This window comes from Eutrigla gurnardus, assembly GCF_963514095.1.
Source record: "Eutrigla gurnardus genome assembly, chromosome: 14".
In the NCBI taxonomy this organism is placed as follows: domain Eukaryota; kingdom Metazoa; phylum Chordata; class Actinopteri; order Perciformes; family Triglidae; genus Eutrigla; species Eutrigla gurnardus.
This window is the reverse complement of record NC_139937.1, coordinates 21,367,849-21,439,376: the sequence shown is the minus strand read 5'-3', so window position 1 is coordinate 21,439,376 and position 71,528 is coordinate 21,367,849. Positions and strand designations below refer to the sequence as shown.

Sequence of the window (71,528 nt, the reverse complement as noted above, 5' to 3'; positions counted from 1 at the left end):
GTAGCTGAAAGGTGACAGAAGACAGATGATTGGTTGAAAGATTTGCCTCCATTAAAGCGATGCAACCTCGTTGCTCTGTGGGCGTTTAGAGAGGATCGAACAGGAAGATAGAAAATCACACGTTGCTGCTCTTTCGCTGCGAGGTTTCTGATTGGTCAGATGACGGAGGAGCAGAGAGAGTGAGAAGGTTTTTATTAGCGCTGCGAAGCCGAATCCATCATGGAGACGTAACGTGGCGGTGCTGAAGAGTCTCATCCCCCACGCCGTCTCTCAACAACGACTTACAGAGACGTTCGCTATGAAAAATGATCCGCTGAGCCTCGGCATCGTAATTAATCATCGGCTAACGTTTCCGTGGCGTCCCGAGACGGTTTGAGTCCAGACTGAAGATGCTGAGGTGGAAAATGGGATTTTAAGTTTTTTGCAAGAAAGTCTGTGGACTTTTTTTTATTGTATATTCAGATTTTTATTTTTTTGCCTTCTAAGAGCTACGAGGGACTTAAATAATGAACCGTTTAAACTTTTACTAATAAGAATTTGACTTTATTAGTGCTATCATTCGGCTCATAACTTAAAATGAGCATCTTTTCAATTTAATAATATATGCTTAAAAAAAGGTGTATTTTTACTCAAAATCCAATATTTTTTGGATGCCAACTAATTTCAAGTAATTATACAGTTTAAATCAACGACCTCATCACCAATTATCTGACCACTGATTGGTCACATCAGTGAGCCTGTAGAATCCCATTCACAGTGAAATAACGCTTTAGCATCACAATGATAAAAACACAGACGTGATTGAGTCGAGTAGAATCTTTTCTTCTCAGCTGTTGAACAGTTTTGTGCCTGAAACGGATGTTTTTAATTTAAGAGCGTTTCGTCGAGTTCATGCTAATTTAATCTCACGATGATCATCTGATTGTGATCTCTTGTCTTTCTCTTTGTTTTCCCTTCGACGCTGCCTTTTCATTGCTGGAGTATCATCAACATGTATATATTGCACAGCAAGAGTCATGTTAATCTACAACGGTGTTATCCGCTAACACTGGCTGTTTGCCGTTGCTATGACAACAAGTGAAGCCCAACCGCCCCGATCAATAATCACCCATAAGATGACAATTTGGCCTCATAAATAAAACCAACAATAAGCATCAACATCATCACCCTAAGGACCTTAACGAGGCGTCGTCACACGTTGGGAGGATTCATTAGAAACATAAATGTACATTCAGGGGACGTTAGCTATCTAATAAACTCATGTTTTCTCTGAATATTGCCCCCCCTCCCTCGGATACTGTTTTTTTCCTACAGTGGCCCTGATATGCCGTCGTATTAATATGCACAATGAGCTTGTTTTTATGATGCCTCATGAGTAAATCAGATTACAGGAATGAGTCCGTTCTGCAAAGTGAGCTCACCACGAAGCGTTTCCACACTCGTTAGCCAATATGTGGACTCCACAATACAATAATGAAATGCATTAATACAAGCTCAACCGTCGGACCAGCAGATGGGTTTCCATTCCCCCTCTGCGTCTAATTTACATACCATTTCCAAAGTAATCAAAATATTTAAAATTCTGCATGTTGTTAAATCAGTAACATCCCTTCAATAGTGATGTCATCACGGAGTAATCAATCTATTTCTTGCGCTCAGGATGTTATTATGTGCTTACACGAGGGGGAATCTTATCTGGATGTATTTACTGTCCATCAGCTGTTTATTTTAAGGCTTCATTAGAGTCACGGCTCGGCTCACCCGTCAATCAATAGGCTGCAGTTCTTTGTTTTGAACCTGCAGCTATAAGAAGTGGACCGAGACGCAGAGCAGCAAGCCTGTGTGGTGTTCTAGCACAGATCCAGGGTCTGTTTGTAAAAGAAAACGCTTAATGAGCCGAGGTCATAAAGAGGAAAAAGCAGCTTTTAAGAGGCTTTACTAGATGCAGTCGTGTTTATGTTTTAACATCGTAAACGTGAGTCTGTAATTTGTCGACGAGAGTGAGTCACTCGAGCAGCTACTCCGATCACTTTATTACCCGCTCGGATGCTTTTACACTTCCTGTGTCTCTATTCCATGACTCAGGCTTTTTTTTTTTACAAGCTGCTAATCCAGAGAGGATTTCTTTCACAACGTTTTCTTGAAAATACACTTATCACCTCTCTTTTTAGTCTAATTTCCACCATAGTTGATTTTCCAGAAACCAGGATTTAAGAACATGGACTTTCACTATTTGGTGGAACCAGAGTCTTCTAGAGTCCTGGTCCTCCAAAGCTGGTTTCCACCAAGAAGTCCAGTTCAAGTCGTTACACATTGGATCGGTTATTTTACTTGTGATTTAGTACTTTTATTTGTCAACAATCAAACATTCATGATACTTGCATGTTTTGTTCGGTTAGAAGAAGTTAAAATGTGTTATTATTTAAAAAAAATGCTGAGTCATGTCTCCATGCTGCAGCACTCTAAAGCACAGATATAGAGGTGACACACAGATCTCAAGTGAGACATTGAAGCTCTGGCTGTAATAATCATGGTGGACTTGAGTTTTGGAGTGTTGGTTTCTAAGTCTAACATTTATTGATATCAGAAACAAAGTGAATGCGTAGTTGGACTGCAGGAGAATTGGGACGAGGAGCAAATTGAGCGTGAGAATGAGACGAGACAAAAGTTTAATTAAAAATCGACACCAGGGGAAGGAGCCTCGCTGAAGTGAGATAAAACAAGATATCAACAGAAGGATCTTTTAAAAGAGACAGAACAACAGCAACTAATCTATACGATAAGGGAGAGAGTTAAATTAATTACATTGTCTTTAAAACAAATTAATCACAAAAACAGATAACGACAATGTTTCTTGGTAGTTTAAACGCAACTAAACCCACAATGTGGGTTTTTTTTCCAAATAATAATTAAAAAATAAGAATGATAAGAGATAACAGAATAATATAGATAATTAAATAAAATTCATCATTCTTTTTCTCCCTGATCGGACTGAAGAAAAAGTGCTTGGTTGCTAGGCTACGCTTCTTTGAAGTTGCTAGTGCAGTTTAATTTAAATGAAAACAACAACTTGAGTTGTAACAAATCTCAAGTGCTGCACTAATTAGCTGCCTTGTTTCTGTTCAGATGTCAGTAAAGTCGTATAACTGCGGTTTTCCTGCAAAAGTCACCACAGTGAAAACACAACGCTAACGACTTCCGGAGCTTTTCTCCCTGATATTTCCCCCAACCAGAGACATTCAATGCATCCTGCGAAAAATCAAGCTACATTTAAATGGAGCTACAACAGTAAAATGTTTATACATTGATGCTTCAAAAAGAACTCAATATGTAATATTAAATCACTCAGAGATCGTTTTTCTGCAGAACTAGCTGCATTTTGCTGTTTCTTTAAGTGGTTTCATGCTGCTTGAATCACAGTGATTGACGATTACATTCACCTGTTAATTTGCATTACAATATATAAATATTCTTCACAACAACCAGGTGCCGGCTGAAGCTCTGATGCCAGAGGGGAGAAATATATTTAAAAAGGGGGGTTATTTCTGTTTGGTTTAGACATCAGTCACACCCCATCTGACTCAAGATGAATCAGACCTCCTCCCCTGATACCTGATCCGGATCCCCTCTGAGACATTGAGGCTCCCACGCCGGGTAAAAACAATGTGCACCGGCTTCTTTGTGAGTTTACACTGAAGTCTTAAGTTCTCCACAGGAATGTGGGAGGATGGGCGAGTCAAAAAAAAATCTGCATCACTAGGTTTTACTTTACATTTCCTGTTGTACTTAAAGAGACTGTCCTTCCATTCTCATGATAACGCCGGCTACTCGGCTCTGGAATCTGGGGCACAAAGATTTATGACCGACTAAAACTGGAGCAAAAGTGGGAGACCACTCAAACTTCATACCTTAAAAAAAAAAACTGTACACTTTTCCACAAGTAAAAGTGATTTAAGCTGGTTTACCTTGCACGACATCGACATCCTTGGAGATGTTTTTATTTCAACATACATTTTCGTTGGATGGCTTACGGGAGTCGATGAATCCGAACAGCTGAAAACACACAGCTGTAACATCTGTAAACTCTCCTTTGAACTGTGAAAGCGATCCTCGTCCTGATTCAATCAAACCCAGTTAATTGAATGATGAAACCAGAACAACGGGAAACCCCTCCCTGTCTTGTTACCTAACGTTTCCCGTTTGATGGTTGCAGGCAGACATGTAGGATTTAAAGCAGCTTTAATTGAATGTGTGGTTTAATAGAGCTTATCCACTTCCCGTATAGGAAGGGAAATAAAATAACTTTCTCACTAAAAGAAGGATGGAATCTAAAATCTGACAGGAGTGCCCAGGAATACACAAATTCAGAAATCTCTCATGAAAAATCATCAAAGCTTTTTTTTTTTTTTTATCTTTGGCAGAAAACTTTATATTCAGGCAGCTTGAACGACTGTAATTGAAACTCGTTGTAAAAACGAGCATTAAGAAAAGAGAGATTTCTGTACAGGAATTTAACCCAGGAGACCACAGTTACATTTATAACATAAATGTTGACTTATGTACATTTTTTGTTACTTAAAGTTAAATAAGAAAGTCCAATAAGAGTTGTTGTTGTATGGTAGTTGATTGTTACATTACATCCTTGTTATGTTGTTACATTAAATTGTTATGTTGATAGATAATGTAAAAATGTAATGTAACAATGTTATGTTGTTAGGTCATCGGCTTGTTACATTATGTTGCGTTAAGTTGTTCCGTTACGTTGTTTCATTACGTTGTTCCGTTCCGTTGTTCCGTTACGTTGTTACGTTACATTGTTACGTTACATTGTTCCATTACATTGTTGGATTACATTGCTTTGTTACATTGTTTCCTTACATCGTTAAGTGACATTGGCATTATGTTGTTATATTATGTTACGTTCTAACGTACATTGTACGATTACATTGCATGTTGAAACATTCTATATTTTTACGTTACATAATTACATTATGTTGTTACGTTACATTGCTAAGTTTCGTTGTTATATTATTTTAATGTGAACCCTGACCTTTTTTTCAAATCTTAATTAATGAGTATATATCGCAATATATGTTAACGTTATAACCAGCTCAATGAAAAATGTAAAAAAAACACTCTTAAGATAACATTATATGATAATATTATATTGTGGAGCCTCTGATGATTCCCACGACCTGTTTTTCCGAAATAATTTGTAGCTTAAAGAAAACAATGCCAACATTGTTCAGGTCAGGTACAATGTTGTTTCTAATAGGAAAAAGGTGATTTAACAAATGTGTTTTTGGGGCTTTCAACAAAAGAATTAAGCAAAATCTTCCTTTTAACTGACACTAACATTCAGGTTTACATACCTTGCCAAATCAGGTCATCTTGCTCATGGACTCATGTCTGTTGATCGATACGTGGGGATTTAAACTGCAACCTTTTTGTTCTCTGACTCCGAGAAAAACTCTTGATTTGTTGGATGTCACGTAACACCGGCTGGGAAAACAAACGATGTCCTTCCCCGTTTTAATCAGACTTGGAACGTAGCCGATTCTTCCACCTCATTGCTCTAATGAAAGATGAATTATTGGCGCGGTCACATTAAACACCCTCCGTATCACCTGAGCCTCATGACAAAAAATAAGTAATGTCTTCAGTACCTGGACAGTGATGAATGTGGGTCAGAATAAATAGTTTCAGGCCAGAACAAGTTGTGCATTTGGTTTGAAAAAGTGACGCTTCATCAAAAAAAAAAAAAGATTTCTGGGGAGGAGGGAAAATGTTTAAGGTATCTCAGCAATTTTAACAACCGTTGCCAACAAAGTGATCAAACTACGGCAACTTCTATGATGAAACCTCTTTACTGGTAAGTTTACAATTAATATTGTAAATTAATTTGGCCAAAAATGAAAAGCTTGTCATGAGATTATGACTTAAAGTTATGACACAGGACATTTATAGTTAGTGTTTTTTTTTACCATAAAAAAAAACAATCAAAAATACATATACAATATGCTAATGTACACTGATGTAGTACTTATGGACTAGCAGTACACAAAGTATCTTCACATTGAGCAACTACATCACTTAAGTCATTGATTAGGGATTAAACTGAGTAATAAAGTAGTTTTAACCTTTAAAAGAAACCATTGTGCAAAATTAGTACTTTTACTTTTTACTATTTTTGCTAATAATACTCTTGTCCTTTTACTCAAGTTTCATTTTGATTTCAGTTTTTACTTGTAATGGAGTAATTTGTATTAGATAAAGTGCAGTGACGTCGACCTGAGTAGAGAATGAGCTCCCTCTCCCTCTGTGTGTGTTGTATACCGAGCCTCAGTGTGCTCTGTTTACATAGCCGGGCCGGCCTTTTCATGCATGCTGCTCTGCTCATGCTTCTTCCACCGATGTGATAAAATAGTTGACACTGATTGCTGAGTAACAACAAAAGGAGACAAGAACAATGATTTGCGGGCGAGACTACCTGGAACCGGTCCCTTCGGCCCAGCGGTCTTTTGTGAATCTCCCCACTGTGGCCCGTTGTTAAAGATGCTTCCTAACCGCCTATTGGGGATGTGTGGTTGCCGCACTTATTTATTCTGAGAGGCAATTTAATTTCTCCTAATGCCTTCCCTTCCTGCCACGGGCGAAACATGCAGGGACGTGTGCAGAAGTAAACAAGGACAGCTCAAAGTCTTTGCATGTGTCCCAGTTTTCCGGGCGGATGTTCTGTGAAGGTGAATGTTAGCGGTGCTACGTGTTCGGACTTCAAAGCAAACAGACACTACAAACATAAATTACACTTCACGGGTCACACAAATGTCTCAATCAGTGACAGGCATTATTTAAATTAAGAAAAAAGAGATTCATATTCATACTAAATCCTCATTTTTTATGACCAACCCTTTGTGGTTTGAACAGCCAGAGAAAATGTTTAAATCTCAGCAGCAATTCAGGAGCTGGAGAGAAGAAGAAAAAGGGACTGATATACGGGAATGATTTGGGAACAACAAACACAAAAACAAAGTCTTAGGCTTCAAGGCATCCGAAAAAAGGAGCTGCTGTGAAACAATTATTTTCAATATCGCCTCATCACCTATTATTTCCCCAAATATATCCAAAAGAAAACCAATTGCCCAGGTGTGTGAAACATCTTCTAAAAGAAGTCTTTTTTAACACTTCTGGACTGTGAGACGCATCAACTGTCTGTTCGCTAATCACGTTTAATCTGCCTCACTCTAGTTTTCATATTCCATCTTCATCCTGGCTTGGTGTCCATTAAATGGAGCCTGTTTTTTGTTCTCCTCACAGAGCCAGGCCTTGGCCCACTACAAGGGGACCAAACACGCCAAGAAGCTAAAAGCCCTGGACGCTCCGAAGAGTAAGCTCAAAGGCTCAGTGGTCACCAAGGAAACCGCGAACAAGGAGATCGCCAAGGGCATCAACACCTCGCAGGTGCCCAACGGCACCGACAGGAAAGGTTTGTGTGTGTTTTTTTTTTTAGCTGACGTCCGTCTGTTGAGAATGAATGTTGGACCCAACAAACGCACCTTTTTGGCATTTTAAACATTCGCTGCACATAACATGCAATCAACTTTAGGACTTGGACGGACTCACTGTTGATTATATCAACCCTGTTCTGGCTGCTCCGCCAGCGGCTGGCTACTGACTCATCCAACTAGAAAGCAAGGAATCTGTGTGTGTGTGTGTGTGTGTGTGTGTGTGTGTGTGTATTTTACACATATCCCGAGAGCTGCTCATCACTTTTAGTGGTTGTTTTTTAATAAATGAGCAAACAGCGTTTGGCCAGAGCTTCAGGGATCTGCAGAGTTGAGCTTTACAGGCCGCAGCTCATTCAATGCCGTTAACAGTGCTACCGGATACTGGATATACTGACTGTACAAGCCAAGTCCTCTTCATTTCCCTGAACCGCACCCAGGACACATCCGGGGGTCTTTCAATCGGGCATGCCCCCCCGAGAACGCTGGAAGCAGCGATACTGGGAACCGAGCAAATGGGCCGTTCTGAATGAGTAGGCAAATGGGTGTTGGAATAATATAGTGAATTTGTAGAGGTCGGAAGTATTTGCAGGACCGACAGGAGAGTCAGATACAAAGAAGAACTAGGGATTTTCACGACAGCACTGCATGGAAAAATATGGTCATTTTAATTTCAGACCACGACATCGATGCTGCAGCAAAATGCAGGCTGTTTTTTTAGGCCAATGAAGCGTCTTAAAACTCCTCTCTGACACTCCAGCAACGCTTGTAGTATTGCAGGGATGCACCCATGTGTCTTTTTCAGTCCCGGTGCCGATACTGGGCCTTTACGTGTCGGCCGATACCGACTGCTGATCTGACATGGATGTTTCTAGCTCGCTGTGTGAAGCTGGGTAATTAATATCGGAGCATCTCTAGTACTTTTGTGTGCAACCAGTATAAATATTGCTTGTGACCTTCATTGAAATGCGTGATGATCATGATGAAGGCCACGAGCTGAAACACGTTCTCATTGTCTCACGGTCTCAAACCGTCTTTTTTGTGCGACACCGAGAATGTCTTCAAGGAGTTCGGAGGCCGTGCTACGACACGTTTGTCCAGAAACAGGTTCTTCAAAAAAACAAGTTTGCATTTTCTATCACCGTGTGCTCCAGAACTCCTTTGCCTCCCATATTGGATCTGTACTTTGTACGCTTGCCGATTATCCACATTTATAATTACATAGTTTTGTGCTGACTGTGTGTAACTTAATATTCATCACGTCGCACCCAGCTGGCAGTTTAAAGCCGGTTATCTCAGCCAGGTGCCCAAAAAACACTCCTATCCTCGGTGGAACTCCGGCTTTAACACGTTGGAGAAAGTAAACAAACACAAACTGCAAACAAACGTCCAGCATCTGACGGCAACCAGATGCAGATTATTTTAAATGGTTTAATCTGCCGTGTTTCATATCAGTTCATGGAGTATGACGTCTCTGCTCTCTCTCTCTGTCGCCTGCACCGTATTATTCTTTACGCCTTCTGTTACTCATGAAAATTGGCCCAAATGAAAGTCTTCCCCCCTTTTTGCTGCAACAATAGAGTTTTTTTTTTTAATAGGGGATTGGAAACACATTGAGCCGTCGTGCCCTGGGACCTCCATGTTTCTTCCAATGTTCCACATGTTTAAATTAGGAGCACATTTCCTGGAGCTCATCATGTGACCTATTTGTCAAGTCCGACCTGTTCATGCGTGAAGCGTTAAGGTTGCTTTGGGTAAAAACTGAACCGTTAAAACATTTAAGATGCCCAACAAGGTATTAATATCACTTCATGTTCAGGAGATTTTGACTCATAAGTTCTCCAGATATTACAGCTTTTTCCTTTTTATATACTGGTCAAACTCTGATCGGAACCAGGCAGAAACCTCCAGTTGTGAAAAAGGCTGAAGTGCCTTATAACTGTCATTCTCCCTGCTGGCCAACAGGGGGCGACTTCTCTCTGGTTGTGTAGAAGTCTATGAGAAAATGGTCCTACTTCTCTCTTGATGTATTATCTCAGTAAACATTGTAAACATGAGTTTATGGTCTCAATCTCTAGTTTCAAGTCTTCTTCAATCCAGCATGATGTTCATTTAGTACATTATGGTCCATTTAGAGTCCAACAGACCAGAAAGCAGGGGATGCTTTAGGGGGCGGGGCTTACCTGCTGACTGACAGGTCTCTACCACGCTACCAATGCTAGTTAGCTACTAAGATGACGTTAACACTTAACTGGAAAGTTGACCTTGAATTATAGAAGCTAACTTTATTCACAGCTTTCACACCAGAATCCACATGGATCCAGATCAACCCATTGCTCCTCCACAGTCCAAATATGGTCACTTCCTACACTAATCGCACAAAAATCCAAGATGCTGAACTCAAGCTTTTCAAAACCATGGTCCACAAACCAACGGTTGGAGTCACCATGACGACATCCACTTCATGTCTATGAAGTGAACTCATTATCGAATGTGTTTTCACACGAGGCAATGTGGAAAGATAATTGACGGAATAGTGTCGCCATGGTTACGTTTTTGCCAGAAGTGTGTCATAGAATTTCAAAGTGAGTAAAACAGGGAAGGTGCAGTCAGTGTGGCTCCAGGTGTTAACGGTGTCAGATAAAGTGTTTATGCATTCAGAGAAAAAAACGTATTACTGGTGTTGAGTTGGAAGGTAGAAGACGTTGTCACCCAGAACTTAATTCCTCATATTTAACCTCCCGTGTGGTTCCATGCGATGTTATTTTAAGAGCCTTGGACTTGGCAGCGTTCTGCCTTGCAACCCACAGAGTCACTAAGCTGCTGCATAAAACGGCAAACCGTTAAGTGGAGCAATTTGTGCTTGAACCCTTGAGCTGATCCATGCCACGGTCTGACCGTAAACAAGCTCTCAGGTGACGTGATGCCCCCCTCCCCCCCGGGCTGCCATCTTGGAGGTCTCCAGCAACGGCGGGTTATGAAGCCTTCGGTACGTTTCTAAAGGTATAACTCCACTAAATCTACTTTCAAGAGGATCCCAGTCTTTTTTTCTCTTCTTCACTCGGCTTTCTAGAAGCAACATTGAGGACGTGAACTGTGGGGGCGTTCAGGTGCCGTGGGAACCTTGAGCATTCGAGGCTTATAGTTGAAGATTCTCAATGAAAGAAGCATAGAAAAGAAATATATTGAAGATTTTTTTTCTTTACATTAGTGCAAAGAAGAAAAATGATGGAAATATCTGCAAGACATTTAGATAGAACTATTTTTGCTTTCCTTGAATAAAATGTCACCTCAATATTATCTCTTCGTATTTTTAATTCAAAATTCTGAAAATTGTTTCTACCTGGAAAACAAAATATGACGCATGCTGACATCACCTAGTAACCCACCAATTTCAACCAATAGTATCATGACAACCATCCATCAACCAATCAGAGCCAGAGAAGACCATGAGCTCATCTTCCTGTCCGTCTGTCTGGAAATGCTCGACTTTAACTTCTCCAAGGATTTTGGTAAAATGTGCTTTTGAGTGGATTCAATATAATTAAAACATCATGTGGCTTTGATGGAAGAAGCCGATAGAGAACAACATGTGTGATACTTCAAGTTAAAATGTTGTTTTACTTTGGAAATGTGTGGGTTCTTACATCCAGATTGGGTGTAGATTAACATCCGTTGCCTTCCGAATATAAAGTCCCTCTGTAAGTGCTGACTGTCAGGCCAGGGTCCAGACCTAGACCTCGTCCCAGTGTACCTGCACTGAGACGCCCATCAGTAAATGGACTCCAAAACGTTAAACTTTCCAAATCATCGGTGATACGTTACACACCGGCAGGAAACTCAGAAACCTTTTAAAAGCAACACGCCTTCGCAACCAGACAGACAAACGGCTATAAATCATCTCGCCCTCGCATCCACAGGGGCGGCCGTTTGTCGCGGCGCCGGTTAATGAATATTAATGTGCTCGGGTGTCAGAAGAATTAATTGTTGAGGTGGATAAACGCTGCGTTATCTGTAAAAAAGGCTTGAATTATTTGAGTGTATATCAGCAGCAACCGAAACTGGCTGTAATGAAAAGCAGAGCTCGGGGAAGAATAATGGACGAGGTGGTTGCGTCTGCTTGCAGAGTGCAGCTTTCAATGGGTTTGTTTTCCGGCAAAATTACCAGAAAAAAAACAACATATCTGGTCTGTATTAAGTTTATTCCAAAGCTGCAAATCCAAGCCAGGAACGATGTCAGGTTTGCTTATTTTTATGTGAGTGTGTCATTGAAGAGCTTTTCTTTAACAAGAAGTCTAATTATGTCTTTAATAGTGAGTTGTTTGTGTGTGTGTGTGTGTGTGTGTGTGTGTGTGTGTGTGTGTGTGTGTGTGTGTGTGTGTTATTTTGAAGGAATACATTTATTTATTTTGCCTAAAAATGTGAGTCATCTGAACCGTTTGATTCAAAGTCGTGTCACTGGCTTTGAAAATGTTACTCACATCTTCTCGACTGCAGATCGTCTGTTTTGTATTTTAGTTTCAGACTCGCCTTTTTCACCTGACACCGACTCAAGTGATGTCACGTGAGGCAACAGAGGGCTGACGGGACGACGTAGTTTTGTAGTTAGCGTCGCACTAGTTCCCTTGACTGAAAGCAGAGCTAATATAGTATATCTCAAAGTACTATAACATCATGGTATATTATGTCAAAGTCAGTCATAGTAAAGTTAATTATGTCAAAGTAAATATTAGAAATTCTAAGTATAGTATATTGAAAAAAGTCTTGGTATAGTATAGTATGTAATAAACAATTCATAGTATAATATGTTTAAATATAGTACATCAATTAAGTCATTAAAAAACAGTATATTGTCAAAAAGTCATATTATGGCATGTCAAAGAAATATTTAGTCGTTTGTTGAAAAAATGAAAGAAGATTTATAGTATAGTACGTCAAAAGTCAAATATAGTATATTGATAAAAGTTATAATATAGTATATTGATACATCATAATGTAGTATATTGATAAGTCAGAGTACGTGACGAGTTCTTGTTCTGATTGACAGACAGTTGGACACAGTAAGATATTAAAGATTAGTCGTGTGACTCAGCGGCCGCCTGTCAAGTGTGTGTGTGTGTGTGTGTGTGTGTGTGTGTTAGTGTGTGTGTGTGTCCTTGTGCCACCTCCAGAGATAGAGACAGAGAGAGAGAGAGGAATGCCCACAGCACAGGCCGCCATCTCTCAGTTCCAGTCCAGTGCCCGAGGAAATGTACCCTGATATTAGCTATTAAAGAGCAGATTGTCAGGGGAGCCTCGCCAGCACTGACAGCAGCTGTACAGGGAGCCGGCTGCAGGGAGGGAGGAGGGGGGGGCGGCTCCTCACGTCCCCGTCGGCGCCCTCCCCCACCCTCACACATCCTCCCCCACCCAGGATATAAAAATCAACGCCTTTGTGTCGAAGCGTCTGATACTCGCTGTGTTGGAAAAGAAGCTCTTAGCGACGGACAGCAGCGAACCTGATGAGTGTGTGATTAGATCGGCTCCCTACCTGCGTCCTGCTCTCATTTGTATTATTATTTTTTGGGACGGCGATGTCTAACAGCAACCAAAAAAACAACTTCCTAACAGAAATTAGCTGTGGATCATTTGCTCTCGGGTGAAATTGGAAGGAGATGAATCAATGTGAATTCAATTCGGCGACTCCCCGCCGCCGTTAAATATCTCAGATAATGTCGCTCGACACAAAAAAAAGAAGAAGAAAAAAAAAGAAAGATGATTGCAAGCGTCGATGCACACTTCTTTGTGAATGCAATTTTTTGTTCACCTTATCAATCTTTTATTCCAGGAATATTCAAGCGTGACTCTTTCTTCTCATTTACTCACTTTGAATACTGACGAGAGGAAGGGGGGGGGGGGCATACACGTAGAATGAAATTTGACAGAACTCAAGAGCCATGAGGGATTTCTGTCCTTTAAGTTGTGACAGCGTATAATAAGGCCCAATCATTTTAATTAAAGAGTTTAATCCAGCTTCATCGAGGAAGGTAATCAGATCCCTGGGGAGCCCCGTGATTGGCTGGAAGCCTGAGTGGAGCCGACGGCTTCTTACGGTGCCGTTTGCACGTCCATCGCCAAAAAGGTAAATCCTGGGGGGGGGGGAGAGGGGGGGAAGGAAAGGAGGCCTAGTCTGGTCTGGACCAGGTCTCGGCACCTGTTCTGGCCTCGATTCTCTCTCCATCTTTGTTGCCTTGGACCAGGGACATCACTAGGATTTAAAAACTACAATCTTTTTAGTACTGTATTAGAACGACACAACAACCAGTGAAGAAGTCCAGCTAGTAACAAGTCTCTCATGTTGAACAAGAGTTACTGTAATGTTAACTTTTAGACTCATTAAAGCTGCATGCTTAGATTGATTATGCTTACTGATAATGTAAATGTGTCTTAAAGTGATACCGTATCTAATTCCTCTCTCCATTAGATAAGCTGCAGGTCTAAAGAATGATTGGTCGACGCTGATTGGTTCAATCAATGTGATTCTGCTCAGTAATGTTTCTGTCATAAAGTAAACCAAGACTGGTTTTAAAGATCATAAGAACATGAATATGAACTTTACCCAAATAACTGCATTTTGTATGTATTTATTCTGTAATTATTCCAGCAAAGTGAAACAAAAAAAACTAAAGGACAAATAGGTTTTAGAGAAAATTTTTCAAAAGTATATTCTTTCCATAGACTATGATGCTATGATCCTAAAGCTATATGTATACCATTTCATCAGTATGATATTATTCTGAAGATAATATCATTTGGGGAGGGGGGCTTGGGAACAATTTAGGGTAGCTCCAGCCCCCCTAAAATAGGCCTAACAACTAACGTCGCTCCGACCCTCTCGATTTCTCCCCCATTGTGCCCCATTGGCCCTCCTGCCCTCCCTTGTTTCTCCTTATTTCACACGCTGTTGTTTTCTCAAAAGTTTGCCAATTTTCCCCCCAATTTTCACTTTCATTTAACTTTCCTGCTCCATCTGTCTTCCAGATCTATCCCCCTTTTGTTTCCTGTTCCTCATCTTCTTTCTTTCTACCTGGCTCTCTCTCTCTCTCTCCTCCCACTTTGCTATCCACTCACTCGCCCATACCAGCGTTAGATTGATCACAGTCATTACCTCCATTAATGAGAGGGGATTGTGTTCTTAACTGGGCCTCGGCGAGCCGGTCGGGTCACACCGACTGGGGGGGGATATATGGATTACCGGAGGCTTCCGAGAGTGCACGGCGTCCTCGGCCGGCCAAAGTACACTTTAATCACCTGCCCTTCCAGCAGGTAATGGCTCTTTAATGACAGCCCCCCCCCCCCCCCCCCAAACACAAGGGCAAGGACATGCTTGTCTAAACATGGGACGGCCTCATCTACACCTCAGCGATATAAGGAGAGCACTTCTTGTTCTTTAATATTAATTTTCTTCACTCTATCATACAGAGATTAATTATCAGCTCTGGCTTACATGACAGTCGGTAGAAATAAACGTCACGTTAACGGAAGGTGAGAGAGATGACGTTCGATATCTTCGTTACCATATGATGTCGGAACACGAATAATCTTTATTTTTATAGAATACCGTCGTTGACGACGTCCTTTCAACAAAACCTTTATGGTTGCGGCCTGCCTGGACAAAAATCATCCTAAACTCTCGTCTCTACATCAGTTTATAACAAACAATGACAAAAATAATGATGTTGTTAATTACTATACAATTTGTAACAGCAGCAACCACAATGCTGGCCTCCTCTGTAGGCTGTTTAATGGTAAAACATCACTGAGCAACGTTAGCGTGTAAGCAGAAGTAGCATGTAGACAGTTTAGCTAGCTAACATTATAACACCACTGAGCAACCTTAGCAACATTAGCGTGTTAGCGGAAATAGCATGTAGACAGTTTAGCTAGATAATGTTATCACACCACTGAGCAACCTTAGCAACGTTAGCGTGTTAGCAGAAGTAGCATGTGTAATGGGAATTTTGGATGTTTGTACTTTATAATCAGAATATTTGTCAGGCCAGACGTCGATCCGCATCTCCTCATCTGACTGTTATGCTATGACGAAAATGAATGCCTGTTTGTAGATGATATGAACATGAGTGCCACATTGACATAAGATAATTTCAGGACTATGACGCCTGTGTTCTGTAAATCTTGACCTTGCCTGTACATCTTGTCTTTGTAAGATAGGACATGATCCGTCCTTTGGTTCCTCCTCCTTAAAAGGGAGACTGTTGTTGGACTCAGGGTCGTTCCTGCTGATTCTGAACCTTTGTATCAGAAGGCAAGGGGTGAACCTCCTCTGCAGATCGAGAATACTTAGTGGAATAAACCTCGGAGAAAGAGCTGATCCTGGTTGTTGATCTTTATTGGGCAGATTCATTTTTCCACAACACATGTAAACAGCTTAGCTAGCTAACATTACAACACCACTGAGCTAGAGCTAGGTGATGATTAGCCTAGCTTAGTATAATGACTGGACACATTGGGAAACAGCTAGCAGTGCTCTAGTGCCCTTTAGGGTCTAAAGGTTAAAAAACACCAGCATCTTGTTTGTTTGATCTGTTTCAACAAACATAAATATAAAAATGACACGTTAATAGCTGGTTCCCACTTTTTTAAGTCTTGATGCTAACGTCAGCTAATCTTCTGGCTCCAGAAGTACACTCACAGGCAGGAGATCTCATCAAGCCTCCAACAACAAAGTGAAGTATTGTCACTCCCAAAATGCCAAACTTTTCCTTTGAATAATGCATAAAACAAACCTTTGGCAAAGACGTCCGTTCTCTTGTGACAACGTCCTGGCCTCATTGCTGCCGACTCATCACGCTCTCGACCAACACCTTATTTGATGTAACGCTGACTGTTGCTTGGCAACAACAAACTGAGCCGAGTCTATCCCACGATCAACACTGTGAGATACAGTTAAAAAGCCAGTTGGAGATGAAGATAAGATGTCAAACTACAGTTCCCAGGGTGAAGAATGGAACTTCCTTTGGAGAATCCTCCCCTCCTTCTTACAGCATTTGTGCTAATAGGCTAAACAAATCATGGAGCCATCACTTTGTTGAATTCCTAAAAAATGAAAATGATATTGATTTTTCAATTTGATTTGTCAGGTATCAGAGAAAAACAAGCAACGTGCCAAAAATGTTGGAGTATACCTTTAATAATAAAGCACCCTAAACAATTTACCCTCGAAACACAGAGTCAATCATCGGCGGAGGAACATTCGCTTTGTGAGGAAAACGATGCAGATTGTTACAGAAAGAAACAACATGAATCTCTAATTCTTTTAAAGATCATTCTGAAGGTGCAGATAGTTTAGCTTGCTAGAAGGTGACATCATCTGCATAAAGCAGCTCAATAAAACTCACAAACAAAAACCCGCTTGGTGACCACGGTGTTGAAAAGCTGCCCAGGGAAGCAGGTGTGATGGCAGCCGCTCGCTCGCCGGTGAGATTGACCGAGTTAATCGCTGTGATTTCAGGTTGTTTTGATGCCTGGCACACCGGGGGGGGGTTCGCTAATTACAAGAGGGGGGGGTAGGGGGGGGGGGGGTGCTAGAGGTCGCCGGTGTAAACATTATTCATCAGGAGTGACAAGGTCAGCCACATCATAAATAGTTCACAGATTAATTATTGTTGTCATGGTGATGGTCTGGACGTGATGGGACATCGTGGTCACCAACATGAAACCTGAAACGGTTCAATCAAAGAATCGTTTTTATCTCGTTCAGAAGAATGAGGGTTGATTTTCTGTCTCTGGTCAGATCACGCAGTCGGTCTCTCTGCTGGAATGAAACATACACAATATAAATTACATAAATTACACACTCCCCTTTCTCAGTGTCCAGAGGTGTTAAATGAATGTTCCAGTCGTGTTAATGAGTGCGTCGGCTTGGAATAATGGCCTTTTCATGCCAGATGTTCCAAAGACAGCATCTACTGAAAACACACACACATATAGAGGTCAAAGAGTCGCAGCTGCATCCGGACAGGAATCTATAGACGTCCTGAAGGTTGTGTGATGAACAGATCGCATCAGTGTGAATAAGATAAAAGAACTGCTGCTGTAGCGACGCTGATGGAGAGAGAAGTGACGCAGCTGAATGTAGTGACATTGACCTCAACGCATAGAATTCGCAATATGAATCACTTTCTGAAAAGAAATCAGCCTTGAATTTCTACACGGCTTTCTTCGTGGCCTTTAGCAAAATCTCAACTCAGGAAGCAGTGATCCGATGTTTTTTAATTCCTGATAGCGATAACGATTCCTGGGGTTTAGGTATCAGTCGATATCAGGTAGCGAATAAATTGTACAGCAAATTGAAAAAGTTTTAGAAACGAACGAGAAAAAGTAAACCCTTTGAATGCATCAAATTGGTCAATCATACACAATAATTAAAATTCCAGTGAAGGAAGTGACCATATTTGGACTGTGCAGGAGCAACGGGTGGATCTAGACAAAGTTAGCTTCTATAATTCAAGGTCAACTTTTCAGCTAATTGTTAAAGTCATCTTAGTAGATAACTAGCATTAGTAGCATGGTAACGACCTGTCAATCAGCAGGTAAACCCCGCCCCCTAAAGTATCCCCTGCTTTCTGGTCTGGTGGACTCTAAATGGACCATAATGTACTAAATGAACATCATGCTGGATTGAAGACGACTTGAAACTAGAGATTGAGACCATAAACTCATGTTTACAATGTTTACTGAGATAATACATCAAGAGAGAAGTAGGACCATTTTCTCATAGACTTCTATACAACCAGAGAGGAGTCGCCCCCTGGTGGTCAGCAGAGAATGACAGTTTAAGGCACTTTACTTTCGGCTTCACTTCTCAGAACCTGAGGTTGCCTTCACACCAAACGTAATACATAAATAGTTTGCATGACATAGCGGGCAGACTTAAAAGCAGCCGTGTATCACGCTGCCTATTATTTTATTTGCTGAAGTCCCAGCAGGATCGGAAAGTAACACAACCGTGGATTCACTTTTCCACCGTTTCTCTCTGCAGTAGAATTGTCTCTGTCATAGCAATGTTCAAATCCCACCGGACCCGTTCTGTGGAGTAGTTTAGTTGACTTTTGGCTGCACGACCTGCTGGAAAATCACTGCAGTACAACGCCGCAGCTGCTGCACAGCGAGCCCGGAGGAAACAACGGCCTCACTCCGGAGGAACGGCCTCGCTCCGGCACTTTCTGTTGTGATAGAAATAGGACGAGGAGCTCGGAGGAGAAACGCCGGTCAGTTGAGACGGTTCAGGTGTCTGATAAGGAGTCCTTCCTGGATGGCTGCTGCCTGTGGAGGTGTGGAGGTTCTCCAGACATGAGCAAATGGAAGGAGGCCCGGGAGGGGGGGGGGGGATTAAACATCCCATCTGGCCTGGGAAAGAGGGGCTCAGGATCTCCCAGGAGATGATGGAGGATGTAGCTATCAGGAAAGACAGATTTGTTATCTGCCTCTGAGGCTGGACCGAGCATCTTAAAAAAAAAGATTAAAAAAAAAGTTTGGCCTGATGGAGTCGTGAGAAGCAGTTGCTTGAAAAGGTTTGTACAATGTACAATCATTCCTGCACTGTTTGTCATAGTTAATGAAAGATGATCGATAGTTTATGATTTTAGGGTCAAACATTAGCAGAAGAATTAAATGTAGAGAGGAAGGTTGTGTGTCAATAATACTAATAATTATACAATAATAGTACGTTTTGCATTACAGCTGTCTGGGTGATATCTACAATAATAGCTAATAATGGTCCAAATGATGTAAAATTGCATCATTTTTTTATGCCAGAAACATTCACATTTCCTCTAATACTGCCTAATATTTATAGAACAGAATGAGGTAATAATTGCTGATACCAGCCGTCTGGTTACAGGGTGGGCTCAGTTTTGGCAAATTAAATCCACATCTTTTAGGATTTCATCACATATTGCTCTTCTAACTTACCCTTCATTCCAATGCAGATGTCCCATTATTTATTTCTTTTTTTATATGTACATTTGTTTACCACCTGCTCCCGTTGGGTGCTTTAAAGATTTTCATGAAAGCAGCTGATTTTTTTCCCAGTTGGAGACAAATGTGCTTCAAACCCATTCTGAAGGTTAATGGACTAAATACATACAGCATTCTTATATGAAGCACGTCAGAAACACAGAAACAGAGCTGCTGCTCCAAACCTCTTGTGTGTTTTTTAACCTTCACCAGACGTGAACCCGTCGACGATCCAACACACAGCAGAGTTTTTTTTCCTCCGCCGGGATAAATGAGGGCTGTATACGATGGCCCAACAAAAATAGCGTGACATAATTCACTATTGATCTGCTCTCCTGGCTGGCTGATCTTCATTCCCGTGCCGACGGAGTGCAAAGAAGTTGGAGGCGTCGGCATCGATCAGGCGGCGCTCCCCGAAGGCAGAATTACATTTTCGTTTAGCCGAAACGTAGCCACCGAGTCCTCCGTGTTCCACGCCGCCGACGTGTGATGTTGTTCTATAAGTTAAACATATTGATCCGCTGCTGCCTCAAAATATCAGACGTTTCTTTCACATCACAGCAGCTATTTGTGTAAAGTATTAATGTTTCACTGACGGAGGATTAAAGCTCGTATTACTGAGACAGACAGGCTCTGCAAAATAATTACATTGCTTTTGTTTGACGTACAAACCGTGACATAAAGTCGATTTTCTCCTGATTAACGCGTCACTCATCACATGCTTCACCATCATAAATATAAAGTCGTGGTTACGTGTTCAGATACCCACCGGCTAACTAAACGTTGTTTCCCCGACACGCTGTGTCAAACTGACAGCTCTGTCAGCACTGTTGTGAAGCACGGTTAGCTGCTAGCCGCCGGCTCAATCATCTCTGTGTACGAGGCATCCCGGACGTATTGGTTGTAAAAAGTATTTTCTTCTCTAGATCAAGTGAAACGGAAACAAACACGAGGAAAACAAAGAAACACTGTGACATGAACACCGTTGTCCTGGATGAAAGTCCTGTGTTTGTTATTACTTTAGTTTTCATTTTGCGTAGATTTTAATGCGTTTTGGTTTTATGGCTGGATGATACAGTAAAAACAATCATTATACTTTTTCCTTCTCAATATATATGACAGTTTAAGGTGAGCATCAATACTCTTTTAAGCTCAAAAATGTCCAAGTGGGACATTCAGAATCTGGTAAATGACGGGTAATTATTGTGTGAGCTGCAAAGAGAAAATCTATTCAGATGATGAATAGATCTTACATTGTGAAATATTTACAGTCAAAGACGTTTTAGTCAGTTAAGACTCCACATTTCAACACCGCACATCGTATCCTTGTGTTTAAGCATGAAAAATACATCAGCCTGTATTTATTTTATGTGTGTATTAGCGCTGGAACCGCAGTTACATGTTGTTGTGGAGACTTTTCTCTTTTTGATTGTCAGTGTTTCCACATTTCCATCCAGCTTTTCTAGATTTGCTCATATTTCCTTGAATGCAAGCCAGACCTCGTCAAATTGGTGGAGATGTTTTCTTCATTTGATTAATTTTATTTTTTCCTGTTGCATCGCCGAGCTCTGTGTTCTGGTCTTTGAATATGGCTTTTGGCTTCAACACTCAGATGAGCATGAGGATCAACAGAATATCTTCGAACCAAAACATCTGGTTACTACGACGGCGTATCAGGGCCACTGTAGGAAAAAGTAGGAAAAAACAAGCCGAGAGAGCGGGGCAATGTTCCAGGGGGGAAAAGTGGCAAATTTGCGAGTTTATTATGATGCTAACAACCGGCATGTATGCTAGCTAACGTCCCATGAATGTACATTTATGTTTCTAATGAATCATCACAACGTGTGACAACGCCTCGTTAAGGTCCTTAGGATGATGATGTTGATGCTTATTGTTGGTTTTATTTATATGAGGCCAAATTGTCATCTTATGGGTGTTTATTGATCGGGCGGTTGGCAAATTGTCATCTTATGGGTGTTTATTGATCGGGCGGTTGGGCTAAGATGCTAGCTGTAGCTTTCACTTCTTGTCATAGAAACGGCAAACATCCGGTGTTAGTGGAACTAAGCAACTATACTTTATACTTTATATCGGGTATGTTTATCAATTTGGGGCTTTTTTTCTCTGAATGTTGCCCCCTTGTCTCGGCTCCGTTTTTTTTTTTTTTTTTTCCTACAGTGGTCCTGATATGTCGTCGTAGGTTGCTGCACTCACATTCAGCTATTTTTGTTTTAAAGTCTTAAAGTTGGTTGAATACGACATGACAACAATTTAATGGAGCCGTATAATTCTAACCCAATGATCCACTTCCTCTGTGCAGATGGGGTTCTTGGACCAGGGCCCCTACCGCTGTCCCCCGTGCTCAGACCGGCGCTACCCTTGGCACTCATGACGACCCTAACGCCGCCAACGCCGCCACCTGTGGCCTCGCCGATGGTCCAGTGCACCACGGTGGCCCCTGAGACCCCCTCAGCTGCTGTGGGGGACTCGGCCCTCGACTCGCCCTCGGAGCCAGACCCGGAGGCCGAAGCCGAACCCGAAGCGGAGACGGATGCGGAGACGGAGGAGGAGAAAGCTCGCCGTCTTCTGTACTGCTCGCTGTGCAAAGTGGCGGTGAACTCGGCGTCGCAGCTGGAGGCTCACAACAGCGGTGAGCCGTGTGATGAAAAAATCCCTTCAGCAGTCGTAATTATGAGCTGTTTATGTACGGAAGACAAAAGAGGTTTTCTCTTCAAACACCAGGATTTTTAACAGGATTTCCATTTGGAATGGCGTCTGCAGATTTAATGGACTTTATGGGCGTCGAGCGTTGACGGGCGTCGATGCATCAGAGTGCATGTCGACATGAGACACAACATAAAACTGAGTTTGAACATGAAAGCCATTAAAAAGTCACTTAAAAGCTTAAACGCTGTCGGCGCCCTGCGGGGACGTCCAAGAACACGACATCTGTGAGAGCCGTGACATTTTATACGACCGAATTCTCGGCTCTGATCTGGAATATTTTAGTGTAATTTACAAGTCGACCCTTTCACACCGGCCCTCGTATATCCCAGATCACAGAACCTTGGATCGCCTTTTCCTCCAGGCGGCATCTGTTGGTTTCAAAGTTAATGACTTCCTGTCTGAACCTGCAGGTACGAAGCACAAGACGATGCTGGAGGCCCGGACCGGCGGTGGCTCCATCAAGTCTTTTCCTCGACCGGGAGTCAAGAGCAAGCTGACCACAACGGTCAAATCCACGACGGGTCTGCAGAACAAAACGTTTTACTGTGAGACGTGTGACGTTCACGTCAACTCGGAGACTCAGCTGAAACAGGTGAGGACGGCGTGAAAACCCTGAAACACTCAAACTGGGATGAACTTTGACTTTTTAACCAAGGTTTTTAAAAATTGATTTAAGCAGAGAATATAATCCAACAATAGTTACAAGGTCATGGCTTTCTACTGGATCTTACTGAGTCACGGAGACACAAAAGTGAAATGTAACTACATTTAATCTTTATTCGATATAACAGATTTTATTTTAACACATTTACATGTTTTATTTGTTGATATGGTCAATTTTTCTAAGTGACATTCTAATGCCAAATTTGAAAATCTAAGCTCTAAATTATCTGTCCGAACTGGTTTACTGGGATTCTGCCTGTGGCCTCACCGTTAGTTAAATGTAGAAAGTAGAAAATGATTGAGTGTTAAAATAATTTATAATTTCTGTCTTGCCTGATACCCTCAAACCATGAATGAGTAAACTGTCTGGGAGATGATTTGGCTTTGCAGTGATTTTGTTATATAGTTACTTCTAATTCAAGTTTCCAGAATCTCTGTAATCTTTGTGAACAAGTAAGATTCTGATTTTGCTGTTCAGATTAGCGTTACTATTTTTCAAAACAACTAAGGAGATACTTTTAGCTGGGATCAGAACTGTCCAACATGTTATTGTAATGAGATCCTGGTAAATCTTTCAGGAAGAGATGTGGCCGAAAGAAAATCTCAAATGATCATTATCATAAAATAAAATCCTAGAAAGAAAACAGTAGAACTCCCAGCTGTGTTTAATAGTGAAAGTAAGAGCATTGAGAACAATGCCAAGAGAACTCAAGGGTTTGGGACTAAACTGCTGTGTAGCCTGAAGAAAACCACTTATGGGTGAGTTAAAACAAGTAAAAAAGGCTTACATTTGCTGGGGAGCATGAAGACTGGACTCTGTAGCAATGTGGTCTGATGAGGCCAGACTGACCCTGATCCAGGAGTGATGGGGGCAACAGGGTAAGAAGGGATCTGTATGAAGTGACCATACAAGCAAGGGGGGAGTGTTCTGATCTGGGGTTCGCAGGTCCAGGTCACCAGGTCTGCTGAAGACCTGAAGGACCAGGTTTTTCTTCCCTGAAGACTCGTACATATCCCAAGATTAATCGGGATCACATAGTGAGAGATGTTCCCACGTGGATCGGCCCTCACAGAGTTCAGACCAACGTTTTGCGTCATTGGCAAAACAGTTGTGGCACTCTGTGACATCGGATCAGCTGATCGAAAATAATGTCGTAATCGAAGCTAAAGGCGGTCCGATGAATTATCAGAGCGTGTGACTCGTTTTCTGGCCTGCAGAGTTTCTCTTCTGTCTCATTTAGTTCAGTGTCAGATTTGACTGTTTTAGGGATTTGAGAAGAAATATTTTGGATACAAAGATGATCCACTAATGACCTGTCCGTCCCTCCTGCTGGTCTGCTGTCACAGTAAAGCTTCCTTGCTCCCAAGTTTGTTGCAAAATAACTTGCAAGTAATCTGGAAAAGCATAAACACAAGTCTCTGGAATTAAATCCTAATCCCTCTCCTCAAATCATGGGTTTGTAGTTCGCATGGTGTTCAGGAAATCAGGTTAGAAAGCCAGCGATGATCTCTGGGATGTTTCCTTTAGCAGATCTTTTTCATTGCTTCTCTTGTAGCCGATGGCTGTTTGTCGGAGCTAACCTAAACAGAGACTTTGTATGCGTGTTTCATGCAGCGGAGCTTTTAGTGAGTAAGTTGCTCTAAAAACAGCAGTGATTCACTGAGAAAAGAATCCAGTTACAGTCTGAAACCTGGAGGGAAAGTGTGATCATTAACTCCTCGGCTAAACCTGCATTTTTGTTGTCGACATGAACCAACGATGAATTATTTATCGGCTTAAGATGACAGAGGATTACTAAACATGGGGGCAGAGTCATTTGGCAAATAACTGTAGTCGTTTTCACCGTGGGGGTTTCTCCGCTCGCAGTGAAGCTGTAATATTTTCCACCTTAAGAAAGTAGCTGTACGTTTAGTTCTTTTCCACCTTAAGACAGGAGATGTACTTTTAGTCCTTTTCCGCCTTAAGAAAGTAGCTGTACTTTTAGTCCTTTTCCGCCTTAAGAAAGTAGCTGAACTTTTAGTCCTTTTCCTCCTTAAGAAAGTAGCTGTACATTTAGTTCTTTTCCACCTTAAGACAGGAGATGTACTTTTAGTCCTTTTCCGCCTTAAGAAAGTAGCTATACTTTTAGTCCTTTTCCGCCTTAAGAAAGTAGCTGAACTTTTAGTCCTTTTCCTCCTTAAGAAAGTAGCTGTACGTTTAGTTCTTTTCCACCTTAAGACAGGAGCTGTAATTTTAGTCCTTTTTTGCCTTAAGAAAATAGCTGAACTTTAAGTCCTTTTCCGCCTTAAGAAAATGGCTGAACTTCTAGTCCTTTTCCGCCTTAAGAAAGGAGCTGTACTGTTAGACCTGCCTCCTCCTCCTCTGCTGGTCAGGTTCCTATCGCAGCACACGATAAGCTATCTACCCTGAAATGACATTCGGCCCGAGGCCGAGGAACCAGGCAACGCTGCCATAAAAAGATAATGACACTTTTTACTATCAACTATACAGAGAAAGTTGCAGTAAAAAAGGGGCATTTCAGCAGATCGCCATAAAACTTGTCAAACCTTCCTGTTGACCAGATAATTCAGCTGACGAGCTGTGTTTGCTGTGGATATTCATGGTACCCAGAGGATGCACCCTTTGGTGACTGGTGACAACCCTTTGATGTTTCACGTCACGATTGTCAATAAAGGCTTCCCAGAGGATGAAACCCAAGGCCTTTCTCTTCATCTCGATATTCAACTTGCTTCTTTTCAAATTAAATTAATTTACTCATTCCAGTAACTTGGATTGAAATTAATTTCTAGGATGTGAGGCAATTCAGGGATTGATTCTATTCCCTTGTTTTGCACTTTTAGTCGACATCATGAAACCTGATGTATATTCTATGTTGGTTAAAACACTGGACTGTAAGAGAATGCAGCTTTAAGGCGCTTCAGCGTTGGCTTCACTTTTCATACCAGGAGGTGCCTGATTGTGACTCATGACCTGTCTGCCTTATCTTAAACGTATTTTCTTGTCTGGTTTTCAGCACATCAGCAGCCGGCGTCATAAAGACCGGGCGGCAGGCAAACCAGCCAAACCTAAATACAGCCCCTACAGCAAACCGCTGAAAGGCGGGAGCAAGCAGCCGGTGAGTCGCCAACCAACACCTCCGTCACCTCAACGGCAACTTAAGTGCTTGTGTCGGCACAACAACCACAGTGACTGTAGTCCTGATAGACGTATCAACCTATTAGAGACTCTTATTGTTTGTTACAGTCGCTTCCTGTTTCTACAGTTTCCAATCTGCAGCCCAATCTACCATTCTGTCTTGCTGTCTTGCAGAAGTTTGGGCCATTTATAGTTCTTTTTTAGCAGTAAAAAAGAACTTCTTGATAAGGAACATTCCATCCCCTGATTCAATAAAATGTCAACTCTCATCAGCGGATCACCTGCTGCCTGACTTTTATTAAACATAACTGGCAGCGGACGGCCGGGGCTTTTTAATGTGATGTTTTATTGGCAGAAATGTTATGTATGGAGGCTCCAGGGCGCCGCCGTGCAGACTTGGCATCCGTTTTTTTTTTACGAGTAAAACGTCGGTTTTAACTTAACGTGAGCGGCTCAGTGAGCGTTCCTCCTGCATCAACGCACAATTAGCGTAATGCAAGTTAACAAAACCGCAGAACACGAGACGTGAACTGAAATACTTTCCTCTGGAGTTCATTGTTTAACTTTGTGGTTCTCGCCGTCCCATGTGGCGAACCCCCCCAGCCGTCCCGCACGCCAGGCGGGTGTTGAAAGTCCTTTTTGAGGCAGCACGGCGAGGATGCAGGAGACGTGTGGATTCAACGTGGGGAAGATGAAGGAGGGAGGCTGCCTCTCCGTCGTATACGGAAAGCTCTCGGCATTAATCACACCCACTGTTTGGCGAGACAAAGCGCGGGGGCTACCAGTGTGGGGGAAATGACTTTTTGTGAAACCCATCATTGACTGAGTTAACGGAGAGGAGCTTCTTTGATGAGCAGAGAGTAAAGAACGCCTCCCGTCGGGGCAGCGGCGCCCGAGCCGGTGATTGATAACCCGTGACAGCGGCTGGCGTCCCGGTTGCTGCGAGAGCGCCAGATTTTCCATTACTGATACGGAAGATTAAGCCGGATAACTTCGGTGACCTTTTAACCTGATTAGCTTGTTTGCTGGAGGTTCTTCCGTCTGTCAATCCGTCTTTCATTACTTCTTTCTCGTCAATTATAAAGGAAGGAATCTCTGCAGTCTGTGTGTTTCTCCCCGTGTATATATATATATATATTCTATATATATAATCCTCACATCTACTTCACACTCGCTGGGTGTTTTGTGCTATTTGCAGTAGGGGGCGGAGCTTCAGGGCTCTGCAGACTTGAGCTCAGCTCATTGGCTACAGTGCACTTTTGCTGCTGAATGCTACAGATACCAACGTTAAGGGCAAAATCATAAGCAATTTTACAACAGCTTATCAGAGCCACTGTGGGAGGAAAAAAACTGAAAAAAAATGTGTTTATTACGATGCTAACAACCAGCATCTATGCTAGCTAGCTAATGTCAGATTTGCAATTTCATTTCTGCATTTTTTGATGAAACAGTTCCTGATGTGGTTTTGATTGGAGGTAAAGTTCCTTCGTAACAGCTTGTGTTTATAATATGTCCTAAATCTTTTATGTTAAAGGTATAAAAACCTGATTTTGCTTTGCATCAGGACTAGTTTGACCTTATTGACTGATGGTGTTTTGTGTCTCCCTCCCCCAGGTAAAGTTGCCGCTGGGTAAGGAGCGCCTGTGTCCACCTCTCACCACGCCGCTCATCCCCGCCCACCTGGCGGCGGTGGCGGCCGCCCTCAGCAACGCATTCACGCACCGCTCCAACCACACCGCCAACCACCACGGCCCGACGCCCGCCCTCTTCCAGACTCAGACCCTCCCCGCCACGATGCTCCGCCCGGCCCCTGGGCCAATCAGGACCTCCCACCCACAAGTCCTATTTGTCCCTTATTGACCTCTTTGACCCCGGGGGACGTCAAAGACCAAAACAATATGCTTCACCCGGACTCAGACCCAGATCTGGACCGAGGAGTCGTGTCGGCAAATGGATTATTTAAATCATCGGAGCGTCGGGAGCTTCTTCATGATGGATTTATTTCATACTACAGCCCACGGCCCCTAGCCACACCCCACAGACCTGGACCTGGACTGTCCCCCCAGACCTGGACCTACACTGTCCCCCTAGACCTGGACCTACACTGTCCCCCTAGACCTGGACCTTCAATGTCCCCTCAGACCTGGACCTACACTGTCCCCGCAATAATGTCCCAGACTACCCCTCCGTGAACTATGCAGTGTCATAACTTTGGTTTGAGTGGTAGCGACGTGCTTTTTTTGTAAAGATTCAGCGCTGCATTACTGTCGCTCATAATTTAAAAAGTCGTTACTGATGGTGAGAGCGAGCGAGGCCCTGCCCCCCCGTTCCCGTATGCACTTTAAGCCCCTCCTCCTCCGCCGACGTCCACCTTAAACGGCTAGACTGTGGTAGATAGTTCGTGTCGTGACGTGTTTTTTTTGGATCTTGTCCTCGTGTATCCCTACGTGCGTGTGCAAGTGTGTGCTTCTGCATGTGTGTCCATGTGTGTGTGTGTGTGTGTGAGAGAGAGAGAGAGAGCGAGAGCTTCCCATCCACCATAAGCCGTCCTCGTTGATATCCAGCGCACACTAGCCATGTCCCAGTTCAGCGTCCTCACCCTTCAGAGGCCGACGAGGTCGCCCCCTATATATCCCAGGATACATTGCACGCCGGTGACGATTGGATTTTTAATCAACGTGGATCAGAATATCACAAAGCATCTCCTCCATCAGAATATAAAAACAAAATAAATTAGAATATGATCTCCGTTTTAATCAGATAACCTCGTCTCACTCGTCAACCGCAGCTGGTTGCTAGGCGACGGGAGCAGCAAATAAAACAGGAAGTCCTCTGTAGACGAGGGCGTCCCGGTTCTCGGACTGATCTGGGACACGGCTTCTGTACCGGACCAGATCTCGGACTCAGAGGGACCACCAAGGCTAACGTGTATATTAACTGTGTTAAAAGTGTGTAAAAGGTGAACAATTTCAAATAAAGAGTCCTAATTTGTTTGTGCTGGTGACGTGGAAATTTAATACATGAGTGAGACTGTGAGCCGTGTTCAAATGTGTGTTTACTTAATTCAAACTGAAGGGTTGTTTGTTATCAGGACAAAATACAGAAGCTAATCTGTGATCCCGAGGTAAAGATTCCTGCTGGATTCTATTCAATTATTTACGGCGTCGTGTTGACCAGAGAGCAAAGCAAGACTCGCTGAGTAACCGAGCAACAGACGACCTAGGAATATAAATAATGAAACATCTGTACCACGTTGCTTCACTTCAGGTGGAAGGAGAATCATACTTTAACAAACCTCGTCTAATTTGATTATTTAGGATAAACCCCCTTGAGATTTCCCAACATAAAACACAATCACTACATCATAACTAAATAATAATAATAATAATAATAATAATAATACATTTGAAAAAGAAAAGAAGAGAGAGAAAAATAATGAATACAACAACGTACATACAAAGGCAAATACAACAAGTCAAGCCATAAACGTTAGAAATGAACATTAAACATATTTATGTTTTATACATGTTTTATAAAAGATAAATGCTTTGAGTACTTTCCTAAAACAGCTGGGCGCTGTATGTTTTTAATCAAACAGGTGTAAATTGTGCTTTTTTTGTGGATTAATACACATCTGGTGCTTCGTGGAGGAGTATTTGAGCTTCAGGACAAAATAAATTCAAAGTATGTGTTGTGGTGATGAAGGAACATTTTGTTTTTAAAAGCCGACAGAAAACAGATAAAAGTCTTTGTTGGTTTCCGACCTTCACCCTTCAATTCTGCGATGAACGTTTCGTCTCTTTGTCTGTTTGTCTTCTCTACAATAAGTGGAACAAAAGTGAGTTCTTCTCTCAGACATTCGGCGGCTCATCTGCAGTGATGGATGCGTTCGTCTGCAGCCGTTAAACCGCCTCCTTCCTTCAAAACACACGGCTTTTAATACAAGACATGTGGCAGACCAACGTCAGCTCATACGTTACAAAAATATAGATAAAACTGCGACGCACACACGCCATAAATACATGTCTGACATGTTAAAGCCCTCATGGCGTCCTTCCATCCAGGAAATGACATCACTGACGAGTGGAGAGACCCCCGTTTTCACTACAACACCTTCACTCATGTATTAATCTCAGTTGTTCAGCTTGTGAACTTTTCCATGAACCCTGAAGCTCATCCATCCATGACACACACACACCGAATCTCTGGCCAACCATCTCGCTCCCACATTCAATCTCAGCAGAGCAGCGACGGTGAACTTATCCGTGGGATGCGGAGCGTCTCGAGCTATCAGCAGGAAAACTGCCGGGAACAGCTGGACGTTCAACCAAGCGAGCGGAGGAATGTAGACGCAGAACATCTTTGTTCTGGACAAAACTGAAGCCGCAATTAGGCCAGGAATGAAGGGAAAGACTGCCAGCAAGTGTTCATATTCCTGCTTATCAGGTTATATTTTTGGCCCAGAAATGTCAACGTCATCTTTTCTGGCGATGGGGTTGCATTAAAAACAAAGAATAATAACAATAACTCAAGCATAATATCAGGTTTGTTATCTTGATTCCCTAAAATTAATGTCTAAAAAAGCTGGAAGAGGAATGCAGAATGATTCATTCAAGTTGTCAAATTTAGGATCCAAAAACAACAAAAAAACATACATTATATGTCTTTTTGTGCTCGTTGTTTGCTAATTTTGCATTTATTTATTTTCTATTGATTGACAAGCAGTGTAGCAATAATGCCACAACACTGAAACAGGATCAAATTATAATAACAAAAGGAAAATCTTCATATTGGTCCAATTAACACGCGTGTTAATTTAGAGCTGAAACGACTCTGAAATCACTAAATCTAAAAACATGAATTACAGAAGCAGCAAAATGTCTGAAGTCCTTTTTAATCAGCCCAAAGGAGCAGATAAAAGAACCTCAAGCATTCAGGACTAAACAGGTACAGGAAGACCGGAGACCACATGAGGCCGAGAAAGAAAGAGGGTCTGATGAGGATAACGAGGACCAGGTGGAGACGCTCAGGTGAGAGGCATGAAGCTCCTGATTGCAGCCGGAGGAATTAAAGATTCACACATGAAAGAAAGCTTAGAAAGATTTTAGACAACTTTATTTTTATTTGTAGCACCTTTCACACAGCGAGTGTTCAAAGAGCTCCACAGAACAATAAAATAACTTTAATATACGGAAAAATATTCATCATATTCCTGCTTATTTTTTACCCTTAAAGGAGTCATCACCTGGTTTTATACGTATCCAGCCCCCCTTGGATCGCTTTGGATCAATTCGTAAAACTTATTAGAAAAAAAAAAAAAAAATTTAATCAAACATTGAGCTTGTTCTGACCCTTTTTCGTACCGCGATTTTATCACGCGAGATTACGCGCGAGGTTTTGACTGGTCCGGATGTGCATTGTATAATATGTAATGAGGCGCGCGTTGATTCGCCGCAGGAAGGACAGAGCCGGGGGGGCTTGCCTGCATGCAGACTCCAAAACATAATGGCGGCGCTTCGGCGATTTCAGGTAGCGGACGGGGCGGGGTTGGGTGGTGAAAGAGGGGTGGGCTTATGCAAGTAGCCGCCACGGTGACGTCACCGAAGGCGCAGAATCAAAATCTCGTGCTTTAGGAATGCACACCCTTGTGTGCTATTCCTGTTCGGAAAAAGAGCAGAAGCGAAAAAACGGCGCCACTTTCAAACTCCAGCCTTTCAGGCAAGTTTCAACTGAGGTCAAACACAGATATGCATGTTTTAACAAGAGAAATTGCGATTTCCAGGTGATGACTCCTTTAAATGTTGAAACTTCATCTTTTCTGGCAACCGGGTTCCATTAAAAACAAAAGGTATGAATAGTAACAATAAACCGAGCATATAATCATAATTCTGTTATCATTAATCCCTAAAATTAAGGTCTAAATACAATGCCAGGAATAAAAAGCTGGAGTCATTTATTCGGCCAAAAAGTAATCAAATAAAAACACACAGGCTCCGGAAAAATAAATACTGTGAATATTAAAAAATCAGTTCATACAATAAGCAAAAATAATGATGTAAACTCCGCTTCTGTTGCTAAAAACCCCAAAGTTATAGGTTTGTTGTTGTTGGCTGTTCTCCCACTTGTTAAAAACAACGGAGCCTTTTGTTTTGGCGGGATTAAGAGCGACGACTTCCTGTCATACTGCGCCAAAACCAGAAACATGGCGTCGAAAGACAATCGCCTCCGAAAGTCCAGCGAGCGCCGACGAGGTGGAAACAGCTGAGAAAATAAACACTTTTAATTTGTCATATTTCGTCAATCAGCTCCTTGCAGCTGCTGCAGAATTAAACCTGAACATCTGATTATGAAGATAAAACATGAAGTCAGTCTGAATGATGACAGGAAATTAAACGGCCGTGCGGTTTGATCATCAGGCCAAAATTACAGTTTTAAAAAGCGTGACTGGCAGAACGACGAGATAAACATAATTTATACGAGCTGGTAAGAAAACAGACAAAACCCTCTTTATTATTACATCTTGTTTAATTGGCTGGGAAATGTTATGATTATAAAATATTAAAAAAATATTCTTTTACAGGAATCTCTCATCGCAGAGTCGTAATTATGTGACATTTATGTATTAAACATACGATGGTGTATCGGCCAGGAAAAAAAAAAAAGAAAACGAGCTGAGAAAGGTGGCAATATTCAGAGAGAAAAGGTGTCACAAATTTGCGAGTTTATTACGATGCTAAAAACCGGCATTAATGCTAGCTAACTTAGCTACCGCTAGCATCTTAGCCCGATCAATAAAATTTGCTACATTATAAACTTGCAAATCTGTGAAAATCTTTTCTTTCTCCCTCGGCGAAAAAAGACAAAAGCCTCTTTATTATTGTAACATATTTAATAAGCTGGGAAAACTTCGTTATGATCCAAAAATAAAAAAATATATATAACTTTTCAGCGAATCTGTCATCACAGAGTCGAAATTATGTGACATCGTAAACACGATGATGTACAAAGACAACAACAATGCTTGGAATTACAACAAACAATAATTATTAAGAGAATAATAACAACACAGAGTATTATTGGGGTCATATTGAACCTCATAATGAACATTAAAGGTCTTAAAACATCCTTTTTAGGTTTTACCCTCTGAGTGAGTTTCGGCACTAAAAACTCAAATGTTATTGGAATAATTCAGGGAAAATTTTTGCCTCCATGTGCTCCTCGTTTCTGGACCCTCGCTGCTTTCTCCGTTACAGCGAGCTGATTTATGAAGCTCTCTGCTTTCTTTGGCTCTACTTCCTGTCAGATTCATCATCGCTGTAACAAGAAAGACATTTTTCTTGTTGCAGATAATCAAGAAGAAAATAAAAATCTCCCCGAAGGCCTCGAAACGCTCGGTGGGACGTCGTAACAGATCCTCGGCTGACAGGCGCCCGGGGGGGACTCGAGGCCGTTGCAGGTCCAGGCAGAACCCGGTTTCCAGGTCTCTGATCAGAGTCCCGATGAAAGCCTCAATCAGCATTCCGCTCCATTAAAGGCTTCCACACTTTTACTTTACCCGGACGTTTTTTTACAAAAAAGCCTCTGTGGCCAATGATCTCTTCTCTGAAACATGGTCCCACTTGTGAGTTTGACAGAACACCTGCATTAAAGGCGGCCCGGTTTTAGTGTCCTGTGTGTTTGTACCGAGTTCTTCTGGGCTCCAGTAACAAAAAGATAAAGATTTAATGAGGAGGGAGGCTGAAAGGTTCGCTCTCTGAACACGGCTGGCAAGTCTTTCAAGTGACTCACTGAAGCTCAAAATAGGTTGAGAGCAGAGAAAAGGGGGGAAAGACTCACTTAAAGGACACACACACACACACACACACACACACATGAATAATACATACACGTACACTCACAAATCTACTATTACACACACACACACACACACACACTGGAACCATGTAAGAAACACTCAAACAGATTTGTTCTTAAAGTTGAGCTGAAATGAAAAAAAGCTTTTATTTTTCAACCCTTTTCAATCACATCCCTACGAGGGCGTATTAGGGGACATCAGGGGGCATCAGGGGGCGCTGTAGGGGGGGAAAAACGAGAGAGGGGGGCAGTTTTTAGAGAAAAAATATCTTTATAAATTAGCAAATTTGCTAGTTTTGAAAGTTGCAGATTTGCTACTTTATCATAGAGGTTATAGAGGAAGTAAACCACGTTGCTTCGGCGGATGTTTGCCGTTGCTATGACAACAAGTGAAAGCTACCGCTAGCATCTTAGCCCAACCGCCCCGATCAACACCCATACGATGACAATTTGTCCTTATGTGAATAAATAAGCACAATAAGCATCAACATCATCACCCTAAGGACCTTAACGAGGCGTTGTCACACGTTGGGATGAATCATTACAAACATAAATGTACATTCATGGGACGTTGGCTAGCATAGATGGTAATAAAGTCTTTTTTACTCTGAATTTTGCCCACCTCTCTCGGCTCTGTTTTTTCCCCCTCTCATATTGTGCACTTATTTCACAATACATGGACCCCAAAAATAACACAAAAAACTTTTCTCCATGCAAAACAAAATCATGAGGTGTTCTTATATCAGCCGATATATAAAGTAGAAGTGTTTGTGGTGAAGGTGCATGGATCCATTTTTAATTTGAAAAAAAAGTCTTCATGTTGAACAAGTCAGATTATTATTATAAGGACAACACTGAAAATGTTTCTTCTCTTCGTTAACCTTTTAAAACACAACTCAACACTGAAACACGCCGGCTTCACACATCCTAAAAATGCGTCTGAACTCAAATCAACATTAAAGCCCCAAAGTCACAATTGCAAAACTGTTAAACATTTTAGGATCTGAGAAGAAGAGAAACATGTAAATATGCAGTAAACAAGATATGAGCCAGCTGGAGAGTTGAACTAAGGGTGTGTTGAACATGTTTACAAGAAAAGTCCATTTGAATGAGAGAATTAACTCAATTTAACTTAATTATAGTTAAGTAGTTCTGCAAAATCTTCTCACAACTTCAGTGAAACAAACACTAAACTCACTGATTCAACTTCCCACGTCAGAAACAACAACAACAACGAAATACTGCATATCTTGTACGAAATGTTATTCCTCAATTATTTTAAAAATAAAACATCTTCACAGGAAACAACTTGGTTAGCAATGAAACTACTTGTTTAGGTTTCAGAAAAGATCGTGTACGTGACTTCTGGTTTCACGTGTCCTGGGTGAAAGTCACATTTACATGGATTACATACAAATTTATTTATGTACGAATTACAGTGCATTCATTCAAGTCATCAAAGTCAATCAAAAGTCAGCCCCAACGTGGGACTTTAACCTGGCTAATATCCGATTGTCCCATAATCTTAATCACTGGATTATTTCTGTAACCGTGACGACAAACTTCCCCTCACCTCAACGAAGAATTATATTTAAATTAAACCGTAACTACGCATTGAAACCCAAGTGCTGCTTTTTCCTTAAACGAGTTCTGTTTGTGTTTAAATCTCAACAAACCTTCACCGTTGTCGGGTCACAAAACTGATTTATTGTTTTCTGACAGCGAATCAGAAAACATTCCCGTTGCTCTGAAGGGCAGTTACCAAAAAAAATCAAAATAACAAATACATATTCTGATGTTTGATTTGGAGAAGCCTGTTCTTGTTCAGGGCACATAATAAAATACATATCGTCCGTAATAGAGCTGGAGATAGTCTGGTTTGTGATCCCTGGGCTGGGTCGGGGATTCATGCCATGTTGATGAAATATAGAACAAAAACACTACTGCTGAATATTGATTAAAATAAATATTATTATTGTACATGAGGTTTGTACATGTGTTGGGTGATCATTTCAGTGTTTGGTTGTGTTTGAAATTACTCACTCATTCACTTTTCTCACCATCCATGTAGTTCTATATAGAGGTCTATGAAGGACTAGATAATTATAAAGAACTATTATTATATTATAGAGGACTAAAGGACTATAAGACTATATAGAAGACTATATAGAGGACTATATAGAGGACTGTATAGAGGACTAAAGAGCACTAACGGACTCCTCTGGTAATCAGTGATACTGCCTATATGTCTTGAGCTTTTATTGTGAAAGGTAAGAATGAAAGGAGCGGTACACACTGTTGTTGTCAACGTGGAGGCAATAAACATATTTTCCCAAATTAATAAATAAAGGCAAATTGTTTTATGTCTTTACGTCTTTGTTGTGTTGCTCTGCTCACATTAAATATGTCATTTTGGATTGAAGAAGACTTGAAACTAGAGATTGAGACCATAAACTCATGGTTACAATGTTTACTGAGATAATACATCAAGAGAGAAGTATTCTATACAATCAGAGAGGAGTCGCCCCCTGATGGCCAGCAGGGAGGATGCAGGTTTAAGGCACTTCAGGGTTGGCTTCACTTCTCAGAAGCAGAGGTTGCCTTCTAGTTGTACTCTACTTTTCAAGATGAATTGTGGGATACTTGAAGTCCAACATATAAATTATAATAATTCTCACTATACATTCAGGCACAAAGTCAGGAAAATGGAATTAAACTTGACTTGATACTTCATGTCTCCAAACTTTCCTTTTGTTTCCTGTAATTGGACGAGGAGAAACACATGACGTCTGCCTCGCTGTGATGGAGTTTAATGACAGACAGCTCGCGAAGTGTCTCGCCGCCAGACGCCGGCTCGGCACCGGCTCTTGAAGACCGCGGGACTCGAAACGGTGTATATATGTGAACAGTACGGGTGCAATCCGAAACATTTCAAGGACTCGGCTGACAGCTGTTTCATCACGGCGCTCATGAATATAGACAGCGTTGCCTTTTCTCCTGTTATTGTGACTCACAGCGAGCAGCCGACACAGAAAATCACTCTCGCTACTTAACCGCTCGTCTTCTCGTGTTGTTTGTCGTCCGCTAATGAAGACACCAAAGTTGCTTTTAGCTTTTTTTTGCAAGTAATCATTCGAGTCAAGTCCCAAAATGAGACAGCTAAAAGGGGATCAAATCTGGCATTAAGATGAGAAGACCGACGTCTATCCTTTAAATGTGAGCCGTTAGCTTAGCTTAGCACAAAGACTGTAAGCGGAGGGAAACAGCTAGCCTGACTCTACCCAAGCTCATTCATTCTCTCGCTCTCTGAAATGCTCTGTTTGAACTCCTGACCCTCCCTCCCCAAAAAAACCCAGTCTGCTCTGATTGGTCAGCTGGCCAACTCCGCTATGATTGGTCAAACGCTCAGCTCCACTCTAGCTTTGTTTGAGGGCGGGACTAACTAGGGAGTTATGCTAATCAGGTACATGGTGACATCACTACTTTATGGAAGAAGTTTATGTTGGAAGTGGACTTTAGACTTTGACACTCTGGAGACGTTTTAATTGACCAACAAACTATAAAAACACTAAAGTAAAGAAGAAGAGAGCATAATAGTTTCTCTTTAAATATGCAAATTATGCATTATGCTTCTATAACAGAGATCTGAACGTTGGGTAAATCCGGGGTCACAATTAATGGTTCATTTTGTTGACGTATTAGAATCAAACGTTTTGGCAGAGAACATTTTGTAAAATCTGTTTTTATCACCTCATAAATCATAAAATACTGTCAAAACTGCAATGGAGAGTCTGGTGGATTTAAGTGTTATGGAAGTGGAGATTTCTGGCTCAGAGTCTGAGAAAAGGACTTTAAAGGTCTAAATTAACATTAGATGAAAAGGATAAAAAATAGCTCATAGCCTGAAACTTACTATGACAATTATTAAGTTATTTAAGTTTTCTGAAATGGTATATTTTGATATGCAAATGAGGCATTATGTGATGTCACTTGGTGAATTTAGGAGATGCAGAGAGACGAAATGTCTTAAAATAAACACCTAAATGTGTATTTTGGATGTTTTCTTTCCACTAATCTAATCTGATCTTCGCTGTTATGAATGTATTATGATATCTGTATTAAATGTCATCGCGGCCCATCCGATTGTTGTTGAGATGTTGTAGTCTGGACCAAATGTGATGCACCGAATCTTTTAACGGAGGAAATAATTGTCAGATTAATTGTTAAATAACCGTTAGTCGCAGCCTTTAATACTAAACCACAGTTTCAACTCAATGCTTTGTTAAGATGTTACTGTGAGGATTTGAATTAATTACTTTTAAAAACATAACACTATTTCAATCCAAAATCAAATTAAAGCTATTAAATCCAAGTGGTTTGAAGTGAGATTGAGGAGGCTTAAATAAATAAATACATAAATAAATGGAATGAATATTTGACTCAATTCAAGTGCACAAACAAAATGAGCAATGAAAACACAAATAATTTGTCATGTTGTTCTCCGATTATTCATTTGAGAAAACTCTTGTTATTTTAAATGTTCTTCCCAGACACCAAACAAACAGCTGTTTCCAGCGTGAAGACGAATGAATAGAAATTAATTAATTTCTCAGGTTTTAGTCCCTGACAGCCGAAAACATCGGCCTCGACTGAAGGTAACGGAAACTCAAAACGTGCGTCGCTTCACAGACGCCCGATCCGGCGGCGGCGGTTCGGTGACCTCTCATTAGCATTCGTCACACGCTGACCTGACCTCTCTTCGCCTCGCACGACGGCACCATCAATTATTGAGCCATTAATTATCGGCCCGAGCAGATGTCAGTCAAGCGAGACGGACACTTTGACCCCCGATGAATAACGCACACGGCGAGCAGGCGAGCGTCCGGCCGTGAGCCCTCGTGCGTGAACGCATCTGAGAGGTGTGATAAATTTCAAGGACGGCCAGGCGGTAAAAAAGGAGACAAAGACTCGGCTCATATTTCAGCTGATGGTGTAAATACTCGACGCTGCTCCGCTTCACTTCAAAGAGCCGACTATATAAAGACGTTAACGGTTTTAATTTGTACAAAGTATCCGTGTGAGAGTCGGAAGTGGATCGGTGCCATGCAAGGTGGATTCTGGGAGATCACAATCTCTTAATATAACCTTCCTGCAGCCCTTCAGAGCCAACGCTCAGCTTAGAGAGAGATTTTTATCTTCTGCTCCGGCTTATTGAGCTTATTTCACTCGGCTCAGTTCGAAGCTCTCAGAGTTCACGCCTCTTATTCCCTCGGGGGTCACTGCGGCCGTGTAAGACGCTCATCACACCCGGACAAGTGAGTCCTGAATGAATGGTCGTTACATTTACTGTCATCAAATTATTTCTGATGGATTTTCTTCTTCTCTGCTTTAGAACTTTTAAAAACTGGAGATCAAATCTCACATAAACCATCCACATGTGTATCAATCTAAAACGTCCCAAACAAACATCTGGAAAAACATGTTGTTTAAATCAAAGAGCAGATTCAGATCTTTGGAAAATAAACATTTTTCATTCTATTTGTTTAAAAACAAAAAGCAGGAACCGTTCAGTAGACACAGTTCAGGCATAAATATGATAGTTTAACATAAATTCGTCAATCTGCGTCTGCAATTTTCTTTCCTTTTACTTTGTTCATCCGTTGATTTATTGCCAAGTAGGTTCTCTTTTTCTTTCTTTTCTTCAACCTTTATTTGAAAGGATGCAAGCAACAGTAGCAACGCTATGGTAGCGACCAGTCAATCAGCAGGTAAGCCCCGCCCCCTAAAGCATTCCCTGCTCTCTGGTCTGGTGGACTCTAAATGGACCATAATGTACTAAATGAACATCATGCTGGATTGAAGAAGACTTGAAACTAGAGATTGAGACCATAAACTCATGTTTACAATGTTTACTGAGATAATACATCAAGAGAGAAGTAGGACCATTTTCTCATAGACTTCTATACAACCAGAGAGGAATCGCCCCCTGGTGGCGAGAATGACAGTTTAAGGCACTTCAGTGTTGGCTTCACTTTTCAGAACTGCAGGTTTCTGCCTGGTTAGATGTGTATGTGTGTGCGGGGGTAGTTTTCATATATATATATATATATATATATATATATATATATATGTATATATCAAAGTCGTCTTTTAAAATGTTATTTATATACCCACTCACACAACATCTTGACCTGTTTGCTATCAAGGTGTGAGCCACACTGTGAGAGCTGTGGGTGGATCAGCATCAGCATCCGCATAGCGATAAAGCACATGAAGCTTATGAGCTGGTTCTGCTGTGGAGTGTCGCCGTGGTAACCGCTCCCTCTGCCCCCCCCCCCCCCCCCCCCCCCCCACCCCATCTTCAGCCGGCAGCTTGGACGTGCATGAAATACATCTCACAGCCTGAAGCTCGTGGGAGTTTTAAGTTAGCAGAAGTGTGTCCCCCCCCCCCCCCCCCCCCCAGGTCATCACTGGAACACTGCACATCATAACATCATGAGGACAAAACATTACGGAAATGTTTTCAGCCGGGCAAGTTATCACTGTAATGAGGCTGTCAGCGGATGCCACATCCCAGGGTTACCGCTGACAGCCGGGAGACAGGTGACGCACGCCGCCGGCTACAGAGATCACAGCGGGCGTCGGTGGGCCGTGACTTTCAGGAGGGTTAACCTCCAAATATAACAAACACCTGTCTGTTAAATGTGAAAGCTTGAAACTTCATTTTTTATTTAGTAACATTTTCACTTTTTCCTCTATAATCATTTGCAAAAATCCTGCAATGAAAAATATAATGTCTCAGGCTTGGCAGTTGACAAAAGAGCTTTTTATGTTTCCAAACACAATGAAAAGGTCCTCTGCTGTGCAGGAAGTCGTGAATTTGAGATTTTCTGGCAACAGCAGAGGCGGGGTTGTGTTTGGAGCGTGTGATAAATGCAAAAAAACCCAACAAAAAACTGCTGCAAAACTAGATGAAAACACATTATTGTTGACGTAAACTTGGTCAAAGACTCGTTCAATAACTGACTTCCACATGTTATTTCCTGCGTCTCTTATCTCCATGCAAACATGACACCAACATAAGCAGAGTTTGTTTTCATTTTGGAAGAACACCATGAAGGAATAACTAACACTCTGCAGTTCACTCAACTGGACATTTGACATTTGATTTTACGGTGCTGTAAAAAAGAGGATATCAACCCAGCAGGTCAACAGTTTTAAGTGTGAATGTATCAGTTTTTTTCATGACGGATCGTAACATCTGGGCTACGCTTTGGTTTTTGGTTCTCCCAGAGACGGTTTGGACTGATGAGGATGTTGTGGGAGGTACAGTGCTCTGCTGCCCCCACATGGCGACCAGGGGGAAGTGCAGTTGTGAAGTATTGGACCCCTTTTTTAGTTCTATGACGCCAGATATGAGGAGTAAAGCAATTGTAACATGTAACATGATGAGATACTTTATCTCGAAGGAACAGGTGCTTCTGATAATGTTCACGAGGGCTCTAATTAAAAAAGTCACAAAACCAGGACCCTCAGGTGGCCCCAAACTACTCTCCCAACAACCCTAACAACTCTCAGGTGACCCCAACGACTCCCAGGTGACCCCAACGACTCTCAGCTGACCCCAACGACTCCCAGGGGACCCCAACGACTCCCAGGTGACCCCAACGACTCCCAGCTGACCCCAACGACTCCCAGGTGACCCCGACGACTCCCAGGTGACCCCAACGACTCTCAGGTGACCCCAACGACTCCCAGGGGACCCCAACGACTCCCAGGTGACCCCTACGACTCTCAGCTGACCCCAACGACTCTCAGCTGACCCCAACGACTCCCAGGTGACCCCGACGACTCCCAGGTGACCCCAACGACTCTCAGGTGACCCCAACGACTCCCAGGGGACCCCAACGACTCCCAGGTGACCCCTACGACTCTCAGCTGACCCCAACGACTCTCAGCTGACCCCAACGACTCCCAGCTGACCCCAACGATTCCCAGGTGACCCCAACGACTCTCAGGTGACCCCAACGACTCAACTCGACGACTCTTGGCAAAACGGCTGAAGTCATTTTGAAAACACTTTGGCATCTTCAACCCAACAGAACCGGGCGTCCCCGGTGTTGCCCGAGTGGATCCTTCCACCCAAAAACAACTTCTTTCTTATAGTTTCACTTTTGATGAAGATGATGATGAAGATTTCTGCTCCGATGGTCCAGCAAATTTGGATTATGCAACTTAGTCTACATGATGATTTATTGAGGCACATTTTTGCATTATTATTATTATTATTATTATTATTATTAATAGGCTGTTGTGTAGCCCAAGATAGCCTTTATGTCATGATTTATTGGGAGAAACCAAGCAAATCTAACCATGTCTTCGTCTTCTTCTTCTCCTTCTTCCTCCGTGACGCTTTGTCTCGTGTGGGTTTTTCAGTCTTTATATTACATCATTACTCTCTAAGAGCTTGAAGGTCATCCTAGAGGTCACTTCTTCACATTGTATTTCCACAGGGACATTGGTTCTAGATCCCCCCACCATCATCCCACCATGTGGATGGAGATCTATTTTTCTTTGTCAGTTTGCGGATGTTAAATTGTGTGCTTATGTTGGTGCATGTGTTAAATTTGCAGTGAAAATCATTAGCGTTATGTGTAAAATAATAGGCTATATTTAATATGTAGTGATATAAAACACAATTATCATACTCCATAATAGATATAACACATTTAGAGTTACAGAATCATACTGTAAAGCTGTTTAACATCATTACAGTTAAAGGTGTAAACGAGAATAAAGTGTCTCAACAGTGATGGAGAAGCCTTTGCTGCTGTCTCCACATTCCATCTCAATTCAATAAGCTTTATTGGCACCAATATAACAAGTCGCCGGGCCGAGATGACATTTCCAGGATCAGTTTGAGTGGTTGCACAGAGAACCATCAGCGGTTTAGAATCTCTGGAAAGGTTGGAATTGAAAACTCTGCTCGGTGTTCATCTTCTGTTCTGGTCGACGGGTCGATGAAGCAGACGAGCGGCTCCGTCATGTGACGCGGTGACTCATCGGTCCGCGTTTGTTTTCTCTGCCAACACAAAGAAACTCCACTCCGTTCATCTCTGAGGTTTCTCTGTGAAATAGTCTACTGAAGAAATGGTTTCTGTTTGTAGAAAGAGATGCATGTTGTTTGTTTGCACTGTTTTATTGTAGTTTTCACTTCTCTCACACGTTGCTTTGTTACCCTTTGAATGTTGGATCTCCTGCCGTGGGTCGGCACCTAAAGCCTCATCTCATTCTCCAGCACACGGACCAGATATCAGGGGAGCCATGACAGAAAGTGTGCTGTAGATTTGATGGACTGACCCTTTAATAAACAGTCTGTTCATGGGGGACGTCATCAAGACCACATCAAGGAGAACCCGTTATTGATCACCGTGCAGCCTCAGGACTCTCTCCATCGACTGACTTTCCTTCCACTGGCGTGTGTGTGTGTGTCTGTATGTGTGTGTGTGTGTGTGTCTGTATGTGTGTGTGTGTGGGCAGCACCGGGTGAAAAGCTAATGAGGTTGTCAGGGTGATATCTGACAGGAGGAACAGGGGGGGGGGGGGGGGCATGTCTGCACAGAGATTTGAGTCTTGGCCAAACATGTGATCAGCCTGGTTCAGGGTTCAGAGGACTAGTGAGGGTCTTCACACGGGGGATGTGGAGTGTGTGAAGAGTCAGAGGGGAAGACGGCCGAGAGCTCAGACACGAGGCGAGAGTCCTAAAGAGGTCCGTGTTTCCCAGTCCTAAAGAGGTCCGTGTTTCCCGGGCAAGAAGGGTTCTCAGGAATATCATCAAGTTGCATTATGGGAATTGTAGGATTCAGAACTGACCCGTTCCAGGGACTAAAAATTGGGATTATCTCGGCCTCTGTTGCATCGCCACTCGAACACACTTCTGTACAGACATGAAAATACTAGTCAGAGTGTTCTTTGTATCATTTCATCATTTCATTATTAAACAAAAATTATATTGCTTTTAAAAATCTGGAATCTGGAGCCACGAGGTCGACGTTTGTGGTTTTGAGTGACATGTCTGTGCAACGTGGAATGAAACTTGATTTGTAACTGCTCATATAGCGCCATCCTCAGGTCAAAATATGTCATTTGTTTACGGGAAGAAATTGGACCTAAAGACAGACATGGCTGTAGACTCTTTGATGAATCATCGCAGCTCTGGTTAGAAATCCTCCGCATCCTCTCCAGGACTACAAGAACCAGGAAGCTCAAATCTGCAGAGACGGGTGTTTCGTAACCAAAATTAAAAGCATAATCTTGTATAATATTTCACAGCTTTTCCTTTTGTGACGTCTTCAGAATAACGAGCATACGAGAGACCTCTTTATTGAATTTATTTAGTCGTATTCAGACACTCAGAACTGATCAGCCCATCACTAGTAATGCTGTTTTACATCATTAAAATTCATTAAGCTGTGAGAAGAGACCACCAGTAAGGTTAATTATGCCACCTGCTTACAGCCGAAGGTTAGCAAATCCAATACAGTCCGTCATATAAAATCGAAGGGCGGTCGTTAATTAAAACATGATCAACACTGTGCAATGCAATAAAAGTTCCTTTCAAACATGACCATGGACCATTTCTGAGAATAAAAGTAACAAGACACCAGAGAGGGAGTTTGTTAATAACACTACATATACCAAAAAAAAAGAAAAAAAAAAGAAGACCACCACTGCTTAACATGTGACCACTTTGGTCGAGGATGAAAAACAAAAACCCCAAAACTGAATAAACTGTACAATTGTTCAGAATCTCTAGATAAATGTCCCTGCGAGCCTCGGAGCTCTGCAGGCCGTGTGCTAAAAAGGAGGAAGAGGACAACGGTGCACCCTAGAAGAACGTTGGAGTTTTCCCTCACAGACTTGTAACAACGGGTGGCAGTCCGACTTCCTGTTTGTGTGCCGTCTGAACTGCTTTCTAAAAACTTTTGATTGACAGATGTGGAGGTGGACTACTGGCCGGGACCGGACCGGAGCCGAGTGGAGAAAAGAGGAACGCCGGACTTTTAAAAGTCTCTGCAGCTCATGAAGCCGGATGTTTAAACAGTCTTTTCTTTTTTTAATCCGCGTGACGCCGTATCAGTGTCGGAGCTTAACCTCCGTCTTGACCTTGAAGCCGCTGCAGCATGAAAGCGTTTTGATAAATAGCAACGCCGGAATTAAAAACCTGAAGGTGTTGGGTTCGCCTGATGTTTCCTCGCAACCAGCCGAGACTTTTATTGTTCAATATGATGTACGGCGATGTGACAAGCTCATATTGCTCTACAGATGGTTGTGCATAATAGGAAGCCAGATGTGTTATCAAGATGCTTTTTTTCTTTTTCAATACTCTCAAAGACTTTTTTTTCATGTATTTTCCAACTTCTTAAAAAAAAAAAGGACAGTACCAAATTCATTTTCCGCACTTTCCGTTCGGAGATCTTGGATGAAGACGTCTTCTCGTGTAACAGATGTCAGGATTCTTGGTTCGCACATCGGTCCTTTTCCTGGCGCCGTCTCACGTCAGAGTGATCTGGTTTTTCTTCCGACTGTGAACTTAAGTTTTTACAGGCAACGCCGCTCGCATCCAGTCGATGCCGTGGAGACAAAATGAGGCTACGCTCTGGGGGAAAGAACTCACACGTTTGTGTGATTCTCGCTCGTCTTTCTTAACGTGGGGCTCGTCTTCCAACTGAATAAGAGATACAAATGTGTTTGTAGGCGTTGTAGTGATACATGCATCCATTATACTGATATACACTTCATAAAAAAAGTTTAAAAAAAAAGAGAAAAGAACATCAACAAAAAACAAACAAAAAGGTATTAGAAATGCAGCTATACAGAGTCTTTTAGCTATTCCGGGGGAGGGTGACGGTCAGCTCTGACGTCAGGAAGCCGAGGAGCCCGATGTCCAGATGTTCAGATGGGAGGGGGGGGGAGGGGAGGCAGAGTGTGAGTGTGAGTGAGTGTGTGTGAGGAAGATGAGCAGGAAGAGTTAGTTACTGCAGCAGGAGCGGCTGGTGGGCTGAGCCGTCTCCGTCAGGTCCACGCCCCGGTTCCGCCCGCTGCTGGCTCCGGCCGACTGAGTCTCGTTCTTCGGCAGCTTCTTTGCTGCAACGACACGGCAACAAGTTCACCATGACGACACCAAAAAGTCAATCTTAAATAACTGTTTAACCCTTTTAGGTCACATCCCCACGTCTTATTATGCACCTACCCAACAATAGAATAGAAAGGAATGAACAAATAATAAAAACTAATAAAACAAATCAACAACAAATGAATAAATGTTAGGAGTAGGAAGAAGCTATGTGGTATATATGTACATGTATGTATGTATAAAGAAAGCTATGTTTTTCTGCTCCTACCCCTATTCCATACTAATAAGAAATCTTCAATACATTATTTACATAAACCAACACCCTTACAATAAAACACGATATTTCTCCTTTACATGATTGCATGTAAATAGAAGAATAACAATGATTACCCCATCAGACTGCTTTACATCACCGTTCCTCCTTTCTATACCTCATGAAAATGATTGTTTTATACATCTTTTTAAACTGATATTTTTAATTTGTTTGATTTCAATAAATGCCGACAAAAACTTCTTTGTATTTTAATATCAATATCCAGTGTTTTTAAACACAATATGCTTCCATCAGCTGGTATCGGCCCATTTCAACCAATAAGATCATGACAGCCATCCATCAATCAGAGGTGGAGAACGTGGTGAGCTTTTCAAATTCTTCCCAAAGTTATGTCCCGCCTCCTGTTTCACTCAGACATACGCCACCAAAGAGAAGGTAGAGACTCAAATACAACGTCTCACTTTTAGCTCTTGTCTGAACTACAGGTGTGAAAAGCAACCCGACAGCAGCACAGGTGGCAAATAGTTCTCCTTAAGATATATGTTGAGTGATAAAAAAAAAGGAGATAAATCTTCACATAAATAAGTATATAAAAGATGGAGAGAGACACTCACCGATGGCCATGAATATCTCGTTCACGTTCATAGACGTCTTGGCTGACGTCTCCATAAAGAGCAAGCTGTTATCGTCTGCGTACGACTGTGCATCCTACGGAAGGAAATCATTCATTAGAAGGACTTCTGCGGGGTCAACGGCACGTAGACAGAGATCGTGATAGCACGTCAACATTAGTTCACAAATAACAATCAGCCTGTGAATGTTTAATGTCGGCCTTCTCCGGTTCTGTTTACACAACTAATGATTGAGGACGTGAAGAACACAAACCTGGAAGTCCAGCGCTCTCTTGTTTGCCAGATCCGCCTTGTTTCCAGCCAGAGCTATTACGATGTTTGGACTGGCTTGTCTCTGAAGCTCTTTAACCCAGTTCTTCGCCCGTACAAATGACTCCTGGCAAGCAGAACAGGGTGGAGGGTGACTCAGTGAAAATAACAATAAGATCCCATGTGATGGAATGATGAGATCAGGAGGCTTCCCATGATGGCTGGCCAACTCTTTTGCTAATATTTTGATCAAGTGAAATCTGAAACAATCAGTAGAGTAAGAGCAGAACGGGGGGCTGGGTGATGCCATGCGGAAGTAAAATAAAATAAAGAACCTAATGTACTGCTTCCTAAAATCAAGAACAATTAACAAATGGAATAGAAGGACATTTTGTCGTTTTCACATGTAGTTAACATTTACATCTAAGATACACTCGCAGCTCTGGCTGTGTCCAAATGCAGCGGCCGCATCCTCCAGAGGACCGAGGCGGCTCCTGAAATGTGTCCGGAGAGCGTTTCCTGTTTGGGTCACCTTTGCCGCTCCCGTCGCCTAGCAACTAGTTAGTCAATGCCAAATATGCATATAAAGAGTTTAGGTATATTCATGGGCAAAATAAAAATGTGGGCGGGACATCTTTTATTTATTTTCTAAAGTTTTAAAAGTGAAGGTTGGGGGAATTAATTAATTTTGTTTGCTTGCTTTTGTTCATTTTATTGTTTAGATGAAACAAAAATTACAATTTGAATAGTTAAAAATAGGCCTACATTTGATTTTAAGGTGGTTAAAAATAAATTTGAAATAGAAATCGGGTGCTGTGTGAAAGCCGGCCCTAACGAGAGCAGCAGACCAAACACGTGACAGAGAAGAGCCGGCACCTGACTCACCTCATTTGTGATGTCGTAGACCACGATGGCTGCCTGGGCCCCTCTGTAGTACATGGGAGCCAGACTGTGGTAGCGCTCCTGACCGGCCGTGTCCCAGATTTCAAACTTGACCGTTGTGTCGTCCAAACATACCGTCTGAGTCAGGAAGGCGGCTGCAGGTCGACAAGGCAGAGGAAGTGATGAAAAATAAGCATGTAGCGGTTCGTACTGCAACTGCATAAAGAATGTTAATCATCTGTACGATATGGAGTGAGCAGCGTGTAATGGGCCATGACTGCTTTGATCTCACGTAAGCTGCTGGATAAACCAGAAAGTTTGTAGATACCGAGAGATTCACCTAATTATTCCTAAACTCCTCTTCATTTCCTCTATTTCTCAACTGAATCCTGTCTTTGTTTTTTGTGGCGTTAAAGAACTTTTCTTCCTCTTCTCTTAGTTATATTTCCTTTACTCCAACAACACAAACACTGATTTTATTGTCACACTTTTTAATCTATTTACTGACTGGAACTGCGACTCTTGTGACAGCGATCTGTTCATACCCATCCCTTATGAATACTATCTTGATATTTGATGCTCAGCGAAGGGGGCACAACGAAGATACATACCTCCGATCGTGCTCTCTTGGAATTCGTGAAACTGTCCCTTGACGAAACGAAGTACGAGACTCGACTTCCCCACAGCCGACTCTCCTAAAAGCACAAGTTTGAACTGGCAGATCTTGTTGCCTGCGTTTGGCCCATTGGGTCGTGTAGCTCCGCCTCTACTTGCCATGTCACACTGCCCGGTCTCTTCCTCTGGGCGCTGATGTGCTGCGAAAGCTGTAGAAACTTTGTGATCAGAAGAGAGAAAAGAAAACAAAGTGTCAGTGCCGTATTAAGAACATCTCAATGACTCAAGATTGTTTGTCAGGAGATAAATATATCTTTGTGATTATAAGAAAATGAACATTGTATCGCAACTATGAGTCATGATCACCACCAGGAGAGAATTAAGCATGAGTTTCTTTAAATTATTTTGATAAGATAAATATTTTCTCTGTTGGTGACTGAGACTAAAGCAGTGACACAAAACACAGGCAACATAAAGACTGGATGAGAAAACTATTTTAATAACTAGGTTTTATGTTGAGGAGAGAAGTTGAATCAGTATTTCTACTTCTACCAGAGTCTTTTTGAACACAAGTATTTGAACTTCTACTTTTACCAGAGCAGAAGTATCTGTACTTCTACTCGAGTAAAGAATGTCTTTACTTTTTGACACCTCTGGATTTTTATTAATCGTCAACTAAAAAGTCGTAGAAGAAACTAAAATGTTTACGCACTTTGTCTGTAGAAGGAAGATAATATACAGGAAATTCAATGATGTTTACACTGTCGTTCTAATAATACAAGCAGACCTAACGCAGAGGCCAACAATGAAACAGATGATCATCGACCGTGGAGGGGGATTTTACTGTACTTCGCTCCACAAGAGTCAACAAGAGTTTCACATTACCGGTCAAACAATAGTTGGTAGCTTGCCACAACAAGCTGAGCAGATAAGTGTAACAGGTAGGGCAAAAAAACAAAAAAAACATACTGTAGTGGCCATTTGTTCGTCACATAAATCATAATCAAAGGGCCATTGATGCACCATGTGAAGGTGGAAGTTCATTGGCGTTTTTTGATGGTTTATTTTCCAACAAGCAAGCATACAAAATAACAAAGGATGGCTCCTGCTGCCCAGGTGCATTCTGGTCCCTATACAGTGCCTACCTACCTCTACAATATCAGGTGCCCCAGAGTTAATACTTATAATGCACCACATTATCTGGAACAAGCTTCCAGAAAGCTGCAGGTCTGCTGCAAATCTCAGCTCTTTACATCAAGACTTCTGTTTGCCGCTGCCTTTCAGTAAAACACTACAATTGATGAACTTCTTATTCTGCACTGTAATGTCTATTCCCTTGATATTCTTGATTTTATTTATTTTTTATTTTTTATTTTATTGTCTTGTTTTAATGTTTTCTTTTCTCCAATGTGTTTAATGTTGTATGTAAAGCTCTTTGAATAGCCCTGTTGTTGGAAGGTGCTATACAAATACAATTGCCTTGCCTTCATTATGCAAAGTTTCAATATGCTTAACAAGAAAACCTACTTGACTAAACAAATAACTAGCAAAGAAAACACATTCAACGTTCTAATCTGAATAAACAAACTTCTAGAATAGACCACCAAAACAATCATAACAATAATCACAGACTAAATACTAATGACAAATACATCCTCCTACACATGCTGTAGCTATCCTGAAAGTAACCCTGCTGCCAAAAGAGTTGCCACGGTTTCTTGCCTGCAGCAATTCAACATCTCGAAATGTGGAGCAACTGGTGCAACTGTGACAACACACAACCTGCTTCTATAAATTATGCGATATAGTCCATTATATTATTATGAGTTATAAGTTATGAGAGGCAGACTTAAATCATAAAGGAGGGATTTGCATCTGAGCCCATATCTGGGGAAATGTTTCAAGGCGATCAAGTAGATTTAAGGTGGATAAAAAACAACAACACATCAGCCACATAAACCAGCTAATAAACAACCTCATCTGTGTGGACACACAAGCGCGTCAGCTTCGTCGAAATCGCGTTACGAAACACAGCTAACCACAAATAAACCTGTCATGTTGTTGTTGTTGACTGCCTCGAATTAGCAGACTGCTAGCGTTAGCAACAAAGCTAACTTAGTAAGTTCATAATCTATAGTCTCGGTTAGCACAAAACCTGAAAGAAAACATGAATTCCTCCCGTGAAGCTTTTAGTTTTCCCAGCTAGCTGAGTGTCGTAAACACCAAGCTCTCACACACAGTCACACACACACATACACACACTACATCTTGTTTTGGTGAATGCCAAAAACACAGATGATGCAGTTTTGGGTGTGTACAGCTAGTGACAGCTAGCTAAGGGTTAGCCAGCCGTTAGCTGCGTGACGCCAATTTACATCAATCCGTTGACTACATTAAATTGCAGTTGTTCTCTTTTTTATATATATATAAATTAAACGTAAGTCAACAGCAGGCAATCTAATCTAAACATGGCGATTCACCAGCCAGCCGTACAAACGTTACGTTATAATGCGAACTGTCGGCTAGCTAACGTTAGCATCGGGAGGAGCCCTCTCCTCGTAGCCCTTTTAGCCAGTTAGCCAGCTAACATTAGCCGCTAACCTAACATTAGCTACTCACCTTCCAGAGAACAGGGGGACGCTAGTGATCGTGAATGGTGTCTTCGGGAGAGGGGGAGGGGGGGGCAATAATCTTTTGTGGCACTTCAGTGTCTGTTCGGTGTGTCGACTGCCTCCGGCCAGCTGCGGTAACGTCGGCTCTCATAAGGCTCCGCGATGTCCCTCTCCCACTTCTTTCAACTTCCCTTTTCGCATTGTACGGAGGATGATGACAGATCGTATGACTGGTTTTGACAATCCCCTACGTAGCAGTGCAACGGACCAATCACATGCTCGGATTCATTCCCAATATACTGGTATGTGTCTTCCCCCCCAAAATAAAAAATACATAGGAAATAACACTATTAAAACTTTCAGCGAGATTCCAGGACAATAAATAAATAAATTATCCAGAGTTAACCCCCCAAGTACTGTCCGGTAATAAATAAATAAATAATAACCAAAACGACTTTTCGTATATTTGTTTTTTTAAATAACCTTTTTAATTGAGCGGTCTGATATGGAGGCACATTTCAGCCACTGTCAGAAATAAATCAATAAATAGAAAATAACACTATTAACACTTACAGCGATATTTTAACTCCAAAAAATAAAAACCCAGGACTAAAAATACAACAACCCCCCACATAGTACTAAACAGAAAATAACACAAGGTTTCTCATCATTCTGAGATACTAGGTTATTGGTTTTGATAAAGTTTCTGTTTTTTTTTCTTCTGACGGTGACGGAAATGGGCTTCCATAGGCTGACGCTGTTGCTAGGCAACGAGAAACTCCAAACAGGTGCCCTCCTGCTCTAACTACTGCGGTGTTGTTAGAAAAGTAGTTTAAAAACTTTTCCCGGGCTTAACAACAAGGCGAACGTAAAAAGGTTAAAGGTACTAATATAAAGACCGACGTCAACTCGGTTTCCTCCGTCGCTGTTACGTTTGAATTGAAGTTGAGTATGGCCGACGGAAACGCCTCCCAGCGGCTGAGATATGACGTTACAGGCCGACGTCCGGACGTTCCCACGGTAAGCTGCTAACTTAACTGACGTCGCATTAGCTAACTTAAATTAGCATAAATTAACCGTTGATTTACGGAATACGGTATTTGTCTTTTAAACAACAGGCCGGGAAACGTATACCCGTAGGAGACCGGACCGAATCCTGCTTACAAGAAGCGGCACGGGTAACGTACTTTTTAACGTGTTTTTATTTGAGCGTTTTAACAGTTAGCTTAGTTTGTGACGCTAGCTGTAACTCCTTTAGCCAGGGAGTGTCGCTATGGAAGTGCAGATAGCTGCAGGTTTACTGTCCTATCCAGTCAAAAGTATTTTCTATACTCAAGTAGTAGAAGTACAGATACTTTTGTTCAAAAAGACTCAGGTAAAAGTACAAGTGCTGATTCAACTTTTATTCTCAGGTAAAAGTGGGAAAAGTACACGCTCTGGAATGTACTCAAATAATTAAGTATCACTTTGCAGGACTAAAATCTACTCTTTGAAGGACAAAAATGTACTCAAGGTAAAACAGTATCACTTTGAAGGACATTTCTACTGGCTGTTTTTTTTTCTTAAGGAGATCCCCTTCATATTAATAATAATAAAATTAATTAATTATTCCCCTTACCCCCTCAAATGCAGTAAAACTAAAGTAACAAGCCTGTTTTGAAGATTTGAAGAGTATAGATGTTGTTTGAAAATGTAGGGAGGAAAAGTTAAAAAGTACAGATTCCTGAAAATTCTACTTAAGTAACAGAGTATTTGTACTTTGTTACTCCCCCTCGACTTTCCAGACCCCGACCCCACCGGTGATCAGGAAGTACAGCAACAATTTCCAGCCAGAACCAGGAGCTATCAGAGTGCACCATGGGAAGGCAAATGATCCAGATGTTGCCAGTCATCTTGTTCACGGCATCAGCACCAAACCTTCCCTCACTGTGAGTACCACACACACACACACACACACACACACACACACACACACACACACACACACACCTCCCTGTGGGTTAACGTTAAAGATGTAAACATTAGGGTTTGCACTACCTCACATTTGGAATATGGATCTAACTTATTAATTTGACGTGATTCCAACAGAGCAGAAGCTTGCTAAATCCTCCCCAGAAGACCTTGTTCCAGCAGAAGTTACAGGATCTCAGTGAAGCGGCGGTGAGGAGGTCACATAACCGTATTCATGCTGGACTTCCCTCCTGGCATAACGCAAAAACTACGTATGGTGTGAAGACAGTTAAAGGTATGAGTATCACCAAATAAGGTTATGTGTGGAGTTTGCATGTTCTCCCCGTGTAAGCGTGGGTTCTCTCCGGGTTCTCCGGCTTCCTCCCACAGTCCAAAGACATGCAGGATGGGGATAGGTTCATTGATTACTCTAAATTGCCCGTAGGTGTGAGTGTGAATGGTTGTCTGTCTCTACATGTCGGCCGTGCGATAGACTGGTTACAGGTGAACCCTGCCTTCGCCCAATGACAGCTGGGATCGGCTCCAGCCCCCCTGCGACCCTGATTACAGGTTAAGCGGTAGATGATGGAAGTTTTTAACCTTTTTGTGCAGGGTTGGATGTGCGTGAGATTCTAAACCCTCAGAAAACAGCAGAGGAGCTGGAGACGGAAGTTCAGATGGGACACGAGGCTAACATCCGTAACGCCCATTATGTTGGTAAGAAAAACATTCAATGTTTAGTTATCTAGTTGTTGAATTTTATTGATCATTTTTTAAAATATGATATATGGCTTTCATCACAATGAAATAACCGTGCTCTGCTCCAGGGGAGAGGATTGATAGGAAGTACGACTGGAGTCGCCACGGTAACACCAGCCGGTTTGGGACGCCTCATTTCAACGACGGCCGTGATCTCGCCAAATGTCTCCACTGGCTGGGGGAGACGCAGAAGTAAGAACTGAAATGAGTGGGCACAAGTGTTCCTGTTGTTACTTTCCATTACACCATGTATTCATTCAGTGTTCACATAACTGAAAGGATAATAAATCATACCTGACCTTGCGCTCGAATAAATCGCATAAATACGGGTGCTGGAAATCCTTGAAAACACTTGTATTTTAGTGTGGTCTTTTCAAGGTTTGAAAAGTGCTTTGATTTAGAATTAAGTGCTTGAAAGTGCTTGAAATGTATGTTCTATGTGATGACATATATGATATAACAGAGAAAAGAAGATCTCCATATTTGAGGGACTGAAAACAGCATTTTCTGACATTTCTTTATGAAAAATGACTTTTGATGATGAACAGATGATGAAAATAGTTGGTGATTATATTTCTGTGGATCTGTTAGTGGAATTAGTTTTCCTTTCATTTGTGGTCCTTCTGTAAAAAGCTGTCTCCAAACATCATGTTGGTTGTTTAGAGGACAATAACATCTCATTTAATGTGATGAACAAGTGACATAATAAGTAGACTGAATACTGAGGATTGTATTGGATACAAATATGTAGTTTACCACAGCTGGAAGGTGCTGGAAAAGTATGGAAATGCACCTTGAAATGCTTGAAAGTGCTTGAATTTGACTTTGGAAAAGGTGTAGGAACCCTGATTAATGTGCCACAGGTTTTATAATCCAACGCCTGTTTGGAAGAGAATCGGGGACAAGGAGAAGATGGCGTCCCTCCTGGGCAAAGTGAACAAAGTGTACGTTTCCATCGCACTTCTTCTGATCCATTCTGTGACCTCTGACTGTACTTTAATAACAAATATTAATCTTCCTTCTCTCTTTAAATATATCTTTTCAGGAGAGGAAATACCTTGAATCTTCCAACAGATCACACCTTTGGAAAACTCCTGCCGTTGGATGAATTTGGTAGGTTTATTTATTTATATATATTAAAAAAGCATTTCAGCAGATGTTGTGTGTCCTGAAAAAAATGCTTTTTGTTTTCACGTCATCAAACATTTCCAACAACACAGGTGTTGGAGCGCTTATCCACTCCACGGCGCCAGGCCAACACGTGCGAGGCGGAGACCGACACCGCGGCCTGGTCAACGCTGTGCAACACCGTCTGAAGAAGGTCAATTTCCAAAACTTCCCCTCCCTGCTGCAGGCGTTCAAACATTATGACCGGGTATGTTAAAGTAACAGTACTACTAAAAGTCTCCTGTCTCCGTCTCACACACCTGAGAAGGCTCACCAACCACAACACGTTAGTACGAGTGTGTGTTTTATTACCTCACTAGGGAGGCAAGGGGCTGATTGACCGAGAGGACCTGCAGGCCGTGTGCCGTCAGTTCCAGCTGGACGTGAGCCGGCCGGTCCTGGACGACCTGGTGGACTGCTGCGACACGGACAAGGACGGACTGATCGACTTCCTGGACTTTGCAAACTTCCTCAACTGGAAGGACAAGATGCCCCTCAACAGCCGAGAGCAACGCATTTTGACGATTGATCATCGTAATATATCAGTTTATTTATCACAATGATGACTATGATAACCGTAAAGTGGACACATTTCTATGCAGACTATAACAACTCTCACTTCAGAATTTTGCAGTAAAAGACTTGGAAGTTTTCAAATCATCACAGTTTAAAGGACTCGGTTAAGATTTTATCATTCGGATGATGCAGAGTTTTCTATTCTTTGTCTCCTGCAGAGCATCAGACCGGCACGCCTCCAGCCGACGTGGAGAGGAAGCCTCCATCAGAATCGGCCTCTCTGCCCTTAATCGAGCCTCAGGACCTGGAGCCCATTGAGCCAGGCAGCTTACTGAAGACCCTCAGGACCGTGAGGCGACCCAAGGCATCCCCAGACCACTTCAGGACCTCCTCCACCGTCATCGGGTCTGTCCGTGATCCGGCCACATCAAGTAAGGCAGAAATTACAACAAAAAAAATAGTCAGACACAAGCTTCATATATTAGTATCACATTGTGAAATACATGACATATTATAAGTGAATGTTTTACATTCTTGTAGATAAGTCTCACCTCCTCATACTGGAAAAAGAATCAGAATCGACCACTTGAACTCGTTTAAATCCAGCAGCTCATGCTTTTTATTTGTAGTTTTTATAATAGTTTTATAAGTGCTAATTCAACATTTATTTTTCATTCACTCTCCTAAAAGTCATCATTATCTTTCTTTATGTCTCGCATGCCTGCCTGCTGCCTTTTAAAATACTTTGTTTTTGTACTATTTTATCTATTTTTATCCTTAGATGTTGCATTGTTGGCATTCTGTGGACAGCAGACACAGAATTTCATTGTACGGGGGAACATGTTTCTATACTGTGCTTATGACCACAAACCCTTTGAATCTTGAATTTGAATCTTTAACGTAGACGGCCGCACCTTTGGGATCCCGTCCGTGCGCTTCGACCTTCCAGCTCCACGCCTAAAGAGAGTCAGTGACACTATCAACTATGGCGATACGTCCACGGCCGCAAGTCTCCTCAGTCCGCCAGCTCACGCTCTGCAGGGTGTTCACGAGGAACACTTCTTCTGTCCTCGCACCAAGAAGGAGGTACGTACGAGATCAACGCTGCCTCAACGACGGAATAAGATCCCACAGGAGAGGCCACCGTGGCAACTGCTATCAAACAGTCATGAAAAATGTCACGGAATAATCATGGAAGATGGTGTTTATACATATTCTAATGTGGTCCAATGAATAGCAGTGTTAAACAGAGATCACTGTAAGTCTCCCGTTGCTGCAGTGCAGTTAGATAAAAGATGAATACATAAATCTGTCAGGTGTACGTTCACCATGTTTTAGTGGATGATATATCGCTCCTCATGCTCCTCTTCACAGATCGCATACATCTTCAGGAACGTGGGCGTTGATGTTTCCGCGGAGACGTTCGAGGAGGCCTGGAAGCTGGCGACCCTGAAGCATCCGGCCGGGGAGGTTTGTGTTGAGGCTTTCCGTGACGTGCTCAAGGAAATAAAAGCTATGTGATACTCGATACCTTTCTACGAAGCACAGCGTTTCCTCGTCACAGCAAACATTTCTGTCTAATCGATATCTCCAAAACTGTGAAGCTCCAAAATGTTTTAGATTTTGACACAATGGAGGGGAAGAATGGATTTCACATCACAACAGTTGTGTAAAAATCCTCACCGTTCTCGTTAACCTCAGAGTCAAGTAAAACTGTTTTTAAACAACAACAAAAAAGTATTTGTAATGTAAATCACAATCTCTTTGTGTTTTGTTTGCCTTTGCAAGTGGGACATTTATTTTTGTACATCTAGAGCAACGTTAACTCGTTGTTATTCTATTGTTTGTATGAACTCGGCTTCCTGGGATCTGAACGAACAAAATTCAGCCGTGCTTTCTTTGAAGTGATGCATTCTTGCATTAATATGAGAACTCCCAAGAAACGATATGTTTCATTTTTTTTGTGCGAGCTGGTATGTGACCTCACTAAATACTTAGAACTGCATCATCTGCACGTAATGTATCTGCGCTGTCACATTTTCTATTGCTGCTGCTGTTCTATTCAGCTCACTGAACCTTTTATTCCATACTGTTACTTTATCATGATCACGGTTATAAATCTATATATTAATGCAGAAATACAACACGTAAAACCTATTTTTCAGTGGCCAAAATCAGATGAATGATCTCATACACATACGTTTGCGGTTCCTGGCAGAGCACCCACCAAAGAAATAGGATTATTTAATGTACTGCACCTAATTCCTCTCTTTTTAATACATGCACTTTCTTAGTTCTGTGATGTCATGCTGGAGAACCCGACTGCTCCTTCAGTCTCCATCATTGGGAACTTGTTTAATTGTGTACTTTATTCATTGGAGCCGTCAATGAATCCTGAAGCACATTCTACACCAATAAATATCCTTTCACCTAAATATGGAAACATATATACAAACGAGGTTCATATTTTCTCATCTTTTCACCTCGGCATGCAGGAAAATGGCACATGGAGCCAAGCAGAATGTGTTAATGATTCTCAGCGATCGGTTCTGAAATCTGATTTTAGTAGATTCAGTCTCCTTTCAAAACCAACGTAGAAACTACAAACACACGGGAAAATCAATGAATCAGTCAATTAAAAGGCTTAAGATGAGATTCACATTCAAATAAAAAAAGACTAGTCGTTCAAGTGTAGTTAAAGTTTATTTTGGGTTTTATTTGATCTCCATAAACACCGAAACATTCCTGACGCTGTCCGGTCTACGTGTTTAATAGTTACCACACAAAATATTAACTGTTGGAAATAAACATGGATGTTTTCCCCATACACACGTCTAGAGATATTTATAGAGCATCAACGTCACCATTTAAATGAAAAGAGAGAAATTGCTCATTTGTCATGTCGACGTCTTTTATTCGGAGGCAACGTGTCATCTTTTGTCGGATCACCTAAGCTGCTGTGAAACGGTGTTAAACCTTTAATTGATTGCTTTCGACTTAACAACAGTTACTATGATGATGGAACCAGAGTAAATACTGAGAGGTGCGTTCTCTCTCCCGTAGCCTTTTATCGTGTGTTCGGTCAAAGTATTTAGATTTGATTTCCAGGCATATTTGACTTGTTAATTCCATTAATCAACCTCGGAGTGGGAAGTCTGACGAGAGAGATGGCTTGAGAATTAATTTCTGTCTCCTCGGAGCCGAGACTCGTGCAGACATACATCCAGACTCGAGGAATTGTTTAGCAATCTGTTTCGCTCGCCGGATTAATGAAACGCTTTGGCACACAGCCTCGACCGATCTCACACGTCTGGAGATTACAAAACGGTGAAATAACTAATAAAAAAACCATTAGCTTTTTGTACATTCACCACTTGTTTTTGTCTTCCTGTTAATTTCCATTAAACTGAGTGATGCACGGGCGTGCTAAATTGTTTTAATGTGCTCTCACCGTATCCACGAGCATATTGACATGTGCTAAGCTAACCGCACTCATTTAATCTCATTATGATTCTGCAAAGATGCTCCACTGGAACCGAGAACCCCCCCACGCAAACTTCCACACACACACAGCACACATCTTCCATGCAGGAAAATTAGAATAATCCTCAGCGTGTTTCATTATGCATGAATTAGTGGCCCCTAATGACAGAATTCCTCTGTTTGTCAAGATATGTTGTCAACATTAATAATATCTCCAGCAGAATGGGGATGACACGCGGCATTCAGGAGCCCGTCAGACGTGATGTTTTTGACAAGTGACACGTTTCTGGCAGCGACTGTGTGCTGCTGTTTAAGATGGTTTAACAGCTGGGGAATATTCTTCTTCTTCTGCTGCTGCTGCTGCTTCTTCTTCTCTCGCTTGCGGCGGCGATGCAACATAGAGTATATTCACTCGATGTTAACGCTTGTGATCTCCTCTGTATGAACTTGCTTGAACAGTCGTCCGTAACCATGCACCAGAACATACGCCCCCTCCTGCTCACTACGGAACACGGATTATCTTGAAAGTACACGAATATATCTGAAAGTCATTTAAATTCTAAAATCAACATTCAAACGCTGCACATATCTATTCATTCTGTTTTCACCCAGTATGTCTGCAGTTCCAGATAAATATCAGCCTACACCGTTATTCATATTATAGCATCTAAAGATTAAGATCTGCGTAGGATTGTTTCCAGCTCGTCTGATCCAAACATTTCCAATAATAATATAATAATGTGTTGTAAAGTCAAAGATCATTGGAAAAAGTAAGATTTATAGATACGTTTTTATTCTTTCAAAAACATTTTCACTGCGTTCAAAAAAGGGCAAAGAGAGGCACGTACTGAAATTTAATTTAATAAAAGCACAGAATTAAATCCGTTGAATGATTTGTTTCAAACCTCAATAGAAGCTTAAAGGAGTCATCACCTGGTTTTATACGTATCCAGCCCCCCTTGGATCGCTTTGGATCAATTCGTAAAACTTATTAGAAAAAAAAAAAAAAAAATTTAATCAAACATTGAGCTTGTTCTGACCCTTTTTCGTACCGCGATTTTATCACGCGAGATTACGCGCGAGGTTTTGACTGGTCCGGATGTGCATTGTATAATATGTAATGAGGCGCGCGTTGATTCGCCGCAGGAAGGACAGAGCCGGGGGGGCTTGCCTGCATGCAGACTCCAAAACATAATGGCGGCGCTTCGGCGATTTCAGGTAGCGGACGGGGCGGGGTTGGGTGGTGAAAGAGGGGTGGGCTTATGCAAGTAGCCGCCACGGTGACGTCACCGAAGGCGCAGAATCAAAATCTCGTGCTTTAGGAATGCACACCCTTGTGTGCTATTCCTGTTCGGAAAAAGAGCAGAAGCGAAAAAACGGCGCCACTTTCAAACTCCAGCCTTTCAGGCAAGTTTCAACTGAGGTCAAACACAGATATGCATGTTTTAACAAGAGAAATTGCGATTTCCAGGTGATGACTCCTTTAACATGTAAAGCAACCACTGCAGATTCTTGTAGAAAATAAAAGATTAGTTTGGTGTTATGATCAAGCAATTTATTGATACAACGTATTGTTTAAAAAAAAACAAAAAACTTGAGTACATTGTTGACCTTGGAAACAAAAACATCAAGGTCCATTTAAAGCTTTTTCTGGAACTTTCAGCTGCATTTCATGGCCTTCCTCTGCAGATGGTTGTCATGGAGATGCAGTCAGTATGATAGCTGTGTCCCCATCCAAATATTAACTTAATTTCTTATCCCATGGTCACATGACCAAAGTTTCATTCTTAACTTATATGCTGACAACAGAGCGATCACCATGACAACGAAGCCAAACCCCATTTGCTTGAGTTGGATCTAGATTGTGATTGAAAGCTGGTACACGAACCTGGAGTGCTTTTTCCCCTCAACAGCTATTTTTTTTTTTATAAAGCAAGAGACGCTTAAAAAGTCTTCCTCCAGTGAACTCATCACTCTGCTCATATGGAGCTGAGAAGGAGTCAAGGAGTATTACCTCCTAGAACAGTCTGCTGAGTTATTTCTTCAGTGTAAAATCACTGGAGGGGGACTTTTAAAGCACCGGAGGGTCTGAGGACGACCTTCAAGTAGTGAGATGGGTTCATTTATAAAGTTCTGAGGTTTTCGGCGTTGGGTCCCATTTCACACACCGTTCTTTCTATCTGCTGTTCGCAGATGTCCGGTTTTAAAATAGTCTTTTATGGATGAGTGAATTCAGCCAATCGCTGCTTCCCCCCGTTGCGTCCCGATGAATGACAGATGGCATCGCCGCGTCATCGAGTCAAAAAGAATCACTCTGTCGGTTTCCAGTGCCAGTGCCAAACGGTGGTGACCGTCCAGTCAGGGGACGCTCCACGCGTCAGCTCTCGCTGGAATCTGGAAGGAGAGGAGGAGCTTCGATTAGTTAAATATAAAACAACGCTCCAGACAGATTATTCAGAAGAGCATCCTTTGGACCAGACTGCTTCAGTTCATTCAGGCAGATGCAAACACAGCAATCGCACTTAGATTCAGGGCAAAACAAAGTGACTGCAAAGCAAACCAGCTGAGACCGCCTTCTCTAGACTCGCCTCCACCCTTCCATCCCAAATAACTTGGTTTATAGTTCCCTAGTCATGTTCTCGATGCTCTCTGGAGCTGGATATTAGGTTCATTATTTGAACATTTGGTATTTTAACATAGACGCAGTTAAAACGATGCATGCTGCTGGAGCGCTGAAATGAAGAAGAAAAACAAAAAAGAGGAAGAAGCGAAGTTTGCTCATGCGTGGAATTTGTGCACCTATTTAACAACATATGCCTAAAAATCTTTGTATTTTTAACTCATATGACTCAAACATATGACTAATGCCAACCGATTTCAACCAATACTATCATGACATCCATCAATCAATCTACAACTAGAGAAGGTCGCGAGCTCATCTTTTTCATGCTTTTTCACCCAGAAATGCAAACCAGACATTCATTGTTTCAGCTCAACTTTAAAAAGCTCAACACTCGTATCGACTGAGTCCCTGAATCGGAGCAAAGCAGACGAACTGCAGGGCTTTAAAAAAACAAACAAACCTCATCTCAAACTAAAGTTCTGCCTCTTGGTCTCACCTTGAAAACAATGGGAGGTGAGGGATTCTGAAAATAGCTCCCTCATCCTGCCAAAACTGTCCGTCCGCTAGCTTTTTCGGGATAACACTTGAGGTGTAACAGGCTTTTCTCAGAGCCGATTCCAAGACCTGAAACAATAGGGAACGAGGAGTCTGGCTAACTAGATAGGTGGGTATTAGGTGGAACAGCCGACCCCGTGTGGTCCAGCAACTAAACGGGATTACCGCCTTGGAAACGCAAAGAGGCTTTCACTGTTACACAAACTGGGGAGTGGAATTATTTCCCCCCTTTTTTTCTGTTACAGCTGCGAATCACATCTGCAGTTCTTTAGAACCAAAATCAGAACTGACTTTTTATTTATATATATATATATATATATATATATATATATATATATACATATACACACATATATATATATATATATATACATATGAAAAATGTTTCATCGCCACTGTCAGCGTCGTGCTTCTGTTTCCCATCCAACTAAAACAGACGTGCCATATGTTGGAAGGCCTGCAGGTAACTTTGAGCGTTTGCCAACACGTAATTAAGTTTCAAAGTAAATATTTGTACTTAAAAAAAAAACAAAAAAGAGAGAAAAAAGAGACATTTTGGCAGAAAACATCTGAGCAACTTAATGATAAAAAAGGCTTTAAAGCAGAAAGAGTTTCCTGCATGAAAAACTGTCAGATTTCAAAAAAGATGTCAAAGCTGAGCGACGGAAGATTTTATGATTGTTTGTATGTATATGTTGATGTCTGCTCACTCGTAGACCGCCGTCACTATTTTCTTCGGCGGGCCGTCATCTTCACCGGAGTTCACGTTGAAGATCTTTGTTCCCTCGGGGTCATCGGGGCCCTTGTGTGTCGACAGGAACCAGAACCTCATGACGACGAAGCAGAACTTTCTACCTAAAAATGGGCAAAAGGAAAGGAATCAGAATCCAGCTCTGGAAGTGACATCATGGGCAACACGACATCACCTCTCTGACCACGTTGTACGGACCATTGTACCGATCATTGTACCAATCATTGTACGGTCGTTGTACTGACAGTTGTACTGATCGTTGTATTGATCATTGTACGGTTGTTGTACAATTGTTGTACCGATCATTGTACTGATCGTTGTACGGTCGTTGTACGGACCGTTGTACGGTTGTTGTACCGATCGTTGTACAGACCGTTGTACTGATTGTTGTACAGACCGTTGTACGGACCGTTGTACTGATCGTTGTATTGATCGTTGTACAGACCGTTGTACTGATCGTTGTACGGTTGTTGTACAATCGTTGTACAGACCGTTGTACTGATCGTTGTATTGATTGTTGTACGGTCGTTGTACAGACTGTTGTACTGATCGTTGTATTGATTGTTGTACGGTCGTTGTACAGACTGTTGTACTGATCGTTGTACGGACCGTTGAACTGATCGTTTGTATTGATCGTTGTACAGACCGTTGTATTGATCGTTGTACGGTCGTTGTACAGATCGTTGTACGGATGTTGTACGGTTGTTGTATGATTGTTGTACCAATCGTTGTACGGACAGTCAGGGCCGTAGCCAGCTATGAGGTCACCGAGGTCCGGACCTCGGTAAAACATTTCTGAGAAAAAAAAAAAGTGGGCCCCGAACAGCATATTAACACACCGCCACTGGACAGCTTTTATTTTGAAACCACAGGAAGTTATCTATCGGCGGAAGTCGCGGGAAATTTACAGAAGAGATGACCACAGACAGCACTGCGAGTTGACAGGTGAGTGACAGCTTTTAAATATTATGCTACAAGCAGAACAAGTTAACCAATGATCGACGCGATCCAACAGTGTAAACTTTGATTGATCCACTATTACAGGACAGAGCACAGACAGGAGAACAAATGGGACCAGCAACACAGACAGGAGAACAAATGGGACCAGCAACACAGACAGGAGAACAAATAGGACCAGAAACACAGACAGGAGAACAAATGGGACCAGAAACACAGACGGGAGAACAAATGGGACCAGCAACACAGACGGGAGAACAAATGGGACCAGCAACACAGACGGGAGAACAAATGGGACCAGCAACACAGACGGGAGAACAAATAGGACCAGAAACACAGACGGGAGAACAAATAGGACCAGAAACACAGACGGGAGAACAAATAGGACCAGAAACACAGACAGGAGAACAAATGGGACCAGCAACACAGACAGGAGAACAAATGGGACCAGCAACACAGACAGGAGAACAAATGGGACCAGCAACACAGACAGGAGAACAAATAGGACCAGAAAAACAGACAGGAGAACAAATAGGACCAGCAACACAGACAGGAGAACAAATGGGACCAGCAACACAGACAGGAGAACAAATAGGACCAGCAACACAGACAGGAGAACACAGACAGCACAGACAGGAGAACAAATGGGACCAGCAACACAGACAGGAGAACAAATGGGACCAGCAACACAGACAGGAGAACACAGACAGCACAGACAGGAGAACAAATGGGACCAGCAACACAGACAGGAGAACAAATGGGACCAGCAACACAGACAGGAGAACAAATGGGACCAGCAACACAGACAGGAGAACAAATAGGACCAGAAAAACAGACAGGAGAACAAATAGGACCAGCAACACAGACAGGAGAACAAATAGGACCAGAAACACAGACAGGAGAACAAATAGGACCAGAAACACAGACAGCACAGACAGGAGAGAGAGCTCAGACAGAAAAACAGAGAGAGGGTGGGAAAATCCAGAGAGGACCAGGACATAGAGAAAACAGTCAGAATGAAACGGTTGCCTTGGATTCTCTGGATGGGGTCGGGGTGATCACTTTAACTTATGTTTGTGTATTCTATGTCATTTCAGAGGGCCAATGCAGAGAGAGGAGCATGTGGAGGATGACTGACTGACACACACACACACACACACACACACACACACACACACACAGCTAGCACAATAAAAGTGTATCAGTGTACTTATTGACATTTTGGTATGGTTTGTGCAAAAACTGGTAAAAGGGGTGTCTTTCCTGGGACGGACCTCACTAATTTTGAAATCCTGGCTACGGACCTGCCTTCACCTCATCCGAGCTCTTCTTCCTCCTCTTCTTCTCCGGTGAGCCGCTTGGAAGAGCTCCATATTGATCAGTCATCTCCCGCTTCCTTTTCCTTTGTGGTTTCATTTGGGCCTCGTTGGAGTTAACTTCCATTGGAGTCTCTTCATCCGAGCTCAATTTCCTCATCTTACTGTCCGGGGCCGGGAGGGCGGTGAGGGTGTAGAACGGCGGGTCCTGGCCCTGCTCTATGACTTCCATCGGTTCTTCGCAGTCTAATGTCATGCTGGAAGTAATGGGGGTGAGGGTGTAGAACGGCGGGTACTGGCCCTGCTCTATGACTTCCATCGGTTCTTCGCAGTCTAATATCACGCTGGAAGTAATGGGGGTGAGGGTGTAGAACGGCGGGTCCTGGCCCTGCTCTATGACTTCCACTGGAGTCTCTTCATCCGAGCTTAATATCCTCCTCTTCCTCTCCGGTGAGCTGCTTGGAAGATCTCCGTATTCATCAGTCGTTTCCTGCTTGCTTTTACTTCGTGCTTTCATTTCAACCACATCGGATGGAGCCTCACTTCTTTGTGTCTTCACCTCATCCGAGGTCCCCTTCCTCTTCTTCCTCTTCTTCCTCCTCTTCCTCTCCGGTGAGCTGCTTGGAAGAGCTTCGTATTCATCAGTCGTGTCCAGATTCCTTTTACTTTGTGGTTTCATTTGGGCCTCGTTGGAGTCAACTTCCACCGGAGTCTCTTCATCCAAGCTCAATTTCCTCGTCTCTCTGTCCGGGGCCCGGGGGGCGGTGCTGGTGGAGGCCTGCGGGTCCTGGCCCTGCTCACAGACTTCCACCGGAGTCTCTTCATCCGAGCTCAATTTCCTCGTCTTACTGTCCGGGGCCGGGAGGGCGGTGAGGGTGTAGAACGGCGGGTCCTGGCCCTGCTCTATGACCTCCATCGGTTCTTCGCAGTCTAATGTCATGCTGGAAATAATGCGTTGTGTAATAATTGTGTGTTTGTGTGTGTTTATATATATATATATATAGGCTTATTAATATGAGTCTGGATTATTCCTGTAAGAGAGATATCCTCCAATCAATGTGAACTCAAACAAAGTCAGAGTACAATAATGAAGATCTGAGCCTCTCCTCCTTAAATAAATTCCACATCAAAGGCGGTTCCACTTCAAAGCCCCAGAACTGTGACACGTTGATGATGCTGCTGCATTCTATATGCAAATGACACATTCCAGGACATGCAAATCTTGTGTCTTTGGTGAGTTCCAAATAAGAACAATAAAATATATTATATAAACCGTAAATCCTCTAATATAGGCCCGGGCCTTTATTTACTCAAGCGCATCGCGGCCCAAACCTTTATTGGAAGGAGGCCAGAATTAGAGACAGGCCCCTATTTCTATTTGAGCAAAACGGACTACCAGTAGAATTAATAAAAACAAGATTTTGTGTCTATTTGAACCTTTAAAATACTAGGTGCTCCACAGCTGCCATATTACTGTAAACAACGTTTACCACTGGTGGACAATCTGCTCCCGGATTTCAAACCGACCAACATGGCGTCTCGCCAAAATGTGTTTCTGCAAACATTTTATGCGAGAAATAAACTGTGCAGTTGCTGAATCTGTCTTTATTTTAGATCGACAACGACAAAAAATAAATAAATAAATCACCTAAACGTGTTAAAAATTATACTTTTTCTTCTCAGCTCTACTTTAGTCTGGTCTTCTTGTAAAACAGCTGACCCCCCGTTTCCGTCCCACAGTGGGAGTAATGACCCGCTGGCCGCATCCCTCTCCTCATGGTCAATCTGCCGGTCAGAGCTCGCCAGATTACAGCGTTGGCCGGCTGGGATTAGGTCCTAAACCAGCGGTGTGCCTCGTGTTGCACATAAAACACACAGATGCTGCGAACTAAATGCATACAAACATCTCCTCGCCGGAACACCGAGGAAAAGATTTCAGGCTCCTCGGAGCAAACTAGACGTAGAAACACGGAAAGTAATCCAACAGTTTCCAGCGTCGATCCAACATCCGACATATTTCACCTTAAAAAAGATGTACATTTTTTTTTATTATGATACACTTTAGTTATTCATCTTCCTAGAAGTCCGTTTAGATCGTTTCTTTTATTGAGAAATATCTTGAATCAGTTCAATAATTTGCAGATGAGATAACACTTTGTTGGATCTGAAAATAAAAACCTCTTTTTGAGCTCAGAGAGACTAAAAAGAGTCGTCACTATTATCTCCAAACAAATAAACTGAACACGGTAATAGTTGGATGAGTCTGTGATGTCATCACAAGCTGTAGTTTACGCACCGTGAACGCATCGTGTGCAGACGTTTTGCAGCAGCGTCTTAATCCCGACACAAAAGGCAACACGGAGACGCCAGTAGATAATCCAGGTTCTCCTTTGGGAGCTGCAGAACGTGAAAAGCACCCAATAATACCATAATAATCATATCACATATTACACTACAAATCCTAAAGGCCTGAATCTAAATCTGAAGCTACAGGTTATATGGAAAATATGCATTTTCCCTTTAAGGGGACGGGTTGCACATAAACCTGCTGCTATGGTTTATTTAATTCTATATTTTCATAGTGTTTGAAAAGAAAAATGAACAATTGGATTTTAATTTAGACAGTTGTACCGATTGTTGTACGGATCAATGTATGGTCGTTGTACGGTAGTTGTACGATCCTTACAGTGGCCAGCCGGGAGGTCTGCTCCTCCAACATTTTCCGGTATTTGTGACGATAAAACACAGACAAAACACGCTTCTCCATTTTCAACAGTGACGTCACAAGCACTTTTCCGAAAAGTTCAGAAATTGTTTTTCAATCGGAGCAAAAAAATGCTCAGAAAAACATGCATTTTTTTTAGATGAGGCGACCGCGTGCAGCTACGATCTCCTCATTGAGAAGAAAAAGAGGAAAAAAGACACGTGCACTGTGTGGACTAGAGTCCGTATTGCAACTGAAGTCTCGTCTGTCGTCCAGCGTCCTCCACCTGTAGGTGTAACATACGAAGGCCGGCGGCACCGGACTCACCGTGCTGATCGAAGACGACGGACACGTCCTCCGGCAGCGTGAATATAATCTCGTCCATGGTGACGGCGAGCTGCTGTCTGCGAGCGGCGCTGAGAGAGCTGCACCTCATTTCAACGTAATCTATCATCTGAGAACGACAAAAGAGCTCATCGATAACCAAACGGATCGACGGGGTCATCAATCACTTATTCACTGCCAGGCATACATGCACTCCCTTTGATTGTGAGACTCTTTGCAACCTACATTCTTTGATTCTGCTATGAATTTTATGTTTTTTTTTTTTTAATTGTCCACAAATCTAACTATAAAGCATTAAATCTCTGTTGGCATCTGGGAACCAGTCATCCCATTACATTTCGATATAAAAACACAGACATTGATCGGCAAATATTATTTAATAGTTCCACAATATGACCGGAGATCTAACAGGGTTAAAAAAAACTTTAGTGACTTTAGTGAATAACGCATTCTATTAAAATTTTGAGCCAAATCTGCATCATAAACAGGAACATTTCTTTCTCAAGTAAATGTAGTACTAAATTGTTTTTCTTCTTCTGAAGTAGTACAGATAAGAAGCTTACAGTTGAGTTGCTTATTTAAGTGCTGTTGGGGAACGTGAAAGTTACTTTGGTGTAGAAATAAGTTATAATAATAATAACATAACACAATACTTTGCCATCTAATCATCATCATAAAGCCACAGCTGTTTGGGGCCTCGGACAGCGTTTTTATCTGAACTAAAGTGTGTTTCTGGATGTTGTGTATGTCGTGTACGTGTGTGTATGTGTGTGTTATTACCTCTTTGGAGACGATCCCCACCAGCTCGTCGTATCTGCTGCTGGACATCAGGTCGGAGACGTGGACCAAAGCCTGATGGAGGAGGAACAGGGGGATTTATTCTACCTGCATCACGGTGGAGGATGTGAGTAATCAGGTGACCTTTAACCTCTAATACTGATGTGTTGGGGGGGGCTACACCAGTAACTGTGATGTGAAACCAGGGCAACGTGTTAAATCTCAGTGTCTGGCGTTCAGATATAGAGTCTGGATCCAGGAAGGTCCCAAAGTATTTGGCCTTCTATGAACCAGATGTGGAGGGAAGTGACCCAGATGTTGAGCCGGACTGGGACTTGGGGGTCAGTAGTTACCTGCTTGGCTCCTCTTTCAAACTCAGCAGAGTTCAGGTCTAAGTCGAAGTACAGGTGTATGAAATACGTGATCACTTTGCACCGGACCCATGTGATCGGGTCTGGGATGCCGACTACGGAGACTTCGGGCTGCCGGTCCCCCTCAGGCCGGGAGCTGAACGGTCTGTGTGTCTGACCCGCGAACTCGAACCTGCGGCTGCAGAGCCTCGGACCTTTTGCTCCGGATGACCCGGCGAAAGGACGCGCAGGAAGCGTGCACGCCCACCGGCGCCGGTGCAGAACTCCGCAGGTCGGGCCGCTCTTCCAGGCGCAGCGGCCCGGGGAGCACGCCGCGAGGCTGCCGAGCTCCCGGCACGCAGCGAGGCCGCTGATCCGCTGCATCACAGCGGGGAGGACGCGGCGGCGGCGGCGGCGGCGGCGGTGGAACCACGGAGCGACCCTGAAGCAGCCTCCATGCAGCAGCTGCCTTTGGTAACCTTACGCAACTCACCCCATGCTGTACCCACAATGCTTATCGGCCACACGACGTAAACAGTCACACATGACTGCTGCCTTCACGTGCTGTCGGAAATATAGGAACACACTTTATATATGTTTTGTGAATATATTATGGTATATATTAGATGTTTTATGAATATATGTACATATTATTTGTATAAATATTTGTCAGTAACTGATTGATGCTGCCCAATTTCTCGTCTGCAAACCAGTTTTTGGCTGGCTGGTGGGATATTAGAGGATGAGAGGAAGTATGGAGGGTGATTAGTGCCGATGATGTTGATATAAGTACAAAGATATCATGAACTTAAATTTGGGGGCTTTACCAACAAAATTAAATTAAAATGGCTTTAGTACATATTTAGTTTTTTCTGTCATTATGGAGGAAAAAACATCTGAAAATAACATAAATGTACATACATTCTCATTAAAATATGGAATTAAAAAGATCTTGTTCCCGCTGCTTGACTTAAGTATAAACAAATATATATTAACAATACAGAATACAAATAATAACAAAATAAGGTAATAATGACAATAAGATTAAGATAAGAAGTTTCTTTAATGTTCTTAAATATGACCATGCCCTTGTTTTCCTCCCTCCTCATCGGTTCTTTTAAACTCATACATTAAAGTTCACCTAATTATCATATTCCATTAATTCTGCTGCGCAAAGGTTTAAAATGAAAGCGTCCACGGGACTCTGTTTGTACCAAGAGGCGGAATTTACAAGCAACACGTGAACGCAGCAAAGTTGCTTTACGTACTTTTCCAGTAGAGGGAGATAAATATCCATTTATGGGTCTCGTGTGTGTGTGTGTGTGTGTGTGTGTGTGTGTGTGTGTGTGTGTGTGTGTGTGTGTGTGTGTGTGTGTGTGTGTGTGTGTGTGTGTGCGCGAGAGTGAGAGAGTGTGAGAACTGGAAAACAAACTTGTGTGCGTGCACGTGTTATTACTTCGGTAAAAGAGAACATTTAAAAAGCCAGCGGTAGTGTCACGCACGCGCACACTCGCGGGCCCGCGGTTTCCGCCGGGTCCTCGTGGTTCTGCGCAGGTGCCCAAACTGATTGTGCGAAAATGTGAAATTTGATCAGCGGACCAAAACATCATTAAGTCCCCGCTGCTCCCGGTGATTACGGGTCAGCGGCGTTCCCCGTCTCTCTCTCTCTCTCTCTCTCTCTCTCTCTCTCTCTCTCTCTCTCTCTCTCTCTCTCTCTCACCCCCCGCACACGCACGCGGCAGACACCTGCGCGCCGCCCCGCCCACCCGAACTTCTCCCCAAACTAATTTTATTTATCAATAATTAGCAGCGCAGCACTCGATTAGTTGAAATTGCGCTCAGACACGCAAACCTTCCCGGATGTAGAATCACGGTGATTATGTGGGTCAGCTCCTCTTTTTCTGTCGTTACATCTGCGAGACGAATGGAAGCAGAATATTCACCACTTTGTTTGACTTTGTTTGAATCTGCA

At 42.3% G+C, this 71,528-nt stretch overlaps 4 protein-coding genes across 4 annotated transcripts in view; 2 read left to right on the top strand and 2 right to left on the bottom strand.

Moving 5' to 3' along the window:
- Nucleotides 1-29,065, top strand: part of znf385d (zinc finger protein 385D) — a 64,059-nt gene extending 34,994 nt beyond the window's left edge. The window contains exons 4-8 of the mRNA XM_084027929.1: nucleotides 7,318-7,486; nucleotides 21,844-22,173; nucleotides 22,661-22,842; nucleotides 25,928-26,029; nucleotides 27,664-29,065. Coding sequence (XP_083884055.1) covers nucleotides 7,318-7,486; nucleotides 21,844-22,173; nucleotides 22,661-22,842; nucleotides 25,928-26,029; nucleotides 27,664-27,909 — 1,029 coding nt within the window. The 3' untranslated portion in view covers nucleotides 27,910-29,065. The remainder of the gene's footprint in view (nucleotides 1-7,317; nucleotides 7,487-21,843; nucleotides 22,174-22,660; nucleotides 22,843-25,927; nucleotides 26,030-27,663) is intronic.
- Nucleotides 29,066-44,279: 15,214 nt separating this feature from the next.
- rab5ab (RAB5A, member RAS oncogene family, b) lies at nucleotides 44,280-51,499 on the bottom strand. Its single transcript, XM_084027931.1, has 6 exons — nucleotides 51,311-51,499; nucleotides 48,688-48,909; nucleotides 48,080-48,231; nucleotides 47,199-47,321; nucleotides 46,928-47,021; nucleotides 44,280-46,050 (listed from the first exon to the last, which is right to left on the bottom strand). Exons 2-6 carry the CDS (start codon nucleotides 48,851-48,853, stop codon nucleotides 45,935-45,937), a joined length of 651 nt encoding a protein of 216 aa, XP_083884057.1. The 5' UTR covers nucleotides 48,854-48,909; nucleotides 51,311-51,499; the 3' UTR covers nucleotides 44,280-45,934.
- Nucleotides 51,500-52,108: 609 nt separating this feature from the next.
- On the top strand, nucleotides 52,109-58,263 carry efhb (EF-hand domain family, member B). The gene is made up of 13 exons (XM_084027449.1): nucleotides 52,109-52,323; nucleotides 52,422-52,481; nucleotides 53,088-53,231; nucleotides 53,392-53,548; nucleotides 53,866-53,970; nucleotides 54,081-54,204; nucleotides 54,861-54,956; nucleotides 55,058-55,125; nucleotides 55,233-55,387; nucleotides 55,500-55,713; nucleotides 55,914-56,126; nucleotides 56,600-56,781; nucleotides 57,070-58,263. Exons 1-13 carry the CDS (start codon nucleotides 52,255-52,257, stop codon nucleotides 57,214-57,216), a joined length of 1,734 nt encoding a protein of 577 aa, XP_083883575.1. The 5' UTR covers nucleotides 52,109-52,254; the 3' UTR covers nucleotides 57,217-58,263.
- Nucleotides 58,264-60,667: 2,404 nt separating this feature from the next.
- Nucleotides 60,668-70,050, bottom strand: LOC311024353 (m-AAA protease-interacting protein 1, mitochondrial). Its single transcript, XM_084026721.1, has 5 exons — nucleotides 69,560-70,050; nucleotides 69,210-69,281; nucleotides 68,412-68,538; nucleotides 63,067-63,211; nucleotides 60,668-61,572 (listed from the first exon to the last, which is right to left on the bottom strand). Exons 1-5 carry the CDS (start codon nucleotides 69,938-69,940, stop codon nucleotides 61,488-61,490), a joined length of 810 nt encoding a protein of 269 aa, XP_083882847.1. The 5' UTR covers nucleotides 69,941-70,050; the 3' UTR covers nucleotides 60,668-61,487.
- Nucleotides 70,051-71,528: the final 1,478 nt, after the last annotated feature.

What these genes read in the sequence shown, in the direction of transcription:
- efhb (XM_084027449.1), top strand. Translation starts at nt 52,255, where the DNA reads ATGGCCGACGGAAACGCCTCCCAGCGGCTGAGATATGACGTTACAGGC. An exon ending in GCACCAAACCTTCCCTCACT is followed by an intron (nt 53,232 to 53,391) that starts GTGAGTACCACA and finishes TGATTCCAACAG; the next exon opens with AGCAGAAGCTTGCTAAATCC. An exon ending in CGTTCAAACATTATGACCGG is followed by an intron (nt 55,388 to 55,499) that starts GTATGTTAAAGT and finishes TTACCTCACTAG; the next exon opens with GGAGGCAAGGGGCTGATTGA.
- rab5ab (XM_084027931.1), bottom strand. Translation starts at nt 48,853, where the DNA reads ATGGCAAGTAGAGGCGGAGCTACACGACCCAATGGGCCAAACGCAGGC. An exon ending in CCAAGAGAGCACGATCGGAG is followed by an intron (nt 48,232 to 48,687) that starts GTATGTATCTTC and finishes GTCGACCTGCAG; the next exon opens with CCGCCTTCCTGACTCAGACG. An exon ending in TCTACGACATCACAAATGAG is followed by an intron (nt 47,322 to 48,079) that starts GTGAGTCAGGTG and finishes TCTGCTTGCCAG; the next exon opens with GAGTCATTTGTACGGGCGAA.
- LOC311024353 (XM_084026721.1), bottom strand. Translation starts at nt 69,940, where the DNA reads ATGCAGCGGATCAGCGGCCTCGCTGCGTGCCGGGAGCTCGGCAGCCTC. An exon ending in TGGGGATCGTCTCCAAAGAG is followed by an intron (nt 68,539 to 69,209) that starts GTAATAACACAC and finishes TGTCGTTCTCAG; the next exon opens with ATGATAGATTACGTTGAAAT. An exon ending in ATAGTGACGGCGGTCTACGA is followed by an intron (nt 61,573 to 63,066) that starts GTGAGCAGACAT and finishes CTCTCCTTCCAG; the next exon opens with ATTCCAGCGAGAGCTGACGC.